Below are 72,089 nucleotides of genomic sequence, written 5' to 3'. Positions count from 1 at the left end.
TTATCCTTGTTGGATATGTGTACTGTTTTATTCTTTTAATTAGTTCAGTAAATCAAATTAAAAATTGTTTTCTTATTTTATATGTGAAAAAATTAAATGCTTGTTTTGTTAACAAACTTTCGGAATTAATTGACAAGATTGAACAAAATGTTCCCAATAAAAGATAAAAAGTAAGTTTGATGGGGAAATGCCTTTATTGAACTGTTGATTTAAGGCTCATGTGGACCCTTTGACTAAATTGGCTGCATTTTCCCCTCAAAATTTACTCTGAGTACAGACAAACCTGTGCATCTTGGAAAGTTTTAAAGCATAGCATGCTCTAGATAAATAAAATTCAAATGAATTGTATGATTTTGAAAACTCATAACTTAACTGGATTATGCAGTGCACCTTTTTTCGTCCCTACAGAAGATGATAAAATTAACAAACAGTTGAATTTCGCTTGGTATGGTCCACTCAGGTACACAGTTAAAATTTCACCCCTTGATATATTTTCAATTAAAAAAAAATATCAATACCAGCGGCACGTCTGTGTATATATATAAAAAAAATCCTGTACAAACACACCCCTAGTAAAGATAAATAGATTCAATAAAAAATATTGGTTTAAATTTCAAAATTGTCCATACCAAGTTTGACAGTCAACCACAGGCGCTTGGGTATATGTAACAGATATTTTGGGGGAATTTTTTTTATTTTTTTTGTTGTTGATTTAAATATTATTTTTTTATATTCATACTATATATCTATTACTAATGCACATGTTTCATCTAGTTTCGAGTGTTTTTACCAACTCTGAGACGACCCACATTTTACTATCCACAATAAGAAACGGGGTTGTTTCAGAGTTGGTTAAATCGCTCGAAACTAGGTGAGACGTGCACAGAAGTGATAGATATAGAAAATTTTATATAATAACAACAAAAAATCCTTACAAAATATTTGAATCATAAACCCGAGAGCCTTTAAAATAAACATAGTAAATGTACAGTGCATATACATTTGTATATCCCCTCCATATTCAAAAAATATACATCAATATATGTACAAAATCTATAAGATAATCTCCCGTGAGAAACTCAAACCGAAAGTAAAAAAGAAAATTTAATTATTTAAGGTTTTGAAAAGTTTATTCACCGCTGTTTTTTTACTCGATTCACCAATTCTGTATAAGTTATTCTTTAAAATAGAAAACTAAGCAATATAATACATGTGTATATACCTATTAACACAGTCATTTCCGTGTTAGGTTTGTGTGTTTACCTGTTCACCTGATTACCTGTTTACCTGTACTGCAGTTGGGTTTCTCCTATGTCAGGATAACCACCAATCTTATGAATCTGTGTAAAATCAGTCATTCGTTTTCAAATCCTTAGAACTACTTTATAAGGTAAAACTTTTTAAAACTATAAAAGAGATTATAATTTCTTCTTTGGTGCATGTGACCTTTTCATCTCTATTTAGTTACACTTCTTAAGATACACATTAAAAGGTCCACAATTCACATAAAAGTTGCTTATATCATTTAAAAACGCGTAAACGTAAATACACTATATACAAATATCCACCATTAGTTGTCATGTCTTTCCTTTTGAACTTTGGGAATTAAGATACTCTTCGCTCATAGTAAATTGCTCTTTTGTAGAGTGGATGAGAAGTAACTTTCTAAACCTTATACTCTTAGAAAATTAAGGAAAATAGGATATTGTCAATGAATTAATGACCAGCGCAAAAATACAGATTTTTCTTAGTGAAAAAAACAAAGGATAGAATAGAAACATTATCTAAAGGTCTCTGTCATAAATTAATTCAACAACAGGCAATACCAATTGAACTTTAGTCTTAAATCTTTTAAAAAAACACTACTCTTTACAAAGTTGACAATCTGGCGACATAGGCCATTTCTTGTCATTGCTAAGAACGATTATATTAGAGATATTTTGTCCTCCCCTTAATTTACCGCAAGAATTGAGGGGTGACAACTTATCATATTCTACTGGTGAACAGATCATACTGAACATGGAAGAAAATATACACAACTGACTTTCAGAAAATACTACAGTATCCTCAATCACTTACTCATGTTACTGTTACTGTCATTGTGATAATTTCAGGACATATTTAAAAAAAATCTATAGAAGTTAGGTACTTACACAAATTTTGGAAAGTGCAATTGCGGCCACATTTATCTTTTTTTAGATACGTTCAAAGGAGCGTTTTTATTGTTCTCTTAGGTGCATCTACAGAATCTTCGAATTTTGGTGAAGAGTTTAAACAAAAATGAATATAAAGATATTCCAAAGACGAAGCAATAAAACACTAATTTAGTAAGGCGTCGATTTTATAGCAGATTTTTAATTTTTATGTCGAATGTCAAAGTTTACAAATATGATTTATTAGATATCCATTTTACGTGAGTTCATTCAACAGACATGACTTAAATAGTATGTTCTGTTTTGACATTGATTAAATTATATGCAGTGTTGAAACAAAGAAAAAAAGCAGGTAGACATCTCTGTGTTCATTACATTCTCATTATGCTTTCTGACTTAATATAGCTAACCATCTCCGGCTTAATCAAAGCTCCGACCATTTGATTCTTAGTAACTATCTTAAAACCCCGATAACCCGTCAATGCTTGTCTAACTTTGAATCGAACAAGACATCTTGTCTAACTAGTAAATAAGTTAACCGGATTATAATTTTATAAAAAAAAAAAGATATGTGTATACAAGGTATACAAATTTATTCGCTTTTCACACTGCGGTAGCCTAACAGCATGACAACCAGAAGAATAACAAATATTATACTGGATATGTCGCCGTCCAGGATAAAAAAGTGTCAATCGGATGTTGTAAAGGACAAAACAACATCCATTTTATAAGAACCAGTTTGTTTATATTCGGCCCTGTATTTTTCAACTTTCAGATTTTTAGATATCAATGACAACCGCCAATATTGCTCTATTTCCAAATGTAACCATAAAAATTGTAAAACCTGTGATATAATATATCTGATACCCCCTTTAAGTTTGAGAAAAAACATAGAATAAGTTTATTCTACATTGAATGTGATTTGTGATTATAATAATGTTTAAAATAAATTTATTTTAAAAGTCCTGTAATCTGTATGGTGAGGCTGAGACACAGAATACATTTTTTCAACATACAATGTGATTTTGGCTTATAATAATATAATTATATAACAAATTTATTTTGAAAGTAAAATATCTGTGGGGTGAGACTGAGATACATAATAAATTTATTCTACACTGTAAGTGATTAAAAATTTATGATTAAATATATAATAGTATATAAAATAAATTTATTTTTAAAGAAAAGTTATCTTTATGGTGAAGCTGAGACACAAAATAAATTTACGTTCAATGTGATTTGTGATTATAATAATATTAAAAATATTCTTATTTTGAAGGTCCAGTAATCTGAATGGTGAGGCTGAGACAAACATGCCGGTCCAAAGCCCGGATAAAAGAGGAGGATGGGCATGAAAACCAAATATTGCAAAAGCGCAAATGTCCTTTTTAAAAGCGCAGAAGTCCTATTATTTGAAGCGCAAGTGTCCAAAAAAATAAGCGCAAATGTCATATGAAATAGCGCAAACGTCCCGCGCCGCAACAAACAGTATTCAGTATTCTAATCTGATGCATAATAATTGAGAGTGTCCAATTTGAAGGCAATAGTAACATACTTGATATGCAAGAGGATAGCCAGGATAGATTTTACAATGAAATCATTGAAATGTCGAGAAAATTTCTCTACAAACATTACCCTGTTTTTAAAGTAGCGGATATATAATCATCAAAATAATAGTCGCCTCATGCAATGATAAACCCGTTGTATTTGTTTGACTTAATAACTATATATTACTAACGAAACCTCTACTAGCATTAGCATCGACCCTGTGGTGTAAATAGTTATTAAAGTTACCAAGCTTATAATTAAATTCGCCAGACGTGCGTTTCGTCTACATTAGACTTAACACAAGTAAACATACACCGAACGAATAAGTTTGATCTAGGACACAATGTAAGTACAAAATCAATAAAATAAGGTGTTAGACAATTTCAGAAAACAACCATTACCTTTAAGAAAATACCGCTCAATAGAATAATGGGTAAATGAAAATATTTTTTGGTGTTAGGTATACAGTATACAGTATAAATTGAGAACATAAATTCTCACAAGAAGTGCACATTCCTTTATATATTGCACCTATCTGCTGGACTATATTCACAGATAATATATAAGCGTAAACATGTTTTAAAAATGTTCAGAATAAATTGACAACCCGTATTAAGGTTGCTGGTTATTTTAAAGAAATTTTCAGTTTTTGGTTATTATCTTGTATATTATTATAGATATATATAAACTGTAAACAACAATAATGTTCAGTAAAGTAAGATCTACAAATACGTCAACATGACTTAAATTGTCAATTGTCCCCTTAAGGATTTGTTGTCCATTAAAGTCAATGTTTTCACATTGTTTTGTAAACTTTTGTAATCTTTTACAACTACTGAAACAAATTTAACCAAACTTTGCCACAATCATCATTACGGCATTTAGTTTTAAAAAAGTGTCCGATTACCCCACTTGCCATCCAACATTGTCGACATGTATTAAAACAAAACAAAGTGTAAACATGCAGGTTTTGACTTCAACCTCTGAAACTAATTCAAAAGTATAATGGTTTCATTATTTCATAAATCAATTGTAAACTAAAATATCAGGTGAGCGACACACTCAGCGACACATGCTCCTTGGAGCATCTAGTTTGTTGGTTGTGTCTATTTCAACATTATTTAAAAAGTAAAATCACAAAAATACTGAACTCCGAGGAAAATTCAAAACGTAAAGTCCCTAACCAAATGGCAAAACAAATGACAAAACACTTCAAACGTCTGATTTACAACAACTGTCATATTCCTGATTTAGTTAAGGCATTTTCAAACAGTCGCTTCAAATTCCGTTATATTTACAACGACGGGTGAACAAAACAAACATGATCGGTGAAATAGTCAAAATATGGGTACAGCAGTCATCACTGTGTTACAATCTCAAAACAAACAAACATTTACAAAAAAGTTTTTAAATTAACCTGTAGACCTTTCTTGTAATTCCTGTGTAGGCAACTTATTACTTATTACCTGTATCAATTGCATGCTTAGGTTGCTGATCAGCTGGCTTTAAACTAATCATCTTCGTCTGTTATTTACATATCTTATATATTAGTATGGAGTATTTTTTTTTAAAAGAGGGGGGCAAGGGGGGTCCCAATAACAGCAAACAGTAAATTGATTTGGTTTAAAACAGATAACAATGAATTGAAAAGGAACAATAACAGATAACAGTAAATGAAATCTTAAAATCAGTTCGGTCCAGGACCAATACAGTAGATCTTATTATATAACTGGTTGTATGGACCTAGCTAGGCCTTAACAGAACCATATACCATACACAATATTGGGAGCAGTACAAATTAAATACAAATTAAATTTTGACTATGTAAATTGTTATTTTTGTTTGTCAATTGCATTGAAATCGATATACATTTTATTTATGATCCTCATCAAGAAGCCGTGGCTATATGTTTTCCTTTTTGTTATTTTAATAATTGATTTGAATTTGATATACATGTACGCATAGGGGGTACAAGGAACATTATCCCCATCATAGCCATATTATATACGTCAAATACAAATTCGAACAGTTCTTAATATCTCAAAAACGGAAAACCTATGGCTAGGGATATCTAATGAGGGTAGGCCTAGGTTCATACGACCTTAACAGAAACACATTTTATATGTATTCTGTACAAGTTTTGATTTTGTACAAATTATGATTTGTTCTCCCCCCCCCCCCCCCCCCCCCCCCCCAAAAAAATGTTCAAACTTTATTTTTTTTCTTTTACTTTGTACAATTGTAATTTGTACAAAAATCGATATACAAATTACAATTTGTTCAAATTTCTACTTAAATTCACTTGAAACTGAACAAAACTACTATTTTGTACTTTTGTTAAAGGAATATTTAAAAATCAAGGGCATCGTTTTGTGGTATTCGTTTTTTTATGTTAAAAAAGATTAAGCCAGTGACACCTTATAATAATTTGATATTTAGAATATTTTCTCTGAAAAGCAATTTTCTCATAAAAAAAATGATTAATTGCGCATGCATACAATAAATAGAAATTGGAATAAGTGACTATTCTGATAGCATAATAGAAATTGGCCCGAATGACAATTTTGATGACACCAAGTAAAGCATAAATTATGCATCTTTGTGTGAAATTATTGAATATGGAGAATGTGGGTACCACATCGGAACAGCTGTTGGATCTTTAAAAAGATAGTTGACGAGAAATTAAATTGAAGTTGTTAAAACACATCTTTATTTACAGCAACAGTTTCTCATCCTCAACTTTCACTATGTGAAGCTGTAAAAAACTTTCAAAAGAAATGGTAGTCAGGGTTTCTCTTTCAAAGTACAAATAGGGGTAGTGGCACTAGTAAATGTGAATGTTAAAGGCAAAAAATATTGTGTTATTCCCAAAGGCAATATTTCACTCACGTGCTCAAACAAATGATGCATAACTATTTTGTATTTTAATTTTGTAAGTATAAAAGGAGATGTGGTATGATTGCCATTGAGACAACTCTCCAAAAGAGACAAAAGGCACTGAAATTAACAACTATAGCTCATCATACCGCCTTCGACTATGAGCAAACCCACACCATAAGATATAAAAGGCCTTGGTGTAAACAGTACAACATAAGTTGTATTATATGGTCATTGAATTAAAATTCTATAAGGTATACCAATGCTATTGTTTTAATATAACAAAATCTATACGATAAGATTTGTAAAACTTATAAGTGGATTTTAGAAAAAAAAATTGTACAAATTGTTATTTGTACAATCATAATTCGTACACTAAATGTGTACTAAGTCAAAATACAAATTATAATTTATAAGACTAATGTATACAAAGTCAAAAAACAAACTATAATGTGTACTATTTATTTTTTTTACAAATTATAATATGTTCAAAATTGTACATCTAAAACATGTTCACAAACAATGGAATTTATTACAAAGAATTATAATAATGTATACTGGAATGGTCCTGTTTCAAATATGTTTATGTGATGTATGTTACTGGAATCTTTCTGCAAATACGTGACCTCCATATCATCATTGGAAAGACCCAATAGAAATAAGAAGATGTGATATGAGTGACAATGAGACAACTCTCCTTCCAAGTCACAATGTTCAATTATCTTCAATTTCTACTTAAGATTGGTTGTCAAAATGCTAACATTCCAGTTTTCAATAACAGTTAACAGCAAACACAATCTCACAATAACAGATAACAATAAAAATAATAGTCCTATAACAGCTAACAAGAAATAAGACAATAACAGCTAACAGCAAACATATTTTCAGAAAAACAGTTAACAAAGAATTAAATTACCCCCATAACAGCATAACAGTTAAACCCCTTGCCCCCCTCTTATAGTACTTGAAATGTTGGACTCCTTCCCCCTGTCCTAACTGACAACAACACTCGTTTTTAAGAAACAGTGAGCAAATTAGAAATATCTAAAAATTATCAAAAAACAAAAAAAGTCTACGCTGTGAAGTTATAAGAAAAAGGGCAACCTGCGCATACTAATAAAGCTAATAAAAACAAGGCAAGGATAATATACAAATTCAAAAAACACTTTTTCATTTTTTTCAAATAAAAACCTAAAATAAATAGATTTACACTAGTACAAACATCATTCGTTTACGATTTATTGATATTGGTTTAACCTCGTGCAAAATTAAGTTGTCTTCCATTGGTTTTATCAGATTTTATGATCTTTTATGTTGCTCTTTAGGAGTTGAACTAAAATATTTTTATTTGTTCCATTGTACATATCCTTGTGTTTAAATTATCCTTGTGGGATATGTGTACTGCTGTGTTCTTTTAATTAGTTGAAAATTGTCCTTCTTATTTTATATGTGAAAAAAATAAATGTTTGTTTTGTTAACAAACTTTTGGAATTAATTGAAAAGACAAAACAAAATGTTCCGCACAAGTTTTAAGGGGGGTCCTCATTATTGATCTTTTGATTTTTTTTTCCCCCTCAAAATTTACTCTGAGTACAGACAAACCTGTGCATCTGGGAAAGTTTTAAAGCATAGCATGCCCTAGATAAATAAAATTCAAATGAATTGTATGATTTCGAAAATTCATTACTTAACTGGATTATGCAGTGAACTTTTTTCGTCCCTACAGAAGATGATAAAATTAACAAGTAGTTGAATTTCGTTTGATATGGTCCACTCAGGTACACAGTTAAAATTTCACCTCTTGATATATTTTCAATTAAAAAAAAGTATCAATACCAGCGGCACGTCTGTGTATACATCCTGTACAGACACAACCCTAGTAAAGATAAATAGATTCAATAAAAAATATTTGTTTAAAGGCGCTTGGGTATATGTATCAGATATTTTTGAGATTTTTTTTTCTTGTTGATTTAAATATTATTTGTTTTATAATCATGCTATATATCTATTACTACTGCGCATGTTTCATCTAGTTTCGAGGGATTTTACCAACTCTGAGACGACCCAAATTTTACTATCCACAATAAGAAACAGGGTTGTGTCAGAGTTGGTAAAATCGCTCGAAACTAGGTGTGACATGCGCAGTAGTGATAGATATGTAGTATCAGTATAGAAAATCAACAACAAAAAATTCTAACAAAATATCTGAATCATATACCCAAGCGCCTTTGAAATAACATAGTATACATTGTACATGTTGTATATACATTTGTATATCCCATCAATATTCGAAAAATATATATATGTATGTACAAAATCTATTATATAATCTCCAATGAAAAACCCAAACCGAAAGTATAAAATAAAATTAATTAATTAATTATTTCAGATTTTGAAAAGTTTATTCACCGCTGTTTCTTTACTCGATTTACCAATTATGTATAAGCTATTCTTTAAAATAGAAAAACAAAGCAACAAAGTACATGTATATACCTTTTAACTTATAAATACTTTACACAGTCATTTCCTTGTTAGGTTTGTCTGTGAAAGTAGGCCTACTCGGACAAAAAATAGTGCATTTGATGTCATCGTTTACTTAAACTAACCAACAAATTGGCAGAAATGAAACTTTTGGTGAAAGAGAAATATATTAAGACCATTCTGAGCTAAAATTTACTTGTTTGTGAGTTTGCATTCAAAATTGAGGATTAATGCACTCCATAGTAAACTAATTTAAGATTTCCAGAAAACCAGGGGTTATTTTTAGTGGTACCTCTATTCGGAAGACCTTTTCTTTTTTATATGATTTTAAACATATGTTGAAAATTGGCATGTAGAAAGCTGATACATGTGCGATTCAGGATATACCTGGTTTCTATGAAGTTAAACTTAAGGTAAAATATTTAGAAAGCTGTGAAAATTGTAAAATTTGGTTAAACAGATAGGGACTTTTAATTGTTGGTATGACACCTGTACTGCAGTTACCTCCTGTGTCAGGATAACCACCAATCTTATGAACTCATTCGTTTTAAAATCCTAAGAACTACTTTAACATGTTTAAAAGGAAAAAATTTAGAACTATAAAAGAGATAATAATATCTTCTTTGAGGAATGTGACTCTATCATCTCTATTTAGTCACAATACTCAGGATACACATTAAAAGGTCCATAAGTCACATGAAAGTTACTGTATAAAAAAGTATAAAGAAAGTTATTGTATAAAAACGATTAAACGTGAATACACTATATACAAAAATCTACCATTTTATACCATATGTCCTTCCTTTTGAACTTGGCAAATGAAGATTTTCTTCGCTCATAGTAAATTGCATTGCGCTACACGTCATACTACAGTGAATAAGAAGTAACTTTCTAAACCTTATACGATCTTATACGTCTTTATACTCATCATAAATAGCAATTTTCGGTGAATAGGATATTCTAAATGAATTAAAGACCAGCGATGAATATTTGAGTCATTTATTAGTGTTGACTGCTAAATATGCAATTTTTGTTAGTGACGACACAAAAGAGAGAATAGAAGCATTGAATTTTTCTCGAAGTTCGGTATTTTTTGCGATTTTACTTTTTACTTTCAGGTCTCTGTCATAAATTATTTCAACAACGAGCAATACTGATAGAACAGCAATCATTATTCTTAAAACCCTACTCTTTATATAGCTAAAAACTGTCGACACATGTCTATTGCTAAGAACGATGATATCAGGAGAAATTTTATCCGTCTCTTAATGTCCCTCCAGAATTAAGGGGAGACAACCTAGAACAAGTACTTTTATTTATTGTTTTATCGTTTCATTCCCTTATCAAATACTACTAATGTACGAATGTATCGCCAAGATGTGCCTATATAGATAAACTCATCCTAGATACCAGGACTAAATTTTGTATATACGCCAGACGCGCGTTTCGTCTACAAAAGACTCATCAGTGACGTAGATTAGACAGTTGGTTTTCTCGTTTGAATGGTTTTACACTAGTAATGTTGGGGCTTTTTATAGCTTATTGTTCGGTGTGAGCCAAGGCTCCGTGTTGAAGGCCGTACATTGACCTATAATGGTTTACTTTTATAAATTGTTATTTGGATGTAGAGTTGTCTCATTGGCACTCACACCACATCTTCCTATATCTATATTGGAAAGAAATATACACAAATGACTGTCAGATAATTCTACAGTATCATCAATATCTTACTGTTGCTGTCATGATTGTAGTTATCTCAGGACATATTTAAAAATCTATAGAATTTAGGTACTTACACACAATTTTGGAAAGTGCAATAACGGCCACATTTATCGTTCAAAGGAGCGTTTTTTATTGCTCTCTTATGTGCATCTACAGAATCTTCGAATTTTGGTGAGAGTTTGATAAACAAGAGGCTCTCAAGAGCCTAAATCGCTCACCTCTTATTTTTTTGCTCAAATCTTTCATCAATGATTATTTTTGCTTTTCAATATATATAAATGAGTGGCTTAAAAATTTTATTTAAATGTTCATTGTATCTGTCATATTTTCTTTAAAAGCAAATAAATGCATTTAAACTTTTTTGTAGATCTTAATTTGCTGAAAATTTTTGCTGTTTTCAGTTTATATTTATGTTCCATTATATTCAAGATACTAACCAAACACGGCAAAAATTCCTTAAAATAACCAATTTAGTGGCAGCAACCCAACAACGGGTTGTTCGGTTTGTCTAAAAATAACCTGGATGATAGATCTGGAACTTTTGAACATTTATACCCCATGATAGATTTGCTCTAAATGCTTTAGTTTCAGAGATTTAAGCCAAAAACTGCATTTAACCCCTATGTTCTACTTTTAGCCATGGTGGCCATGTTTGTCGATGGATGAAAAAATTCGGGATAATTCATACGCTACATTCTAAAGGAACATTCTTTTAAAGTTAAGAAATATTAGGCACAATAGTTTCAGAGGAAACATTGCCATATAAGCGGGAGGTTTTGCTAGCTACAAAACCAGGTTCAACCCACCATTTTTTCTTAAATGTCCCGTACCAGGTCAGGAAAAATCCCTTTGTTATATTATAGTTAGTGTCTGTGTGTATTGCATTTTAGTGTTGTGTTTCTATTGTGTCTTTGTTCTCCTTTTATTTGTGATGTGTTTACCAGGCTCAGTTTTAGTTTGTAACACGGACTTGTTTCTCAATCAATTTATCAATTTCGAACAGCGGTATACTATTGTTGCCTTTATAAATTTATGACGTCTTTACACTAAACACAAAAAAACTGCTTGATTCGGGATCCTAATTCTTAACAGTTCAGTTTCCATCAACAGAGGGATTGACCATGTACATACCCCAGTCAAATCAGTTTGATTTATATAAGTAGTGATATACAATTGCTATGTACTTATATAATATATAAACAAATCTTCTTAGGATTTAAAATAAAATAAAATGTATGACCATGATCATATTCATGAATTATATTTCAAATGTGTCGTTTTGTTTGTGAACACCAATAGATGCAATGGTTGTTTTTCTGTCTATTCCATCAAATAGATATAGGAAGATGTGGTGTGAGTGCCAATGAGACAACTCTCCATACAAATAACAATTTAAAAAGTAAACCATTATAGGTTAAAGTACGGCCTTCAACACGGAGCCTTAGCTCAGTTCTCTTTCTCTCTTGTTGATTTACTATCATACATTGAAGGAAACAAAATCCAAATTTTCTAAATAAAATCAAAAGTTTCACACATAAATTGGAATGATAGTTTTAATGTAACATAAAATAAACAACTAAAACAGTTCGCACTTCTATAACATGTTATAACAGGGGAAATATACACTAACATTCACTGCAAGAAAACAATAACATGAATTCCCATAAACTGCCAATGAATTTCCACGGAATTGTTATTATGTTATTAATTCCTGACGTGACGTCATGTATAGCCCGGTGTAGATTATACATTATTCTGTAATTATTGAACAACCAGTTCATATTATAAATAGAAATTAAATAATTTGATTTTCTACGGGTACTACATGTTAACACATAGTTTATACATTATATTGTATACATATGTTACAATAGTTAGAACACAATTACTAGATTGAGGGTGTACTTAAGTCAAGTTTCGAAATTTGTGTCGGATGTTCTGAGGGTAACATATTTCCCCCTAAAAACACAATTTTTATTATCAGAAGCAGATTCTAGATTTCTTTTCTTTCGATTTGAGACCCAAATAGTACCAATGCAAATATAAGGTAAAAGGCCGGGTCAGCCTTCCACCGCCACATTCTAAAATATAAATCGTTCGAAAAGGAGCTCCATAACCTATCAATATGTTTAAGTTTATTTAATGCTCTTGTGACTTATAGTACCCATTCTAAATTGTTTTTTTTTTATAATTTCATCAAAGTACAGGTTTAACAGTCCTTTAACAGTGAATAACATTACAGTATTTAATATGTCCATGGGATAATTGTGTCATCCGCCATTTCATTCAATAGAAACTGGTTACTTAAGAGTCTACAACAAGCTGATTAAGGAAAATGATTTCACACGAAAACTAACTAACAGTTATATTCAGATGTGAGAAAATATCATTAATAAGAAAAAACAATTTCATTCAGGTTTAAATCTATATCACTGGGAAAGCCTTTTCACCGGATACAATTCAAAATTCAAGTACAGTTAAACCATGTTAACACTTAGACTATGCGCACAGTATTGGTGCTACGTTTGTAACGTCAGAAAACGTTCATCGACGGAACATTGAAAAAACGTTGTTGAAGCCTGTGTCAACGTTTGCATCTAAATCTTTTTTAAGTTTTTTTTTCTTTTGTGTCTACTGTGAGTCAATAAAAATTGCAGTTTACAAATTATAGATTTTGTATGTACGTGTTATTGTTTAAGTATATTAATTGTTGAAGGTTTGAAGTTTGATAAATATTTGAATGATTGAAAGGATAATTTCCATAATGGCGATCGACAAAAAAAGAAACATCATTTATAAATACATTTTTATTCGTGGTCTAAGCACCGCAGAATTCGGCCATGCAGAGACTCGTTTAAATTGATTAGACCATTATCATCAATATCAACCTCTGAACAAATGTATATAACTGAAAGTGCGGGAACGATTGCCGGAATTCGTTTTAATAACTTCAATTTGAATGGGTCATTATCAATAGTGTTAAAGTAGTAACCATGTATAACTTTATTTCCCTAATGATACAAGGCACCCCATTTGTCGGTAGCTGTTTTTCTTAAAATTATTGGGTCTTTGCTTGCTCTTAAAATATAATATGGACAATCAGTGTCATCAGCCTTAACTGCAAAAATTGTTCCATTTGAAACAAAGTCACAAATGTTAGTCTCGTCATCAACCCCTTCGTCGTTATTGGAATCGGCATCAGAGTCATTATGTTCCGATTCTTTCACCATTTTTATTTTATTATATGTTCCTAATTGTGCATCGTTCATACAGGTGCTATAATTTCCAACAATACAACTTTGACAAGAATAACAAGATAATTTTCTTACAAAAATCTCTCCATCATCGAATGATCGAACTTGGTGAATTTTTCGGTTTTCTTTAACGGGAAGAAAGTTCCGATCCCGATCTCGATTAACAGAGTCTACATATCGAAAAATTCGTCGAGAACATTTAGAAGAGTCTGCCGTAGTGGACAAATTACTCTGCGCGTAATCAAATAGGTCGCTTGAACTTTGTATCACATGTGTACCACGAATAACTGCTAGATCAGCTTGTTTCTTTATAAACCCGCCTGCTGCATCTTGTGGACCACGCGCATGAGATGTTTCGAAATAGTTTCGAAGAATCTTTGCATATCCAAAATCGGAGCAGGAATAACTTACATCTCCCATACAATGTCGACTTTTATATTGTGAGCTACACCCGTCAGTAAACTCATGCATTACCGATATTTCACAGTTAATAGATTTCAAATATTCCGAGACCAAGTTTTGCACACAATGTGTATAATGATGATCATGTTTTTGGTCTGGGCTTATCACAAAAAACTGTTCAGTGACAATATTTGGTTCTTCCGCGGTGCTATCTTTTCCGTCATATTCGAGAACTGAATGTCTATGTAATATTGTAACATGTAGTGAAACCTCTAATTTCTGAAAATAAGAGGATTGAATTTCATTCTGTTCAGTACACTTATAATTCTCAGAAAAATCGTGAACTGTCACACAATGACCTATCGGAAGATTTTCAACCAATGATTTCATTTGCTTAGATTGCCAGTATGCGCGAAATTGATGTGCAGGAAATGTCTCTAAAAGTTTTTTTAAGTATTGAAACATTTCAGCAGGGGAAGAACTTTTTCTCACAAGAACCAATTTCCTTATCATTTTATCACCTTTAACTTTAACATTTTTGTATTCGTATCGTTCCCAAGAAATTTGGACATCACTTTCATCTAATTCTCCTGGCAACATTGAAAATTTACAGACGCCACATTCAGAGCACAGCCTATCTAAGCACGATATCTTATGTTGGTGTGTATTTGCTGAACGAGTACATAAAGTATCATCTACAAGCTCACTCAAAGATTCATACAATTTTACCTCACTGCTTCCTTCCCTGGACAGTAATCTTTTACGAAATTGCATACATGATTTAAAAAGTGACCTCATCTCAACATGCTGTCGACAACAGCATGTAACTTTGTCCTTAAACTGTGCTGTTCTTACAAAATACGGCTTGCATTTTTCAAACGCCCTTTGTCCAATCTTTTCATCAGGATATTCATTCTTGAACTGAAGAAATATTTCGGTCTGTGTTTTTTCTAAAATATAACACGAATGAGAGGAATATACATTGGGGCTAATTCTTACTCGTTTGATGTCATTTTTGTTATTTGTTGGTCTGCTGACATTTGATTGAAGCCAGAAGTCATGAACAATACACCTTATCGCTATCTGTCCGCCATTGCTGGAAATCACACAGGTTCCCGTAAAATTTTGACGTCATAAAACAAAATGTCTGACGCCACAATGGAAAAGTGATTGTTCTTGACGTCAAAAGTTCAAGCGGACGGGTCAGCCGGGAATAGCGATAAGGTGTATTCGTTTGGTTCGTTCTGTCAGGGCATCGGATCTGGTTTTCCGAGTCGTGTAAAGAAATGACGAGTGTTCTGAATGCAAGACTTTGGTTCTATTTTTTTTCCCTTTCTGTAAATTTCTACTATTTACGCCTAATATATTTGCCAAACTTTTCGTTGCTCTCTTTCTGTCGGATATATTTTCACCGCTAACAGACGAAGTTAGAATATTTAATGCAGCTTTAGCTTCTCCATTTCTCTTGTGTTTTACCGACGTAATTACATCTTGTATATTACGAATCGCCATTTTTTCTACGCTTTCTTCAAACGAATCATGAATTTTTTTAACTCCTGGTGATTTTAAAATTCGATTACAGTCAACGTATGCAGAAAGTACAGCCGCTCGTTTATTTGGAGTTATTGGAAGTGCTTGTTTCAATTTTTTGATTGACCTGAAAAAAAAAAAGAAAACAGGTCATTTCATTTGAATAAACCCATGATGATTTTTACGAGACATAAAATTTACGAAGCTTTTTTTGTATTTATAATTATAGAATGCAATTTTTTTTTTGGGGGGGGGGGGCGGGTTCTGATTTAAATTAATGTAGCCTGTACCGCTGTCGTAAGTTTGACTTCCGCTTAAATATGTTACAAAAAAGGAATGCTCGGTTTGTATGTGATCAGGATTATCCTTATATATAACCTGCAAAAAAGAATCCTTGTGTCTATTGATAACAAAACTCTTCCCATGAAAAGGGGAGCTATTTCTTCCCTTGTCTTAATCCACATTCATGTGTATTTGGACTAGTTAATGCTTCTAGCTTCGATATACTAATTTTTTATACAAAAAACTATTTAAAGTTACTTTATTTTTATTGTTTTTTTTATTTCAAGAAATGGCATACTGTCAGATCCCCTTTAATGTTCGGGTTTGGTTTAAGATAGATTTCATCAATTTATTTGGTACATGTAGTTATTTTTATTTCATAAATCCCAATTCAAATAAATGCGGTTATAGATGTCTAAGTCCCACAGTACACGGGTAAAAGAATGAGTCTTAAGATTTTAAATATTTAATTGTTTAATGGTTAACAATTTGTTTTATGTCATTCTATTTTATTTTCAATTTTTTTACCTCACTTTATCCATTCTGTTAGAAAATGGGATTCCCTCGTCACTCTTTGGTGTACTTGTTAGATCAGCACGTATTCTTTTTCTGTAATTATTCATGTAATTCCTTCTGTTCTCCTTCTTGTTATCTTTTTGCAGGTTTTGCTATTTTCTTCTTTCATTATAAAGTCTTTGTTTAATTGCGCTCTTTGTTTCACTTAGTGCTTTAGTCTTTGATAATTTTCTTTTTTTGTAACGGTTTTTATGTAGCATCTCGCTTTTTGTTCTCTTCTTCTTTTTTCTTTTCTTTCTTTATTTAATCTTATTCTTTCAGTGGTGGTTAAATTTGTTTTGGCCTACAAGAACGTAGTTTATGCAAAAAAAATTAAAATGACAAAATAAACGTTACGTTGAAAATCACGGAAAAACGTTACAAGATTGCATGGTAACAAATCAGACTAGACATTTCGATTTTCTTATTATTTTTTTGTCTTTCATTATTTATTCAAAATTCCTTTTATATGAGAAAGACTTTTATTAACACATTACGAAAACAATACATAAATTAAAGAATAAGATACACAATTGATTTATATTTACATTCGAATGTACAACATCTTTACGAAAACGTACATAATTTGTGCATTTAGCACACGGTAACAAAATGGACTAGACAAGCAAAAAGTTAAAATTCGATTAGAAAATTCCACTTCCAAACCATATGTTTGTACTATTTGTAAACGATATTAAAAGCACATTAAGAATATATGTTTTTTTTTCGTTTATATATTATTGCATTCTATACAATTTCTTACCGTAGAATCCATTGTAATTTTTTCCCCCTATTTCATATGTCTTGTTACATCATCTTTTGAACATTTCAATGCATCTTCTAACTCGCATATTTGAAAAAAATGCCCAAAACGTCGGATGACGTCATAGCGAATTGTGCTAAAATTTCGCATAGCATTTCCCGCTAATTTGCGTGCAAAAATAAGATTTTCTGATTCAAATTACTAAAAAAACTCGATTTCCATGTTACAAGTTACGCTCATATTTTTTGACGTTTTTTTTCCTTTAGGGTTATTTGATTTAATTTTATGTTATAATTTTATTATTTCAAAGATATTACTATAAAACTATAGTCTTTTAGACATTACATATCATACCAGTTTTCATTTATTCTAAAAGACATGCTCAAATTAGGAAGAAAAAACGCGGAACTAGTAGGGTTCACCAATACTGTGCGTAACGTCTTAGTGAATGACAAAAGCCGGAAACGTTTGTTTTTAGGAAGAACTTTTTTTGTACCAATTTGATATCATCATCATTTCAATTGGTTTTTAAAAAGGTCATTGGTCAATCAAAGTTTTTTTTTTGCCAAAATGACTGTTTTAGTCTATCATCAGTGTACATTGTAAAGTTTAATTTCTTGTAGGCGTGTTTATACTAAGTAAATAAAGTTTGGCTTACGCGTGAGTCTTTGTGTAGACGAAACACGCGTCTGGCGTATCAAATTATAAGCCTGGTACCTTTGATAATTATAAGCCACATACATTTTGATTTAAAAAGAAGTAAAAATTGCAAAAATTGCAAACATAACTTTCATAATTGAGTTTTGTAGAGTAGTTTATTTTCTTTAGACTTAGTTACAAAATTTCATTTATTGTAAATTGAATAAGTTCACCGTTAATTCATCTTTGGTATATGATATGAAGAATATTTGAAACTACACTTTTTACTCGGTTAATGATTTCTGTCATCATGACAGGAGTTCACTTAAATCATGATTTAGATTTTTTCAATGCGTTATCTCAATTTCTCACAACTCATTCCACGACAAATGATTAGTGCTTTTAGAGGCTTACATTTCAAACTTTAAAAGGGTGAACAGCAAACTGATAGAGTTTTCTTTACAAAATGTCGTATGTTCATCAAAGAATTCAATTGCATCTTTATGATACATGATTACAATAATATTTCTGAGTTCAAGATGGATACAAAGAACATTCGGCGGAATTAAGCAATTATATCAGGCTTACAAGGGGTGTTTACAAAACGGCTCCTGAAATTTGTTAACCTCTCAACCCGTATTTTTGGCAAATCCTCCTTGTTAGCATGATACATTTGTATACAATTTCACCTCTTTACCTCTATGCCTATCAAAACTAGTGTGTATTAAAATATATAGTTCCTTAGCCAGCGCACTCTTCCCGGAAAATAGATTTCGTAAACACAAAATTCTGTGAACATTATTGTAACTGGATCCAAGATGTGACCTTGACTTATCCTTGGATTTTGTGCCAAGCTGTAACTTGTTTCCTTGGCAACTGAATCATTTCCATCCAGTGTGCATGAGATTCAGCATCTAAATTCGGCCCAATATAAACTCGACCCAATAGTCTATGTTCTTCCTTAGTCTTTCCAGCGTGTAGCAATGACACTCGGAAATAAACGCTCCCAAGCTTCTGACTTGGGACATCGAATGCAAATGTTTCATCAAATTCAGGATTAAGATCTCCTTTTTTGATAATTGTTTTACTTTTCTTAAGATGTCTACCATCGAACATTAAAGCGACCCTAGCATATGCATCTGAAAGAAATACAATAAGTTAGTTAATAGATGCATAGCTTATCTGCGATCAAATATTACTAAAAAGATATGTATTCAAGAAGTCACATAACGTCCTATTTTCCACTAACGATTCCATAAATAAAAGTTTAAGATTCAGGAATTGACTTTATCAAATTGAATAGTTTCGACCTCTAACTTTTCTAGAATCTTGTAAAACTGGGATAACTGCCATAAAAGAGATAATTGGTTAGGAAAGGATTCAATTATCATTACTATGCAAATATTTTTCGACAAATAGTATTCAATATACATGGTAATAATGTTTGATATAGCTGCGAAAGCGTCAAATGAAATAAACATATCAAAAATTGTAAGCAGACAAAAATGTTGAACGGATAAACAAAAATCAAAAAAAGTCTAAGTTACTTATTACTAATAAACCATGTAAACAACATGTAACTAAATTATCCTACTCAGAAAAACGGAAAACTCGTTCTTCTTTTGTTCCTAAAACAACGGTTAGAGAGGGATATGGTATTTTTGCACAAATCTCTTGATAATACTAATATAAACGTACCAGTTGTATTATCTTGTTTATTCATTGGTCGAAGTCCACGGATTTTTACAATAGTCAGATACAACTTTTCTGCCGTTGGCAGATAATTAAGTCCTATAGAGACATCTCCTATATCTTCCTGTTAAAGATAATAATATTCTTGGATTATATTGAAGCAGATTATAGGGGAGGTTGATATCAAACAAAACATTTAACTCCGCAGCATTTATGTACCTGTCTCAATTAAGTCGGAACGGGGAACATCTAGCTTTAGTTAGTTTAATAAGTGCTTGTTTGTTTTTTTTTAAATTTTTTTAGTTCATTTGTTTCGGAATTTAGTGTGGCGTCGTTTTCGTTGAAACTGTATTCATACATTATTGTTTTGGGGCACGCAAGATTATCTCGCTGTGTTGAAGACCAATTGGTGTCCTTGGGCTGTTCTTGTTAGGTTATTGTCTTTCACACATTCCCAGTTTCAATTTTCCATTATCCTATTTCTAGATTATAATACTTAATTTTCGTAGATACATATAAAAGATGTTAAATCCGATATTATTTAAAACTGGGTGCTATGTAAATTTATTGTTTTGTTTGAAGCCCCATTGGTCATTTTTATCAATATCGTTTTCTCCGTTGCTTTCCTGTGATAAGAATTAGAGTTTGTATTTTAATAGAATCGCAGAGACTTCTGGAGGTATTACCATCGTTTTAAATTGAATGCATTATTTAAGCCTCGGTCACACCTTACCGGATAGCACGAAAGGACGCCTAACGGATGAAAATAAAAGTTGTCCGTTGACAAAAATGTATCCGTTGGGAGTCCGTTGATGTACTGACCGAATAAAACGGACGTGTAACGAATGCATAACGGACACACACCGGATATGCAACGTACGAGAAACGGAAACGTACCGGACGGAACGGATGCCGAAAGTACATACAACGGACGAGTACCGCATAAAACGGACACCTAACGGAAGCGTACCGGATAAAACGGATGAACAAGATATACGGAAATATTAAAGGCGACAATAATAATACATGTAAATCGTATAAATATTCAAAATGTTTCTGTGTGACTGCTTTTAGTTTGTTCTTCAAAATGACGCCAAAGGGCAGTGTCTGGCCTGAATAAGAGCTGCTTGATTGTGAAGAAGTACCCTTACTCTAAGATAGATTATGAATAATAAGAATTCATGAACCTTAAGAAATCTGACATACTAATAATTAGCATTTCTGATGCAAAATTTTCAATTGGCATTTATCCGTTTCAGATCCGTTCATCATCCGTTTCATCCGTTATACGTCGGTAGAAGTCCGTTTCTCATTCGTTCAACATCCTTTTTATCCGTTAAACCTCCGGTAGACGTCCGTTGGTGAATTAATCCTCCACACCTCCAACGAATGTATAACGGACACGTAACGGAAACGAAACGGACGCCTAACTGGACGTTCAACGAACATTTTATCCGTTGGACGTCCGTTCAAAGTTTTGAACATGCTCAAAATTTTCAACCGGACAGAACGGACGTCGATGGATAAAACGTACGCTTAGCGGACATGCAACATATATGGACGGACGTCTAACGGATAAGAACAGACGTCTAACGGACATGAACGGATTGAAAAAAAGTTATCCGTTAGGCGTCCGTTCGATCTATGATTTTATGATAAATTTTTGGACCATATATAAACTGTTCTATAAAAACAAGCACGCAAAAATCATAAGATAGAAATATAAGTAATATGTGAGTAAAGTTAATTGAATCATTTAAGTTAATATCCTTTGGGCTCGAATGTAGTTAACTAATAAATGTGTTTTATAGGATAGCTCAAATCCTCATCCAAATAATATAATCTAGTATATGTAATAAAACCCTTCCTACTATACACCGAGTTTTAATGCCAAGCGGTAGACATATTTTAGGTACCAATTAAGTAATTGAATGAGTAATAGATAACAATAATTAATCATGAATGTGCAAAGATTTAAAAACAAAAGTATTTTTCTTTGTTCGTGCATATTATACTCCGCTTCGGTAGATTTATCTACTTATCTTCAGATAGTTTCAGATATACATTAATACATGGCTTTCAAAAGTCTAAATGTAAGTGTTCTCGTACATTTTTTGCCTAATAAAGAAAATCAAAATGCTTTGGTAAAGCTATTTCTAATTCCCCCTTTTTAATGAGACATACATCAAGGACAAGAGGTGTATATCATTTCATTCTGACACATGAATTAAGTTTCCCGTCTTAACCGAAAATTGTTTATATTTTATTACTTAGTAAATTAATTTATTTGAATTGAAATAAATGATACAGCAAATATAATTAAATAATTCCACGGCGATCTATTTTTATTTGTAACAAACTTGAAACTTGAATTAGTATTATAGATGTGTATATTGAATGCTCCCTTGTTTTATAATCCACTGATCCGAATAGACAGTCACACCTGGCAAGGTGTGCCCTAGAGGCGTGGTTAAATACCGAAGTGCAAATAACAATTTACCTTTCAACAAGCCATCTAAGAGTATTCAATTTGCCACAGAACCGTGAATACACACATCGTATAAATCTAGTCAAAGCAGAGATAGTAAAAGGTCAATAAGAGTACACCAACATATTGTCTTTACAGATTATTGTACTTTAATTTGTTCACCTCATATATCAGTCCGAAAATGCATTAATTAATAAATTTATAACTTTTTTGGTTGTCTACTAAAATAATTCAAATATATACGTTTAACATAGAAAATTTTTCTCATGAATGTGTACAATTGCACGTCTGTGCGTCTTATCTTCTTGTTATCGGATGTTTATTAGATAAACCATAAGTCATCGGCGCGCTTACGATTACGTTTAAATATCATTAAAAACCAAGACTTTTACTGATTGTATTTTAAATCCCGGCATGCAAAAACCAGGAGAAAACGTCACGACCTACAGGAAGTAGTTAAAAAAATGTCATTAATTGTTGAATTTCTCCTTTATTACTGGACATATAGCGATAAAACTTTGTGAATATATATATTTTGTCATAATGAACATATTTAAACCATAAGTAAAAAATCGCGAATTTTCCCTTTAAGGTGTGACCGAGGCTTTACATAACGTTATTTCTATGATCTTTTATGTAATCAAAAATATAAAACAAACAGATACGTGCAGAAGTTAAAAACAAATAGAAAGTAATTTGAAGTAGTCTCCCTTTATAGCTTGTTGTTCGGTGTGAGTCAAGGTTCCGTGTTGAAGACCACACTTTGACATATAATAGTTTTTCTTTTACAAATTGTAACTTGGATGGAGATTTGCCTCAAAAGTATATTAATATATAGCATTATACCACCGAGTTCTCGAGTTAATCGAGAAAATATTACAACCATGGAAACACAAATACTTTAAGATACCACTAGTATTTAAAACCGACCATGCGAGTGCTGTATAGCCAGTAAAGATCGTTAAAAATTCCATCACCATTATTGAACAGACTAGTAAACATAATTTGAATGATATCATGCAGTGGTCATCGTCAAATTCATTGATATAAAAAGCCGAATACATTTAAGAATTGAATGCTGCTTTTTGTAAATTTATTGGGGTGTAAAAGCGTTGACCGAAGAACATTTTGTATGAAGCGCGGAAGCGCCCTATAAAGTTACAAAAAGAAGCATTCAATACTTATAATTACATTTTTTAGCTAGTATCATGAAAACACGATTTTTATCAAGTTTTCATTTAATTTACCTGTGCACTTTATTGTGGGACCTCGTGTCATCATGAATGATAAATGTTATTGTCTATTACAATTGTTTCAGGAATAGCGCGTGATGTGCAGTTAGCCAATCAGAATAACGTATTATAATGAAACATACATCTAATGTAATTATAAAAAGATGAAAAGCAAAATTCAGTCTGAAATGTATTTCCGTAACTTTATGTAATTCTATGATATGAACAACAAACGAGTTTTACTTACATCTATAGGAGGTTGTAGACTTTCAGAACATTCTGCTTCTTCGTTTTCTGCCAGATTTAGCTTCTTTAGTGTAAACGTTGCCTCACCCAGAACGATATGACGGGAATATTTATCTAGGTCACATAGTTGTATTTTTACAGTATATAGTTTTAAGTCGTCTTTATCTATTGGAATCACAAAAAGTTCATTAAATGTGGGATTGTCATTATGTTTCTTCATTTTAGTTCGAATTTCAATATGTAAATTATTTATCACGTGATCCTTGCTGAGACTAAAGAATTGATATGGAACCCTGTAAAAGCGCACGCGCACATAAGGGGAAATCACTGCTGCTGTGTCACTCAAGATCATTTCGGTTACTTTTAAAATGTTAACTATAACTTTACGTTCATTTTTATCGTATTTCATGGTAAAATCCAGGCTCCCTTTGAGTAACGTTACTCTATGGTCCATGGAGTCAACATTAGGAACACTCAAGCTTCTCTTCTGCATCAAACCGTCTTTCCATTGTGCCTATAAAAAATCTATTGTTATAATTTTGTTCAATAGTTAAGGCAAATAAAAGACATACTTCGTTTGGGGAAGTATCCTATCCTTTAAAAAAAAAACGAAATTATTTGCATTATTTGGCTCAATTACGCCTTATATAAGCTGTATTTTAATTGGTAGATAACCATGGCAGCATCCTTGGCTAGCGAAGATGCCATGGCAGTGGATCTAGCATGTATTTGTTTTTTTAATGCATATCGTTCATATTTCACCAGCTCAGGAAGATAAGCACAAGGATAGGACTTTCTCCCTGTCGTGTTATTTTCCAACAAAAATTACGTCTTTATAACCAACAAAGAGACATGCATGTGCTCATGCTTCAATAAATTAGCGTTATTATATTCATGATAAACAAAATGGAAAACATAAAGCAGGAAAACAAATACGATGTAAATTTACATTCGCGTAGAAAATATGAATTATAAATCTAATTTACATATACCATTCAAAACTTATTTATTAGCTTTCTTAAATTTATATAATTTCTGTTATTTTGATAGTTTTCCTTTTCCATTTCAACTGCTGCGATTTCGTTTGTAGATAATAATATTAACAAGTTTCAACAAGATAGCTTAAAACATATAGAATAATCATTGATTGGTCTAGGCATATTCTTTACAAAAAAATAATTAAAAAAGAATGGTTTTGAAAGGTAAACAGTCTTGTAGGGCATAACACGAAAAAGATACACAAGCATCGCATAAAACAAAGCACTGTACGCAATATAAAACTCATCCGTCCGTGATGTTGTAGTATTTAATACTCCATTTGGTTCTCACATCTAATTGGAATAACCAGTAAACAGTAAGAGGTTCGTCACATTCGACGAATTATGAATAATAAAAGATAACCGGGAAAAATAGTACGAAAAAATTAAATAAATCATGTTAACATGTGACCTAGGAAGGCATAACGTTCAACTTTATCATGACGACATTCGTAAAGCATTCATAAAATTCATAAAATTGTTCATGACGAACTGTCTTCAAAGCACACTGACTCTTTCAAGACAATTTCTAGAAGGGAATTCAATTGTAGTACAATATACAATACAATACAATATGCTTTATTTTAAAAACACTCAGTCACATTGACATGTGAAACAAGAGGTAAATTACAAAATACAATCACATACAATTAAAGAAATAAATGAAACAACTTAGAAATGAAATACATGTATATAGAAAATTACTTTACTTTATATTATAATATTTTAATATCATAATATTTTAGTTAACTTTGAAATGAATAAAGATATTGTAGTAAGATATAAAATGTGTGGGAAAAAACAGTTTATTATATTATAGAGGATGAGAGAATGTAAGGACAATAGTCAATTTATTTGGCCAAACTCTGCGCATGTCTTTGGGGTTTCTCTAGTAATATGAGTTTTGATGTGCGTGCCTGTCCCAAGTCAGGGGCCTGTAATTCAGTGGTTGTCGTTTGTGTATGTGTTACAAATTTGTTTTTCGTTCATTTTTTTTTATATAAATAAGGGCGTTAGTTTTCTCATTGTTATACATTGTCATTTCGGGGCCTTTTATAGCTGACTATGCAGTATTGGCTTTGCTCATTGTTGAAGGCCGTACGGTGACCTATAGTTGTTAATTTCTGTGTCATTTTGGTCTGTTGTGGACAGTTGTCTCATTGGCAATCATACTACATCTTCTTTTTTATAAGTAATAACAGTCTGTATCCATGTAAAACAGACAAAAACAAGTATTCTTAATTGTTTACCCTTTTCATTTCTATCATGCTAGGACCACTAGAGTCGGAAAATTCTGACGATTCTTTGACGGATCCAACACGCATGCGTGGCGATAACGGCATACACTCCGATGGAGGGCTTTGACTTCCAGTGGAAGTTGATCCATATCCTTGCGCTGGATCATGACCTTGAAAAAATATACAACAATTGTTGAAAATAAATAAAATCAAGGTGTTACTGATTCATCTAAAGATTTGTAAGGACATTGAACTCGCATCGAAATATGATATAATTATTTGCAAACATTTTATAACTGATTTAACCATGCAGGTTACACTATATTGTTTGTACTCTAGAGAGTTTAACATTACGTTTGTTGTAATGATATTAAAGTCAAACTAAAAGCTTCAACAGGCGAATTCATATGCAGATAAAACAATTCAGAATGTGATGAACTTTTTTAGATCCGTTGATCTCATATAGTCAAATAAATATGAGGTAAAAGGAATTATGATATTTGTTCGAACAGGAACAGGTAAGTTATGGCAGGGTGTATAACGAAGTTTGTAAGCCGGAAATATACGTTTACAAAACTCTAGATAGTTTTGTGAGTAAATTGTATTCAATAATACATTTAACATAGAGAGAAATACAGGCAGTAAATGAACTGCAAGTGCAATCCAAAATCGAATGTATGCCGATAGAGGACGTGGAATTAGGTGACGGCAGTGGTGAGTCAATGATATAAGGGGGCCTGAATAGTAACGACATACTTAAATAAATAAATTTGGTGTATTTACTGTCTTTTGATTGGTTAAAATTATTAGTTTTATTTTCAATGTTGTCAATTTTGATGGCGACACGCCCACTCTGACGTTGTGTATTCATACGCCAACATGTGTGTACGTTGTTATTATTCAATGTGAAGAGTCAAAAATTAGTTTTATGGTTCAATAAATTCAAAATAGATAATAGCCATTCATTAAGAATTGTTATAACAAAAAAGCAAACTAGTAAAATATTTACTTTTCCATTTCTGTAAGTCTAATCCATATATAGTTCGTGACAAACCGTTTAGAACATGTGAGAAATGTACTGTCTCAAGCCAGGTGCCTCTGATCTTTGTTAGTCTTGTAAGTTTATTAACTTTAGTTCATCTATATGTTTTATATGTCATTGAACTAGTCTAGTCCCCATTTTTGATACTCCGGGTGTGGGATTTTCACGCTTTGTTGAAGACACGTTGGTGGCTTTAGGCTGTTTTCTGCTCTATGGTCGGGTTGCTGTCTCTTAAACAAATTCCCTATTACCGTTTTCAATTTTAATTTAATAAAGTTAACATCCATTGCGCTCCAAACAAGATATTGCTAAACCGCACACTAACTTTTCATTAAAAAAAATAAACCAAAAATAGTTAGCTGTGCAGCATCATGAACACATTTGTTTTGTTAACTTTTAATGTTTTGTAAGATTTAAAAACTTTCGCCAAAACATCTAAATAAACTAACACCTTTGTTTAATAGGTGAAATCTGAATAAATCAATGCAAAATGCTGCATCGAATATTCAGTTCAATTGTTGACATTGTTGTATGTATATTTTTTATATATACAAACTAAACTATTTATTAAATCAATAAATATCACGGTTAACAGTAATGGTATTTATTAAACCTTAACTGTAAAAATTGATATCAATATTTTCATTTTTGTTCATTTTCATATTTTAAAGAAATTTGAAAACTATCCCCTTATTTGTAAGTTACTAACTTATTATAACAACAACAAATATATTAAAGTGGTTAAATGTCCAAAGACAGAATACATACAAATACGATGAACAAAGACTTGATATAAAGATCTCAGAACTGTTGACCTTGACTTCTTTCATGTACAAGTCAGATTGAACTACATGTATTTTGTATAACAATGTCTGTGTTACTGTAATACTAACTCTTTTTTGAGTAATGGTGTTTGGTAACTATTTCCGGCATGCATTTACGTTCAAAATTCCGACGACGGTTTTTGTTTTATTATAAATCTCTGAAATATTGACTTACCTTTGTTTTTGGTAAACCATTTCTTTAAACAACAAAACATATTTTACACTCATCTAAACCATGTCAATAATATCCAAAAAATATTTTATAAATAAGGGCCGGATATAGTTAGGTGATAATTGGCCAATTCGCCATATGCTGCATATTATTTTTGTATAATAATACCACGTGGGTCATGTCAGTGAGAAATCAACACGTTTCAAATATGGATTTATAATCTAGGTCTGGACGTAATCTTTTATAGATACATATATAAATCGAAAATTGTTATATTTTGAATAAATATGATTAAAAATGAGACAATAGCACAGATTATGATATGACAAAACATTGTATCAAATGTTAAAAAACAAGAGGCTGTCACAACGACAGCAAACCGGATGTATTAACAATTATTTGTGTCCTGGCTATATCACAAGAACCATTACTGATGAATGGTGAAAGTGAAAATCGTCAATATCAAATTTGACCTCCATTTTGTAATCAGTATCAACATATTAAAATTTGAAAAGCTTAGATTGAATGGTTCATGAGTAAATGCAACAACCTGAATGGAAACGCCATTTTACGATCTTTCAAGAACCATAACTCCTGAACGGTAAAAGTCAAAATCGTCATTATTGAACTTGACCTCTATTTTGTCATCAGTAACAACATATTAAAATTTCAAAAGCTTTGGTTGAATGGTTCATGAGAAAATGCACGGACACGACGAGAAAAACCATTTTTCAATCTTTCAAGAACCATAACTCCTGAACGGTAAAAGTCAAAATCGTCATTATTGAACTTGACCTCCATTTTGTCATCAGTAACAGCATATTAAAATTTTGGAAGCTTTGGTAGAACAGTTCATGCATAAATGCACGGACACGACTGGAAACTCCATTTTTCAATCTTTCAAGAACCATAACTCCTGAACGGTAAAAGTCAAATTCGTCATTATTGAACTTGACCTCCATTCTTTCATTAGTAACAACATAATAAAATTTGGGAAGCTTTGGTAGAACAGTTCATGCGTAAATGCACGGACAACTCCATTTTTCAATCTTTCAAGAACCATAACTCCTGAACGGTAAAAGTCAAAATCGCCAAAATTGAACTTGACCTTTGTATAGTTGTCAGTAATAACATATTAAAATTTTAAAAGCTTTGGTTGAACGGTTCATGAGTTAATGCACGGACAACATTTGATTGCCGCCCACCCGCCCGCCCGCCCGCCGTACATCCCCAAATCAATAACCGACATTTTTGTCACAAAAATCCGGTTAAAAACCTAGCACGACAAAAAATTGCACACCAAGGCAGATGAGTTTATGTTATATATAATGTACCTTTTACTGGTGCATGGGTCTGGAATGGACAGTAGAGGTACAGCTAACAGAATGGAGACAAGACACACATGATACAGACGAGTAGAAGCTAGATATACACGTACCTTTTACTGGTGCATGGGTCTGGAATGGACAGTAGTGGTACAGCCAACAGAATGGAGACAAGACACACATGATACAGACGAGTAGAAGCTAGATATACACGTACCTTTTACTGGTGCATGGGTCTGGAATGGACAGTAGTGGTACAGCCAACAGAATGGAGACAAGACAAACATGATACAGACGAGTAGAAGCTAGATATACACGTACCTTTCACTGGTGCATGGGTCTGGAATGGACAGTAGTGGTACAGCCAACAGAATGGAGACAAGACACACATGATACAGACGAGTAGAAGCTAGATATACACGTACCTTTTACAGGTGCATGGGTCTGGAATGGACAGTAGTGATATAGCCAACAGAATGGAGACAAGACACACATGATACAGACGAGAACAAACAACAGAAATAGCCCAGCGCTGGCGATGATTAAAAGTTTATCCCATGGATCTAATGTAATAACAGCTGCTGATGCTTCTGTTGTGATAGAGAACATGATAGTTCCATCAATACGAGATATCAAGCCTGAAAAAAAGATTATACAATTAGTTATACGTGATATCAAACCTGAAAAAAATTATAGAATTACTTATATGTGATATCAAACCTGAAAAAAGATTATACAATAAGTTATACGTGATATCAAACCTGAAAAAAATGAGATAAAATTAGTTATACGAGATATCAAACCTAAAAAAAAAGATTATACAATTAGTTATACGTGATAGCAAATCTGAAAAAAAGAGATACAATTACAAACCCGAGATATCAAACCTGAAATAAAGATTATACAATTGGTTATACGTGATATCAAACCTGAAATAAAGATTATACAATTACAAATACGAGATATCAAACATAAAATAAGGATTATACAATTAGTTATACGTGATAGCAAATCTGAAAAAAAGAGATACAATTACAAACCCGAGATATCAAACCTGAACTAAAGATAATACAATTAGTTATACGTGATATCAAACCTGAAATAAAGATTATACAATTAGTTATACGTGATATCAAACCTGAAATAAAGATTATACATAAGCTATACGTGATAGCAAACCTGAAAAAAAGATTATACAATTACGTATACTTGATATCAAACCTGCATAAAAAGAGATACAATTACGTATACGTGATATCAAACCTGAAAAAGAGATACAATAACAAATACGTGATATCAAACCTTAAATAAAGATTATACATTTAGTTATACGTGATAGCGAACCTGTAAAAAAGAGATACAATTACAAATACGTGATATCAAAACTGAAATAAAGATTATACAATTAATTATACGTGATTCCAAACCTTAAAAAAATACAATTAGGTTTACACGATATACTACACAATAAGTAATACGTGATATCAAACCTCCTAAAAAAAATTCTATTGGGTATAGACGTACATAAAAAATAAAACATAAATAAATAATAATACGTGATATCAAACCTGAATGAGGGAAAGGTTGTTACTATAAAGCCCAGATCATAAAAACACAATTTGTACTTGATATCAAACCTGGATTAGTAACATACAATTCATACTTGGAATCTAGATGGAATCATAACCATATTATGCTTGAAATAAAGCTTGGGTCAAAAAATCATTTCATACTTGATATCTTGCATGGGTTAGAATAAATACTATTTATACTTGATATCAAGCATGCATTGGAAATATATAATATATATTTGAGATCAAGCTTGGACCAGAAAAACACTATTTATACTAGATATCAAGCCAGTATTAGAACATACAATTCATGCTTGACATGAAACATGGGTCGATATCAAGCCTATTTGATATACGAAATATTCAGGTAATAAGCGTACATTGACAAACGTATTACTTTTCAGAAAAAAATGATATCGGGAGTCGTTTTCTTGACCTGATAAATCACTACTATGTAGAAGACGTTACCAAGTATGCTGTAAATTTGGAGTATTTTTCTGGTATCTCCATCAGATACGCTCGAGACCTGATGTTCTGTGTTATTTCTAAGGTGCCGTCGTAGTTTATTTTGTAAACAGACGGAAGCTAATTTTTAACATGTGAGTAAGCTCAGACTATCGGTTATAAATGTCAGAAGAAAGTAGTGTTAGTCGTACTCTAACTTGGTGACATTGAAATCCTTTTCCAAACACAAACACAGATATATCTATAAAGCTGTGATATTCGTTTCAGATGACTGATTTCAATAAATATGTATATTTCCTTGCATTAGAAATTAATATTATGTACACAGATGTTACCATTTAAAGCGGTTAGAGCGACCTATATTTTATAATTTTGTTTGTTCAAACACTGAAATTTTGCACTCTTTGTAATATAGTTCAATTCTAAACAAATAACAATTTCACCAATCGGAACCAACCATCGTTTCAGTAAACTAGTCTTGCATCAATGTATGTTATATAAGTTGAGTCAAAAGTAGTTTACAAAATCTCAAACAGCAATTAAGAAGATACAAAAAAGTAAAAACAAAAAGTGAGCATAATCTCCAAAGTGATGAATGCAGGTGCAAAAACTTGAAATAGACAGTTATCGAAACTATAGCTTTTGGAATAGTATATCAAAACTGGTTTCATTCAGTTTGGTTTGCTGTGTTCATATTCATATTATTATATTTTTTATCCCCAGACTTGATATTTTTTTACTTTTACATGCTTAAGAAACGTGTGTTCTATAAAAACATATAAGTCATCAATTCTGCAGACGAAATGCCATTAATTAAATAAACCAGATACATTTTTTATATATGCAAATGTTTATATAAAGTTTAATTCAAATAGTGAAGAACATGTATAAAAACAGGAAAATATACAAGTTGACGCAATCAGTTTATAAATTTTCGGGGCATGAGCATTCTTGTAATCGTAGACGCTAAAAATTTATAGAGTGGAAATTTCTATAGCACTTGGTCGGGATCTATACGGCTTGAAGTAAACTGCTAGTCTTCGAGGGTATCACCAGCTTAGTAGTTAGAATTTCTGTTTGGGCATGATTCATTGATTTAAAACATTCCTTTCTTTAATTCGTTGATTGATTCAGATTTTTAGGAATATAAGGTTCCGACTCCATGAGGAAACATCCACCTCATGTGAATTGACTATTCTTGTTAGATCCATTTGGTTGGTCCTATTTTAGCTTTTAAATTATTTGATGAAATTGAGAATGGAAATGGGGAATGTGTAAAAAAAAAAAAAACCCGACCAAAGAGCAGAAGTTATTGAGTATTCTTGTACTTTCCTTGCTTTTACCATTTTTTGGTTTGAGAATTTCTGATGTAGATAAACCAGCGTATTGGACTCTTCAAATTTATTGACTTTTTTTCATTCATCATATAAAAAACGGCCCAAACTTACATATAGACATAAACACACAACAAAGCAAGTTATAAAATCGAAATCACAATCATCAAGGATATGCAAATGACTAGATAGCTTTCATAGGCAAGTTTTTGGTTGACTTGTATGCATTTTAAATTTCGGCATGCATTGTTATCATGTGAACTTTTGTCTTTTTTATCATACTTATAATGTTCAGAAAAGGAAGTGCTTACCTATAAACATTCAAAATTCGAATACAGTGTGCATGCAAGGTTAATTGTCAGTTGTGGAAAACAACATCAAAAATGAATAACAAATATGCGGTATTTAGAAGATTATATTAGCTTTACAACTATTGAATCAGATGTGAAATTTTATCAAATGTTTCCGCCTGGCTATATATTGGGCGGTTTATTCATTTACGGTTTAGATATAAATTGACACTGACCTTCCTTCTCAGCCATTTTGTTCACATTATAAAGACTAATCAATCTAGTATCTAAGATTGTCTTTATCACTACAGAAAAGTTGAACGCTTGTTGTCCCACATAATTCCTTTATAGAATGGCACGATCGCATGATGTTTACTAAATACATTCTTCTCCAAACAATATTAGTGACAACATTAGATCATGATGGTTGTAGTTTCATCATATGAGTAGTTATTATGAACATCATGAAATATTTTTACTTTTTAGAATTGAACGGTCAATTTCAAATTTTATTCTAACTATCCCCACTCGTTTTAAAATAAAAATCCGGTCGTACTGTTTAATGACAAATACCGGGAACCAGTACTGAAACATCTGACATTTAGCTTCAGGAGTTAACTACTGTAGTATTATAATTTTAATTATGAGATATATTACAATTGATAATAGTACCGTCCAATTTTATGTTATTAAATACAATGACCTGTCGGATATTGAGCCTGCCGCGAGTTTCATTTATCATATGATTATTGTAAACAGATGTAAAAATAAAGGACAGAACAAACAAAAAATAAAAAAAAATATAATTGGGAACAATCGTATAGAAAACTTAATAGTAAAAAGGCTTAAGCGATACCAGCTTGTAGTATTTATCTACTTCGTCTTATAATTCCGAAAACTTCATAGGAAGATGAAAAGCTGCATGTATATGTACATAAACAATAAAATTGAGAATGGAAATGGGGAATGTGTCAAAGAGACAACAACCCGACCAAATAAAAAACAACAGCAGAGGGTCACCAACAGGTCTTCAATGTAGCGAGAAATTCCCGCACCCGGAGGCGTCCTTCAGCTGGCCCCTAAACAAATATATACTAGTCCAGTGATAATGAACGCCATACTAATTTCCAAATTGTACACAAGAAACTAAAATTAAAATAATACAAGACTAACAAAGGCCAGAGGCTCCTGACTTGGGACAGGCGCAAAAATGCGGCGGGGTTAAACATGTTTGTGAGATCTCAACCCTCCCCCTATACCTCTAACCAATGTAGTAAAGTAAACGCATAACAATACGCACATTAAAATTCAGTTCAAGAGAAATCCGAGTCTGATGTCAGAAGATGTAACCAAAGAAAATAAACAAAATGACAATAATACATAAATAACAACAGACTACTAGCAGTTAACTGACATGCCAGCTCCAGACTTCAATTAAACTGACTGAAAGATTATGATTTCATCATATGAACATCAGGCACAATCCTTCCCGTTAGGGGTTTAGTATCATACCATCATAACATATATGAGAAGAACATAACCCGTGTCATGCCAACAACTGTTTTTAGAATAAATGTGTTTAGTTCCGATGCAAAGACCTTATCAGTGATTCAATAAATATATTTATTCTAAAATTTATCTGACGTTGATTTACTTATATTTATATTGCCAAAGATATGACCTTCATCAAACATATTGCCAAAGATATGACCTTCATCAAACAAAGTGATTTTGTCTATTTTCTACCCTCTTTTTGAAATAGGTGTTTTTATATTCAATTCAGCTTTATAAAATGTGGTATGTAGGTTTTTAATTAAGAACAGGCAACCGACATACATATACCTCTACCTGGAGTAAAAAAAACAGATATATGAAAACATTCCTACGTCTGAGTACATGGTCTTGTAATCCCTTGAAATTGTCAAATCTTATAGAGCTGTTATGATTAGATACATACGATGCACAGGCACTCGTCTCAGAAAAAAAATCCTATATATACCTTTGTTATATTAAGCTTTTTAGGGAAAACAAATTCTGAGACGAGTGCCTGTGATACGATGGAACTAATCGACTCATATATATCACTTCGCGGACAGCGTAGAGTATAAGAAAAATTGGATAACAGCTGTTTATTCATTTGAAATTAAGAATACCTCTAGAAATGCCTCTATCAAACAATATGTGCATTGAAGAGTGAGTATTCATTCAATATATAAATACAAAGATGAGAAATCATTGCCAATGAGTCAACTATCCACCATTCATTTTTCATACATAAATTAGGCCGTTAGTTTTCTCGTTTGAATTGTTCTACATTGTCATTTCGAGACCTTTTATAGCTTACTATATGGTATGGGCTTTGCTCATTGTTAAAAGCAGTACAGTGACCTAGAGTTGTTAATTGCTGTGATATTTTGATCTCTTGTAGAGAGTTGTCTCATTGGCAATCATACCACATCTTCTTTTTTATATAGATGTAAACAACAAAGGGCTAGTGTACATCTATCAACCATGAGCTATTACTCATACCGTATAGTCAGCTATAAACAACTTCAGTACAATACTAGTAGATGGTTTGGACTGTCTAATCAATATGCCCAGTGGTATACAATTATTAATTTGTTTTATGTATATTTTATTGGACAATTTAACCTTGACAGATGTATGCCCTTACCTCAGGATGCTGATGATTTTTTTTAATTATTATTAGCGGCTGGTTACCGGAGAGCAATTATTTTATTACAAAATTGCTTGTCTCCGTCGGGACTAGAACCCGGGTCCACTCTAGTATTATAAGGCGGTGCAATAACCGACTAAACCAAAGAGGTACTTCCATAGCATAACCGCTTACTGCTGACCAGATATTTACCACATTTCTAAGTGAAGCAATCCCGTCACAGCTTTTTGTCGTTCAGGACAATGTAATTTTATTTTCTCCACTTTTGGGGGAATACTTATCAATGCACGAAAAATAAAATACACAATGCAACCTTGCTATGGAAAACACATAATATTGCAAATCCATCACGATGACACTATCGTCATAATCAGTACATTTTTAAAATTAAATATGATTTCCTACTCCGTTTTTTCTTATTGAGTTCCTGTTGATTTTTAGCTATTAGTTTACTTTGTGATATTATTGTGTCGTTTTTCATGTTGTCTGTTTTTAACCGTGATAAGGCTGGTCGTTTAGTTGCTTAACGTCCAGTGGCAATTATTTCATACGCCTTTACGTATCAAGAATAATGTTCGGCTAATAATTTGTAGTGTCCCCTAGGGATCTTTTGCCTCTTTTTATCCAATGTCAATTTTTTTTCACTTGGGTTGCTTTTGCATTTGTGAAAAAAATATTTCTAAGAGTAGCAAACAGAAATTATTTGATAATTAAGGACTGATCGAAATATTACTATCAGTGAAAAAATAACCTCAAAAATGTGGTAGTGGGTTATCAGAAAGTGTGCACCACATATTTATGTTATGTCGAATATACAGTGAGGAAAAAAAAGTTTTTTGAACGTCATAGCTTTAGCCTGAAGTCAAACACAATTTCCGTATTTATTGATATAATATTAGTAATTGTTCAAAACAATGGTAATTACCTAGTTTAAATTTTTTTCACAAAACCTGAATTATATTTGTTATTAATTTTAGGTATTAGGATTGGATATAACAACACAATAAGTAGCTTGATATTGTCCTTTATGGTTATTTGGACAACACGGCGTCTAGATATACATAGTTCATGCATTGATGGTGCAGACTATGATATGTAAAATAATATGCAGAGTACTTGAAATCTTTTTCCCTGGTGGTCCTTAAGGGAAACCTTTGCGTTATAACGCTAATATTTAAAATATAACGCAAACCTTTCTACAGCTCAAACTTTTACGGTTAAAAAACGCAAACCTTTGATAATTGACAACTTTGCGTTTGCGAAATGACGCGAATCGTTGCGATGTAACGCACACATCCTGATTTCAATTTTTATTAAGTTTAGTATAAATGTCTAACTTTCATTTAATTTCGGTTGTGATTTAGTTAAGAAAATAACAATAGATACAAGGCGAAATCTTTATAAATACAAATATGCATAGGAATAAGCGAATATACTTGAAGTGCAGTTATACACAAATTATAAGAATGGTTTCATTGGCGGACCCAGGGGGAAATGGGGGGGTCCGGGAGTTAGAACCCCCTTTTTTTGGCCGATCAATGCATGTGAATGGGGACATATAGTTGGAACCCCCCCTTTTTGTCCTGGGTTGGGACCCCCTTTTTAAATTGGCTTGATCCACCCCTGGGTTTGGGTATTACCAAAGTATATAATTCAACAAGAAAATAGAAATGGTATAGGTATATATTTATTGAAAGGCAAAATATGTCATTCTTGGTAAATGTACATCCGCTTTCACTGTAACAGTTGTTCATCTGTCACTTTATAATTATACTGTCAAGTACCATGCTTTTGTTAATATTCGATTAAGATACCTTGCCCTTTCTAAGCAAGAACTGGGCTTTGTCTGTTCGTCATCACTCCACCACCCTTATTATTCAGACAGTCAGCATATACATTACAAATGCTCTCCAGATTAACCAATCTAACCGACATCAAACTTGATAGTTATCATTAACATGAACTCTTTTTTATATAAATTGCCAAATCGTTTGAAAACTTGCCGTAAGTTTTCGTCATCACACCACTTTTGTTATGCAGACCTCTAGATTCAAACAGTCAGCATAAACATTAAACAATAAGTAGACACATTCAAAATTGAAAGATCATATATAAATCTTAACCGATCTTTTCAGATCAAAAATATTAAATTGCTTGAAAACTTCCACCCCTGTTTACAGTGAAATAATACTTGCCTATAATTACTCATCAGTCGTATTATTCATTATGGACTTCACTGCTTTCTATATAAAATTGCAACGTCAACACAAAAAGTTGTTTTTGAACGTATTTTTAGCATACTCTAGCTTACAGATTTCTTAATTAAGTCCTTTTAATCACGACTTTTAAGTTGGATTTTGTTTTTAATTGTCTATCCAGATACCGGCGAACATCTATCTCCAGGTATAATTTGATATCCCATAAATCTTCGATTTTCCTATGTAATATTTTTATTTATCTATATTGTATCCATATATATGACTCAGTTCAATGCAAGCTGTTACCTTTCGCACAGAGTGGAAAAGTTTGCCGTCAGATGTCGCTTTTATTTAAAATCTATACACATGTATTTTTCATGTATACTTATCAATTATTAACAATGTAAACAAACATTTTAATACTTAATAATATTTTTAACAATAGTTTAAACAAATTTGTTTGAAATGTTATATCTGCTAGGAGAAGTTGTGACATCCAAATTATGGCATTGGATGATCTTGGTTTCTGCTACAACTCTCCGGCGTTAGATCAAACTTATAACTTAATAATACTTCTGTCCCAATTCAGGAGCCTCTGGCCTTTTTAGTCTTGTATAATTTTATTTCTAGTTCATTGTTATATTTCGGAGTTTAGTATGACGTCTATAATCACTGTCCCAGTACACTTTTTGTGTCTACGGGCCAGCTGAAGCACGCATAGCATGTAACGTTCATTGCGACACAATTTCCATTACTTGGAACTGAAATCAATCATAAATAAGGCAATCGATAATAAAAACGTTTAAAGTTGCATGCGACCGAAGCGCTTTGCTGGACCTCAAAAAGGCGGATAATACTATTTGGCCTACTGCGAGTTGGTCAGTTTGCACTGTTACTTCTAAAATGTGGGGCACTTGTGACATCAAATAGCTCTGAGTTATTTATCTCAAACGCTAACCTCATATTAGAGATTTAAATCAACTTATTTGATGCCGGTTTAAATAGGTTTAAATACTTTTTTAATAGATGCACAACCTTAAAATTTAAGGAATTATTATAATCTGAGCCGTGTTTAAAGGTACCCCTCTTTTTGCCCCTTTTCTATTTTTGATATCTAAATCTAAAATTATAAAAACCAAACTTTCAAAAAGTGAAATAATTAAAATTGCACGTTAGGTTAAGTAGTTTTAAAGTTTGATCAAATTTCTAAACTATCAAATTTAAAAACGATATTTAGAATTTTAATATTTTAATTTTTTGGTTAAAATTTCAAAACTTTTACACAATTTGTAATTTTGATATTTTAGAACTTTAGAATTCCAAAAAACCAAAATTTGAAAACTTTTTAAAACTTTGAATTGATAAGTAATTTTTGTAAGTGTTACACGGACCTTATTGGTATTATCCAACTTATCTGTCATATTGTGGTTTTTTTTCCAGTTACAATGGCACCCCGGCCTACTTTCCCACCAGTTGAACTTACATTGGCGCACAGCGTAAACATTTTTTTTTAAAGTTTTTCGATGCTATTATTCAACTTTTTGTTTTCTAAATTAATCAATATAAGCTGGGAACAGTATACCTAACGGGGAATAAATCTATAACGCTTTTCAGTATAAAATTCAATATATATGTTCCTGATATTTAGGTATAAGCAAAATATAATTGGATACGGAATATTTTATTTTTGTCACTGCCAGACAGACATCGTTTCACCTAACAATCATTCTCATGCTAAACTTTGTATTTTCTACAGATTTTCTCTGCATGAAACCAAATCAGTGAAAGTTGTTTGTAAAAAAAATCCAATTGATCGAACATGCGCAGTTTGATTAAAAAGTAAGACAAAAAGACATAATATTTTTGATTGAAAGTGTTATAAAAAAAACATATTCATGTTCATGAAATAAACAGCTAAGCCATTTTGACAGTTCCTGGAGTTTATCATTTGGTAAAAAAAATCAGAAATTCGCCAATATCAGAACAAAGGTGACGCCACATGATCATTAGTTATCTTTCTTCCTTTGTTTGTAAATATATCTGACTGTTAGAAGTATTACCAGTTATGTCAATTTGTTCTCAGTTGTAGAATAGGTTACCCTTTTGTTTGGAAAAGATACCAAAACTAAAATGGAAGTAACAGTTACATATATTCGTCTGTCGCTGTGTAAGCAGTAGTCTTACCATACTGTAATATGTTTTAAAATATGTTCTGATTATATGCTCTATGGTGTTATTGTTAAAATATTTTTTTTAAATGTTAGAGTTACCCCTTTTTGTACATAACAGGTCAACTGGCTTATGATTATATAAGTTTTCTGATAAATCATTTCCAATCAGAATGACAATTGTGAGAATGGATGGATGAAACAGGGACTTAGTATAGAAAGTCCCTAGATGAAAGTAGTATATGTCTGTCTTTGTTATGATTTATATGCCTGTTTTAGAATTTGAATTCTACTGTTTAAAAGTCTTTTCTCAGACTAAGAACCTTTATAAGTCTGTATACTTGTACTATTCTTTCTAGAGTTTTTTTTTTATCACAGAACCTATTAATGATTATATTTTGGTTCTTAAGTAAACACATTTCTTCACATGACAAGGTTTGTAATATTTTTTAATTAATTTTATTGTTTTTTTTTTGTTTTAAAAGTTTTAAGGATTATTTTAGATTTTGGCAAAACATTGTTATTCTACAAATTCTGACCACAAACAATTGATGGCAATTAAGAATGCCATTCTGTATATTATGCTATGATACCCAATAAATTAATCGCATAAAACAGTGACTAGTGGGATGCACATTTGCAGATTGATATAGCAAGGATTTGTATAGTAAAAGAACCTTCTTACTATACAAATCCTTGGATATGGCAAAATCATTGATATGGACAGACTAGGATAATGGTATGTATATCATATCAGTAGTTCATCAGGACTTTAAAATTGCCTACATCTTGCTTTAAACTTGGTAGACAATAACATTTAAAAGTCTGTGTAAATATTCACTGCAAAAAACTAAGTAAATCTATTAGTAAAATACTGAAAAAGCAAAATCATATTTTCTGAATTTGGTTACACATTTCATCTCTTTCATCATAAGCATTAAACTGCAGTAGACACAGAGATTTGTCTCGCCCTTATGTTATTAAGTATACTGCAAATGTTTAAATAGAAATGCAATCTTTTAACGTGTCAACTATGCAGAACATACAACGTAACGGCTAGTACTCTCAGATCTGTACTTAGTGTCTTTTTGTTGTTGTACCCAGCCTGACGTCCACTTTGAGAAGTATTTTTATTTGAGTATCCATCTGATGAGAAGTTTTTTTCAACTGATTTTTATAGTTTGTTCATATGTTGCATGGATACACCACTGTCCCAGTTTAGGAGGGTTGTGATCCCCCTAGCATGTCTGACTTTGCCATATTCTGTATGTTTGCGCCTGTCCCAAGTCATCAGGAGCCTGCAATTCAGTGGTTGTCATTTGTTGATGTGTTACATATTAGTCTTCCATTCATTTTTTGTATATAAATTAGACCATTATTTTTCTTGTTATTGTTTTACATTTGTCATTTTCAGGGCCTTTTATAGCCGACTATGTGGTATGGGTTTTGCTCATTGTTGAAGGTCATACAGCGACCTATAGCTGTTATTTTCTGTGTCATTTGGTCTCTTGTGGAGAATTGTCTCATTGGCAATCATACTCCATCTTCATTTTTTTTATATGACTGAAGGTGCAGGGCCAAATAACCTCTTTGAAAATTGCAAATGCTAATACAACTGCATAGTAAATACCATTGACTTCTCATATGTAAGTTCCCTTTAAACTGACAAACACAAACTTTACCATCTAAACAATGCAAAAGTCAATAAACTATGGGTGGCAGCGTCATACTAATAGGGAATGCTATTACAATTGCATACTAAATATCATTGACTTATAGCACTAGTGGTTACTGTAAATTAAGAAAATTATTGTGAGGTTTTTATTATTGCAAAAATGGGGCATAGTTGTAAAACCAAATAAGTTAAACTCGCATTTTGAAATATTTTATATGAATTAGACAGTTTTTTTTCTCAAATACACATTTAAGTCTAAACTGACAAAATTGCAATAATAAATGCACGCAATAATTTCTGAATTTACAGTAATCATAAACTGATCTAATCACAACTTCAAAATGTAAAGGACTCAGGGTGCTGGGACAATAAAATGCCATGGGAATGAGATGCAACACCTTACTGACAATCACAAAACATGTACAGCTCAAGTTTCAAAGTCAATAGACCATGACTGAAGGGGCAGGGCCTAATAATCTCCATAAACTTGAGATGTGCCAATGCTAAAACAACTGCATATCAAATACCACTGACCTACCAATTATGGTTCTCCTTGAATTGACTTATTATCAAACTTATACATGTAATCTAAGCAGAGATGTTTTATGTGTGCATGGCTCTCCAATAATTGGGAAACAAAACATATGGAATAATTTGGAATAGCACTTTATACTTATACATTAACTATTGCTGAAATCATACCACAAAAATAGTCACAATTTGAAATGTTCAAAAGGTACAGTCCAGAAATGAATTACTAGGACCCTTTATATGTGGACTAACAAATTATTTGGGGGTTTCCATGTATTGATTTACCATATCTAAGTTTAGTTCCTATCAAGGTTCTGTGTGCGACAATACTCACTACCTTCTGCACTGCTTTTAGTTTGTTTTGGTATATGTGACCTTGAACTTAAAGACATCATATTTGATAGGATCTTTCTCATTAAATAACATATATCCAAATGTAGGTGAGGTCTTGGTGGTGTAGTGATAGTAGTTCAACTACTGAAATCACTAGCCTGTCAACGCTGAGGTTGTAAGTTCTAACCCTGCATGTGGCAAGTGCACTTGACTCATCTTAATGGACTATAATTGTCAGTTTTCCTGTCGAAGGTTGTGGTTCTCTAACACACTACCACTAGCCAATGAATCCAAATAAAGATTAAATTGCAGCAAAATTCCTTGAAGTTTACCAAAAAATTTGTAAGGGTTCCGTGGAACCCTGTGTCTCGCCTATTGCTGTTAATCACAGGCTCAACAAAAATGAGGAAAAAAATCAATAAAAATATTCCTCTGGATACTATCTTTTGATCATAAACAAGCTTCTGTCTAAGTTTGGTACAAATCCAATTAGTATAAGAAAGTTATTAAATTTTTTTAAAACTTACCACAGAGTGAAAGTGTTGTTTCCTAGCAGAAAATCTAATATAAAAAAGAAGATGTGGTATGATTGCCAATAAGACAACTGTCCACACGAGACCAAAATGACACAGACATTAACAACTATAGGCCTTCAACAATGAGCAAAGCCCATACCGCATAGTCGGCTATAAAAGCCCTGATAAGACAATGTAAAACAATTGAAATGAGAAAACTAACGGCCTTATTTATATAAAAAAAATGAACGAAAAACAAATATGTAACACACAAACAAACGACAACCACTGAATTACAGGCTCCTGACTTGGGACAGGCACATACATAAATAATATTGCGGGGTTAAACATGTTAGCAGGATCCCAACCCTCCCCCTAACCTGGGACAGTTGTATAACAGTACATTTAGTCTATTTAAAAGTAAAATACTGAAAAAAATTGATTTTTTTTTTACAAAATTTACTTCTGGATACTATCTAATGATCATAAACAAGCTTCCGTCCATGTTTGGTATAAACCCAGGATAGTTTTAGAGAGTTATTAACATTTTAAAAACCTTAACCAGAGTGAATGCAATGTTTCCCAGCCGAAAAACTAAGTCCATTTATAAGTAAGATACAGAAAAAATGGAATTTTATTTTTACAAAATTTACCTCTGAATACTAGCTTTTGACAATAAACAATCATCTGTTTAAGTTTGGTACAAACCCAGGACAGTTTAAGAAAGTTATCAAAATTTTAAAAAACTTTAACCACAGAGTGAATTTTATGTTTCCTGGCAGAAAAACTAAGTCCATTTATAAGTAAAATACGGAAAAAATGGAATTTTATTTTTACAAAATTTACTTCTGGATACTATCTTATGATCATAAACAAGCTTCTGTCCAAGTTTTGTAGAAATCAAGTATAGTTTAAGAAAGTTATTAAAATTTCAAAAACTTTAACCACAGATTGAATATATGTGTACGCCGCCGACGGAATGTAGGATCGCTTTATTTGCTTAGTGTCACTTTTTCCACTAGTCGAAGGCTCGACAAAAACCTTTCATTTCCTTTTTTGGTCTGTGGCTTTCAACATTTTAACCTCAAAATCAACTAGATCAACATATCTTTAATTAATATTCTGATTCCAGCCAACCAGTCTATAAAATAAGATGTGGTATGATTGCCTATGAGACAACTAGTCTATCGATGCTCCAAAGTTCAAATAAGGCAGATTATTAGCAGCTGTTTTTTGCTATACAACCTTCAACAATGAGCAAAATCCATATTGTATATCAGAAAGTTGACTATAAAATGCCCAGGACAAAACAAGGGGAGATAATTCAAACCAAGAAAGCTATTAACAGACTAATTTATAACCAAATAGTTAATGAAAAACAAATATGACAGACAAGTACTTCTTCTAAATGATGTGTCCTTGGCATTGAAGCTGCAAATACCACTTTTCTGTCTGACCTTGCCTCAAGGACATAGTCAATCATCCAAACTGATGAATTATGCTAGGGTCAAGATATTTGTAACAAACTCGTACCTTTGAAGAGGAACTAAATAAGGACCTTTCAATTTTTAAACAAAACAGAAACATTTCTATGTAATTCCATGGTCTTTATTAAAAGAGAAGACAAAAATATGACAAATCATAGAAAAACATGCACCCTGCATTAAAAAACCCAATAGGGAAAAAGCATGGGTGTGTTATTGTAACAGATATTTCACATGTTCAATTGTCATGAACAAACAAGGTTATTACTTGCAGTATTTTACTTGCCCATCCCTGTATATCATATTGTGATTATAACATGTACAATTTAAACAATATCAGCATTTAAAATAATTTCTTTTCTTTTACAGTGGGAAAGTTAAATTTAATCAATTTCATGGACAGAGTTTTTCATTTTGTTAGATAAACCTTTGTTAAACAGGCAAAATTTTGTAGCATATAAAATGCAGATATATATATATAGAGGTAGATTTCCATTTAGTATAAGACAGAGCTGATGAAACACTAAATTTTTTTAGTTTAATAAATCTTAATTAAAAGCACCTTTAAATATTGGAGATTAATCTTGTTACACAGAAATTAGTATCTTAATAATTCTGTGACACTTAATTAAAATCAATCAATCATTACTCCCAATAAGAAACCTTAATCTATAACTACTTATTAAAAGGGTGGGGGTGGGGGTGGGGGTGGGAATGGAAGTGAATCAGAAACTTTAAATAAGGCTGTTGACTAAGCTGTCGCCATTATTCTGCAGAGATTATATTTGGGACACGAAACTGGGCTGGGGGCAAATAATATCAGATGCATTTTTGTAGATGATGACTTGTAAATATAATTTGAAATCCCCATGTCAAACCAAACCCCTTAATGCATTATCTAGACCTCTGTTTACAAGCTTTTTTTTTACAGAGCTCTAAAGAATACTTTCATCTTACTTTATATACATCTGATATAACTTATCTAACTTACATTGATACATAAAAAAACTTATATATTCTTAATTGTTGACCTTCCGTGCAGTGACAGAATTTACAAGTATGAAGAGAAAAGCAGGGGTAATCCCTCCCCTTATGCCTCAATCTCAGCCTGCTAGTCTCTCCATTCACCAATAAATGTTAGTCAAGAAGGCAACTAAAGCAGTTCTATAAAAAAATAACAAAACATTTTATACACATAAAATATCAGATGCATAAAAAAAAAAATCATTTAAAATATACCGAAAATATTTAACCCACATTTCATACCACCCAGTTATTATCTAGAACTCTGTTTACAATTATTTTCTTTTTTTTCTTTTCTTTCTTTTCTTTTTTTTTTCTTTTTTCTTTCTTTCTTTTTTCTTTTCTTTTTTACATTTTTTTTTTTTTTTTTTTTTTTTTTTTTACAGAGCTCCAAATAACAAGTATACATCTGATATGAACAACATTTGTACAAAACCTTGACCAAAGAAACAAACCAGTATGAAAAGATAAGCAGGGGTATTCCCTCCCCTTATACCCATTTCTCAGCCTGCCAGTCTAAATCCCATTCATCACAACTGGTGTTCCTGATAATTTACAGAACACTAAAAAAAAGAGTGTTGTACATCTAGATTGGACATAGTGTGATGATAACTATAAAGGTCATATACACTTGCAGTGCATCCTTAATTTTGTACTATGCTGAATACTTGTAGCTAATCTTCAACTCTTATTAATCACATGTGAATAAATACAATTTAAAATTCATCGAATAGCAGCTTTGTCTGTTTTCCCTGTTTGTCCTTCATTCACAGAAAAAGGATTTAATTATTTTAATGAAATAATGTGAAACTCTGTCTCAAATAAATGTTTATACATTTTCCATTCTAATGATAATACTTCTTTATAAATAGTAATCATAAATGTATTCAAGATTGCATAATGAAACTACATGTACAAAATACCACAAATTTATTTTTTTACTTTTTTTTTTACATTCCACACAGATTTATTCTAATGTAACAAAAACATCTTTGAAAAAAGAGATTTAAACCAATGGCAGCAGCCTGATTATTCTCGCTGGTCACACTGAAGTCCTCTACTTTAACTACTTCATGTATGACCATTTAAGGGAGAACTGTAGGCCTCTGAAATTCTAATGTAATCGTCATGTCTGGTTAAAAAGACATAAATCTTTACAATTGACTCTCTCCTATCCTTCCTCTCTCTCTCTCTTTCTGTTGATTTTAACAAGAATAATAATACACTATATTGTTTGTCAATAATTGTTTCCAAGTTCATCTAAATGGCAAAATTCTTCTGTATCAGTTGATTTGTAAATTCCCAAGCAGTTAATCTACAAACAAACAACAAAATTTCAATTAAAACATGGAAATTATAAATTCACAAAATAACATATTTAATTCTTATTGATAGGTCAGAAATTATTCATACCATATATATATATAAGATTGATTGATTGATTGTTGCATGCTTAATGTCCAGTGGCAAATATGTCATGCATATTTAAAACAAAGTGGGCTTAAAGGAAAGTTACCATGACATTTTAATTTTTGCTTTAAACATAACCTATAACTCAGAAATGAGAGTATTAAAACTTGCTAGTTAGTATTGCTAGTTAGTATTATCAATGTTTCTTTTCAAAATTCAAACATTGAAATAATTTGGCCAAGACTTTAACAGTATGATAAACAAAAGTAGGATGATAATCAAGTTTCCATTGTATAACTGCAGGAGCAATTTATTATTTGGCAAAAATACATAAAATATGAAAATAAATAAGCATAATGAACGAGGTTGTTAAATGTGATATATGCTTTTTTAGTGCTTCTTTATTAAAAATTTGTTTGTTTTTGTTGCGATTAAGATTGTGACACTGTGTTGACTGCTAAACCCCTATTTTGACATTTTTACCTATCATGTTTTATTCATGCATTGTTGTCAATATAATGGAATTTGTTGGGATTTTCATACAAGTGAGATGTTTAGAGCTATAAAACCAGGTTCAATCCACCATTTTCTACAGAAGAAAATGTCTGTACATTTTTGTACCAATTAATTCAGGAATATGATATTTGTAGTCCATTCTTATGATTTTGCCATTTGATTAGGGACTTTCTGTTTTGAACTTTCCTGGGAGTTCAGTATTTTTGTGATTTAAAATGTGTTCATTACCATTTTGTTTTACTGTAAACTGACCTTGAAGTTGGTAATATAGTATTTCCCGGTTTTACTGTAAACTGACCTTGAAGTTGGTAATATAGTACTTCCAGGTCCTACTGTCCTCAGATCTTGTAATAGATCGCATACAATTCTTATTTCCTGAATATCTGAAGAAGAAAAAATTATGTTGAACAGCCACATTCTTAAAAATGCTTAATTGGAATTTTAATTATAATTTAAAGTAGGACAATTTTTCACCCAAGTATAATAAAACATCCAAACAGGTACATACGTTGTTTTAAAATTTACCAGACTGCTTTTTTTGTAATGAAGACCTTTGGCTCTATTACACATTTATCTTTTTAAAACACTCAAAATAAACTAAATGCTTATATAAGGTTAATAAACATCAGTGGTTGTCGTTTGTTTTAGTTTTACATATTTGTTTTTTTGGTAATTTTTGGTCCACAAGTTAGCAATGCCGTCTATATTTTCTCATTTGAATTGTTTTACCTTTTCATTTCAGGGCATTTTATAGCGGACTATGCAGTATGGGCTTTGCTCATTGTTGAAGGCCACACAGTGACCTATAATTGTTAATTTTTGTGTAATTTGGTCTTGTTGAGAGTTCTCATTGGCAATCATACCACATCTTTTTTACATCTACATGTAATCACATTCAGTGTAATGTTATGTATTTTGAGTATAATTACCTCGTCTTTTGTATGTAAGAGCTTCAGACCCAGTTGTGATGCGCCTTTCTGTGAGATTTGTCAGTTTAAAGTCCACTAGCACTGCTCCATCTACATGAATACTGGTCACATCAATATAAATGTCAATAATTCACTTGCTTGTTCCAAGGCTGGTGTCCATATTTACTTGTCGGTCGAATTCCAAGGCTGTTCGATCCTGAATTTAGTCTATTCACTAAAAGTCAGTCAGTTCCATCATTTGAATATTTCATTGTCCACTATTCTGACTGGTCACATATAACATCATACAATAAGTCCATTAAGTCAATACATTTAAAACTGGTTATTATTAGAATATTTCATTATCACTATAGTTGTTACCTATTTGATTCCACACATCTTCTATGCTAGTGCCTTTACTGGTATATCTTTTTTTTAAATTGGCAAAGAAATCAAAAGTGGTTATTTACTGGGGGGGGGGGGGGGGGGGGGGGTCAGAAAATTTTGAATTTGAGATTTATAGCAAGCTTTTTCTACTTGCTAATTTATAAAAGTTTATTTATAAAATAATTTTATTAAAAGAAAGGGTAACTTTAATCATAAATTGCTGAAAATGTTAACTATCAGCTGTAGGGGAGCTTACAAAGTATACATAAATTGTTATTTGGATGGAGAGTTGTCTCATTGGCACTCACACCACATCTTCCTACATCTATAAAGTATACGTAAAATTCACATGAAAGAAAGATAACTCTTGCAGCCTTGTGGTTCAATCTCTGGTGAATAGTTCTCAATGGCATTCTTACCAAATCTCATTGGCATTCTAACCACATCTCATTGGAATTCTAACCACATCTCATTGACATTCTTACCACATCTCATTGGCATTCTTACCAAATTGTATTGGCATAAATACCACAACCCATTTACATTCTGAGTGCATCACATTAGCACTATTACCACATCTCATTAGCTTTATTACCACATCTCATTAGCTTTATTACCACAAGTCATTTGTATTATTAGTGCATCCCATTAGCTTTACTACCACATCGCATGTGCATTCTCAGCACATCTCATTAGCTTAATTACCACAAGTCATTTGCATTCTTAGTGTATCTCATTTACTTTATTGGCACATCCATAAGCTTTACTACCACATCTCATTGGCTTTCTAAGCACATCTCATTAGCTTTATACCACATCTTATTTGCATTCTTAGTGCATCTCATTAGTTGTATTAATACATCTTATTGGCATTTTTAGCACATCTCATTGGCATTCTTAGTGTATCTCATTAACTTTATTGGCACATCCATAAGCTTTATTACCACAACTCATTGGCTTTCTAAGCACATATCTCATTAGCTTTATTACTACATCTCATTTGCATTCTTAGTGCATCCCATTAGCTTTACTACCACATCGCATGTGCATTCTCAGCACATCTCATTAGTTTTATTACCACAAGTCATTTGCATTCTTAGTGTATCTCATTTACTTTATTGGCACATCCATAAGCTTTACTACCACATCTCATTGGCTTTCTAAGCACATCTCATTAGCTTTATACCACATCTTATTTGCATTCTTAGTGCATCTCATTAGTTGTATTAACACATCTTATTGGCATTCTAAGCACATCTCATTGGCATTTTTAGCACATCTCATTGGCATTCTTAGAACATCTCATTAGCTTTATTACCACATCTCATTGGCATATTGACAACATCTCATCTTTACATTCTTCATTGATCACTGGACCAATTATTTTATTAATTAAGAGAATATACCTTTTATTTTATTAATTAAGAGAATATACCTTTAACAGATTTTTAAATTGCTTTTCTCAAAATCTTTCCCAAAATATTATCAGAGTACCCGTTATAAGATATTGATCCAAAGTTGTTGTAGGAAGTACACCACTAATTCATGGTCCCATTGCTTTCTATGTTAAATTCCTCCGTTTCAAGCAGGCACACCTCTTTTATTTTAAGTTCAAATAAAGTGGCAATCATTGCATTTCAAAGCAACACTTTATGGTGTCTTGTACTGAAAAAATCAACATACCTTACATTGCATATAAGAAAGAACTGGTTCCCGGAACTTCAGATGTACCAAAACAGGTACTTCAGATCTGACAAACAGACAAAATGTACCCTCTTTTTAAAATTTGGTGCAGTTTTTTTACTATTCAAAATTAAAAGTCCAAAAGTGTTCTACAATGATCACCAGTCCTTCAGCTTTCATTTGATACCAAAAATACCTAAATATTCTACATATTTTGAAAGTTACACTCATGCGTAGGAACTATTTTGTGTTAAATATGTACTACTTTCTGGTATGTGCTTTCTGGCCGGGCCTGAATTAGTGGTGTTACACCTATAACAGAACCAAACTTGCTATATTGACTTGAGCATTACTTTATTTCATTCTATGATCTATTTCAAGCAATAAAAAACATATAAAGCCTTAGTCCAAATACTATTTTATTAATTTAAAGCTCAAATTGGACTGGTAGTAACATATGGGTTATTCAAAGAAAACTGCATATGTATATTACCATTGGCCAATATATTTTTTTTATTCTCAATATCATTGTTTTATTTATTAATTTCTATTAGGAAAGCTATGTGCTTACTAATAGTCATATTTTTATCAGAGGTTCTTCATTAAATAACAATACATTAGTCCAAACTTAAGACATAAATGAGAAATTATCCCCCCTTTTTTCTTGAAATTGAAAAAAGGCTTTTTTTTGCATGAAATATAATTCTGTGGTAAAACATAGATTAATAAGAGCAATTTATATATCCCTCAGCTAGATAACTTGCTAAACTGGTCCAAAATTACATGTACAGTGAGATTTAAGAATTCTTATATGAGTATATACCATTTGCCTAGATTGTAAAAGGCTACCATAAGAAAAACAAAAAAACTTGAAAAATCATGAGATTATTTTGACCAAGAGCTATTTTGTTCCATAAACAAGTCATAAAATACATGTTTTATTGATTTGAATCAGAAAAAATGCAAAAATGAGAACTTGGAGTCAAGTCTTAACTGCATGCATGTTGTATGACCATAAAAGGCTAACATATTTGAGTATGCCAATTTAAGAGCTTAAATTTCCCATAAGCAGGACGGTTGACCCAAAAAAGATGATTAGACATGATTACTAACATCCTATTTGACTTATTTTCATTGGAATAGGTACAACTTCTAAAAATTGGATTTCTGGTGATTCTCTGTAATAGGAAGTACACCACTAATTCATGGTCCCATTGCTTTCTATGTTAAATTCCTCCGTTTCAAGCAGGCACACCTCTTTTATTTTAAGTTCAAATAAAGTGGCAATCATTGCATTTCAAAGCAACACTTTATGGTGTCTTGTACTGAAAAAATCAACATACCTTACATTGCATATAAGAAAGAACTGGTTCCCGGAACTTCAGATGTACCAAAACAGGTACTTCAGATCTGACAAACAGACAAAATGTACCCTCTTTTTAAAATTTGGTGCAGTTTTTTTACTATTCAAAATTAAAAGTCCAAAAGTGTTCTACAATGATCACCAGTCCTTCAGCTTTCATTTGATACCAAAAATACCTAAATATTCTACATATTTTGAAAGTTACACTCATGCGTAGGAACTATTTTGTGTTAAATATGTACTACTTTCTGGTATGTGCTTTCTGGCCGGGCCTGAATTAGTGGTGTTACACCTATAAAGGATTTATTTCAATATGTTTATCTCCCCTTGAATAGGATATTGATCCAAAGTTGTTGTAAAGGATTTATTTCAATATGTTTATCTCCCCTTGTAAAGGATTTATTTTAATGTTTATCTCCCCTTGTAAAGGATTTATTTCAATATGTTTATCTCCCCTTGAATAGGACAATTTAGTAAAGGATGTTTTTTTGTTTAATCAGACGTCAACACTTTTAATCAGCAATACCTCAAACCAGTACAAACATTTCAACAGAAACTTAGGACAACATTTACAGACACTGAAGGTGGGTGGTTTTTCAGGTGCCATTTATATGGCTTCTGCCACCAATAAAAACTGGCAGCCTTGTAATAGCTAGGAGTACTACAAGTGGCGCTGAAACAGTCATATCTTTCCAGAATAGATAAATAACTTGTAGTTACTGAATTATGACAGGCTAGACTGGCTGTTGTTATACAAATTATTAAGGGAGTTTTCCAAGGCAAACATTTATTATGCCTCATTTATGAGCATTATGTTTTCTGGTCTGTGCGTCTGTTTGTTAGTTTGTCCGTCCCGCTTCAGGTTAAAGTTTTTGGTTGAGGTAGTTTTTGATGAAGTTGAAGTCCAATCAACTTGAAACTTAGTACACATTTTCCCTATGGTATCATCTTTCTAATTTTAATGCCAAATTAGAGTTTTATCCACCATTTTCAAAGTCCAGTACTGAACATAGAAAATCATAGTGGGGATGGGGCATCCGTGTACTATGGACACAATCTTATATGTCTTTACCAAATAATGGGGGGAGAAAGGGTTCAGAGGCGGAACCAGAAATCTTTAAAAAAAGGGGGATCCAACCCTGGAGAAAGTTCGGGTTTTAAATATATATCCCTATTCAAATGCATTATCATTAAAAAAAAAAAGGGGGGGGGGGGGGTTCCAACCCCAATCCCTGGATCGGCCACTGGGGTCACAAACATTTTAGACTTGGGAAATAATTTAGAAATGTAATAGACCCATTATTTTAAAACAAGAACTTTCAGACTGAATTTGCATACCAAAAAATAATTGGTTTGTATTCCTACTCATATTCATATTGTTAACAAAAAGTTCTCTTTTTTGACTGAATACATTAGCTTTACAAGAAGAAATATCCCTCTACAAGACTAGTACCTTAAACCCTTATATGAAAAATCACTCCATCAGTCTCTATTCTCTCTCCCCTATCCCCTCCCCTCTCATTTCTCCCTCTCTTGTCTTCCATCCTTAAACCTATTTAATTAAGTACCAATTGTTTGTAATGGTTAGTGTTGATACTTTAAGAATAAGATGTTTTTATATTAAGATACAAGTCCTGTAGAGGGATGGATAATTTTGCATGGAGACATACTTTTCGATTAAATATTTTGATTACAGTAACTTTTCAAACCAAAATATTTTTAAACCAAATATAAAAATTTATGTTTTCTGTTACTACTAGGAATTGAACAACAGAATGAGTAACAGTTCATTATCAAATAAACAAAAATAAAATGAATATGAATATTTTAAAAAGAATACTTTTCACTACCAATTATAACCTCCTCAATTGTCCAATGCTTGCCTGATGTGTTGGAGGTAAAGGGCTCTATCCCATGTATGGACAAACCAAAGACTTTATTTAAAAGGGATATTTGCTGCTTCTCCCTTAAGCAAGTGGTATTTAAAAGTAAGAGCAAAGTCTAGTTGCCTCCGAGTCAGAATAATGTATCCCGGAAGGGTTGGAGATCTTTCTCCCACTAACACCCTTTACTTTGGGAAATTCCCAAAATCATACTGATAAACCTTGCATTACGAAATTGGTATCTTAAATGTTCTGTTCTGAAAGTAATCCTTTAAAAACTGTAAAATGGTTTTGGAATAGCTGATACATATATGTTCTACGTCTGATTTTTAAGGGCAATTTGATCTAAAATTTGAAAATTTGAAAAATTATTTCACCCTTTTTTAACTTAACATCAGACATGAATTATGGTTTTATTAAAATTTAAAGGGAATATAGCATTATTCCTTTTCATTTATAAATTTCCATATTATTTTCTCATTGGCATCCTTACTACATCTCATTGGCATTCTTACCAAATTGTATTGGCATAAATACCACAACTCATTTACATTCTGAGTGCATCACATTAGCACTATTACCACATCTCCTTAGCTTTATTACCACATCTCGTGTGCATTCTTAGCACATCTCATTAGCATTATTACCACATCTCATGTGCATTCTTAATGCAACTCATTAGCTTTATTACCACATCTCATTTGCATTCTTAGTGCAACTCATTAGCTTTACTACCACATCTCATGTGCATTCTCAGCGCATCTCATTAGCTTTATTACCACAACTCATTTGCATTCTTAGTGTATCTCATCAACTTTATTGGCACATCCATAAGCTTTTTACCACATCTCATTGGCTTTCTAAGCACATCTCATTAGCTTTATACCACATCTTATTTGCATTCTTAGTGCATCTCATTAGTTGTATTAACACATCTAATTGGCATATTGACAACATCTCATTGGCATATTGACCACATCTCAATGGCATAATGACCACATCTCAATGGCATAATGACCACATCTCATTGGCATTCTTTTATTAGTTTAGAGAATATACCTTCTGGCAGCCTTGTAATAGCTAGGAGTACTACAAGTGGCGTTGAAACAGTCATATCTATCCAAAATAGATAAATAACTTGTAGTTACTGAATTATGACAGGCTAGACTGGCTGTTGTTATACAAATTATTAAGGGAGTTTTCCAAGGCAAACATTTATTATGCCTCATTTATGGGCATTATGTTTTCTGGTCTGTGCGTCCATTTGTTTGTCCGTCCCGCTTCAGGTTAAAGTTTTTGGTTGAGGTAGTTTTTGATGAAGTTGAAGTCCAATCAACTTGAAACTTAGTACACATGTTCCCTATGGTATCATCTTTCTAATTTTAATGCCAAATTAAGAGTTTTTTCCTCCATTTTCAAAGTCCAGTACTGAACATAGAAAATCATAGTGGGGATGGGGCATCCATGTACTATGGACACAATCTTATATGTCTTTACCAAATAGGAGGGGAGAAAGGGTTCAGAGGCGAAACCAGCAATCTTTAAAAAAAGGGGGATCCAACACAGGAGAAAGTACGGGTTTTAAATATATATTATTTTATCTTGAAATTTCCAAATGAAGGACAAAAGGTATTAACATTATTTATCTTTATTTAAAATGTATTAACTTATCTTTTTACGTTTTTTTGTTTGTGTTGTTGGTTGCTGTTCACTTACATATATCAAAACAATCCTCAGAAATAATGTATACTCTTAAAAAGGTGACAAAAAATTCCACCTTAGCTATCATGTGTAAATGATAAAAATGTATACTCTTAATTAAATTTAATTCCAGTTAAAAGAATGTATCCATTCCGTATCATGATATAATTAAATAAAAAATTCCAGTTAAAAGAATGTATCCATTCCGTATCATGATATAATTAAATCCAAAATTCCAGTTAAAAGAATGTATCCATTCTGTATCATGTTATAATTAAATCCAAAATTCCAGTTCAAAGAATGTATCCATTCCGTATCAATTGATATAATTGAATTCAAAATTCCAGTTAAAAGAATGTATCCATTCCGTATGACATGATGTGATTAAATCCAAAATTCCAGTTAAAAGAATGTATCCATTCCGTATCATGATATTATTAAATCCAAAATTAAAGTTAAAAGAATGTATCCATTCCGTATTCCTTGTATTGAAGTTCCTGAGAAAAAGGTGACGAAAATTTCCATCTTAGCTATAATGAATAAATAATAAAAATGTATACTCTAAAATATATTCAATTCATGTTAAAAGAATGTATCCATTCTGTATCATGATATAATTAAATCTAAAATTCCAGTTAAAAGAATGTATCCATTCCGTATCATGATATAATTAAATCAAAAATTCAAGTTAAAAGAATGTATCCATTCCGTATCATGACATTATTAAATCAAAAATTCAAGTTAAAAGAATGTATCCTTTCCGTATCATTGCAAATTAAGTGAAACTGTGAGCAACTGCCCACTGAGGATACCCCAACATATACTTCAGTACGCAGGAAGTTGTTGAGTTACGAATCCAAAAAACGCCTCACACAGTATAGCTGACCTTTATTAAGCCTGAAACCCAATTTCAGAAATCCTTGAATTGAAGTTCCTGAGAAAAAGGTGACAAAAATTTCCACCTTAGCTATCATGTGTAAATGATACAAGTGTTTGGTAAACAGGAAGTCGTTGAGTAATGAATCTGAAAATGCATCACACAGTAAAGCAGACTTCTATCAACCATGAAACCAAATTTCAGAAATCCTTGTATTGAAGTTCCTCATGAAAAAGGTGACAAAAATTTTCAACTTAGCTATCATGTGTAAATGAAACAAGTGTTCGGTAAACAGGAAGTTGTTGAGTGATGAATCTAAAAACGCATGACACAGTATAGCTGCATTATATCAACACTGAACCAAATTTCAGAAATCCTTGTATTGACTCTCCGGAGAATAAGGTGACCAACATTTTCAACTTAGCTATCAATTTTTGTGTAAATGATACAAGTGTTAGGTATACAGGAAGTTGATGAATCTGAAAACGCATGGCACATGGTAATTAGCTGCATTTTATCAACACTGAACCAAATTTCAGAAATCCTTGTATTGAAGTTCCTAAAAAACTAGTGACGAAAATTTTCAACTTAGCTATCATGTGTAAATGATACAAGTGTTTGGTAAACAGGAAATTGTTGAGTGATGAATCTGAAAACGCATGGCACGTGGTAATTAGCTGCATTTTATCCACACTGAACCAAATTTCAGAAATCCTTGTATTGAAGTTCCGGAGAACAAGGTGACGAACATTTTCAATTTAGCTAACATGTGTAAATGATACGAGTGTTCAGTAAACAGGAAGTTGTTGAGTGATGAATCTAGAAACGCTTGACACAGTATAGCTGCATTATATCAACACTGAACCAAATTTCAGAAATCTTTGTATTGACTTTCCGGAGAATAAGGTGACGAAAATTTTCAACTTAGCTATCATGTGTAAATGATACAAGTGTTAGGTAAACAGTAAAGCTGCATTTTTCAACACTGAACCAAATTTCAGAAATCCTTGTTACGATTGTTGATGCTGACGGACTGAATGATGGACAGACAGACAGAGGTAAAACAGTAAAACCCCACTTTTTTAAAGGGTTTATTTTAATCCCCATTATTCCAGTTAAAAGAATGTATCCATTCCGTTTCATGATTTCATTAAATTCCAAATTCAAGTTAAAAGAATGTATCCATTCTGTATCATGATATTATTAAATCCTCCAAATTCCAGTTAAAAGAATGTATCCATTCTGTATCACGATATAATTAATTCCCCCAGATTCAAGTTAAAAGAAATGTATCCAATCGGTATCATGATATAATTAAATCCAAAATTCAAGTTAAAAGAATGTATCCATTCCATATCATGATATAAATAAATCCTAAATTCAAGTTAAAATAATGGACCCATTTCTGCATCATGATATAATTAAACCACAAGCATTTTTTTTCTTTTTTTTCTATTTTTCTTAAAATCACAAGTAACATGCATTTTTTTTTTTTTTTTTTTTCTATTTTTCTTAAAATCATTATTAGTAACATGCATATTTTTTTTTTTTTTTTTTCTCTATTTTTCTTAAAATCATTATTAGTAACATGCATATTTTTTTTTTTTTTTTTTTTTTCTATTTTTCTTAAAATCATTAAAAACCATCACCCATGCATTTTTTTGTTTTTTTTATATTTTTCTTAAAACTATATACACATTAGACACTATCCACATTTTCATAAATAATTTTTCAGTTTCCTTCTGAAAATCTTTTTAACAAAAATAATATTAAAAAACAGTTTATATGGTCATTCCCCTTTTTACACAAAAATTTGACAACTTAAATATGTTACATTAACAATTAAATTTACAAATTATTTAAAAACAACAAAAGTGTGAAAAGAGATAAAGGTACCAAACTTACTTTTCTGAAACATGTGTATCCATGTCTTTGAGTTCAAAGTTCATTGTAAAGCCAATTCTGTCATTACTTTGGAGAGGAACATGTGATGTTCCTATGGATACCATCATTACTTTGGAGAGGAACATGTGATGTTCCTATGGATACCTTCATTACTTTGGAGAGGAACATGTGATGTTCCTATGGATACCATCATTACTTTGAAGAGGAACATGTGATGTTCCTATAGATACCTTCATTACTTTGAAGAGGAACATGTGATGTTCCTATGGATACCTTCATTACTTTTGAGAGGAACATGTGATGTTCCTATGGATACCATCATTACTTTGGAGAGGAACATGTGATGTTCCTATGGATACCTTCATTACTTTTGAGAGGAACATGTGATGTTCCTATATATAGATACTTCATTACTTTGAAGAGGAACATGTGATGTTCCTATGGATACCTTCATTACTTTGGAGAGGAACATGTGATGTGATACTCCTATGGATACCTTTATTACTTTGAAGAGGAACATGTACTGTAATGTTCCTATGGGTATATTAATTTCTGGTAAAAATGGGACATGTTCCCATGGATACTCTAAATTCAGGGGACATCTAATTTACCAAGTTTAAAACTTTAAAAAGAAGTTTAGAAAAGGATGGAGGATCTTTTTATCACTTTATTTAAATTCTGTATCTTTAGGTTTCCCTCCCCCTTTTTTCTGTTAAAATTTGTTCTTTATTTTTTTTGAAGTGGGGAGGCTATTTCAATTAATCTAAATTTTAAATATTTGGCTTTCATTTTCTGTTTCATTTTGAAATTTATCTAAACGAAGGAGATGTGTGAAACATATATTTAATTTGAAGGAAAATTAACAGTTATTATAAGTTAAAATGAATGATTTTGATATTCTGGGTTCTTTATAATTTGTCCTTTGTCTAATATTAATGGAAAATGACTTTAGGGATTATGTTATTGAGACAGTAACTAACAACACAAAAAAACCTGGACCCCAGAGGTCAATATAGTCTCTAACAAAAACAAGTTTCTATACTATAGGTCAAGTACTTATTTGTATGTTTTTGTGGGTTTTTTTACAACACAACCGAAAATTGTTTAAATAGAGTGAGATTTTATTTACTCAATTTTAATGAAAGGAATTCAGAAACACGCATAAATGTTTAAACCGCTGAAAGGTTTCTAATTAAATGTTCAATTCATATTTTAAAGTTTAAAAGGTACACTTTGGTTCTTATTTGACAACTTTAAGAAAGACCACTTTAATAGTTAACTTGAACACTTGAATATCTTTATTAAAAATTGAAAGTTTAAAAGGGAATATTTTTTCATTATCATTTTTATCCAAAATTACTGGGGTATTTGTGCTCCACAAACTTCAAAGCAACAATACACTCATCACAACAATGTGAATACAACATTAACACATAACTTGCTTCATTCAATTAACAGCAACTATTTCCCCATTCCCTCTTTTATCTCCCCCAGTTCACCAGACTGGATGTAACCTTCTCCCTCTTTTATCTCCCCAAATACACTAGGCCCTGGGATTCCCCCTCTCCTTTTATATCCCCACTTCACCAGAGTCCCAAGGTTTCCCCTCCCCTTTCTTTAAGCCCTAAAATCCCAGGCCAAGGTATTTCCCTTATTCCTCCCTACCTGCCCAAAATCCAAGTCCCAGGTCAATTCTAAATAGATGTTGCTATATTTGGCTATAGGGGTTAATTAAATAGAACAATGAAAGAAAACATCAGCAAGCCAGCATAAGCTTTACATGTTAATTTATATATGCAATGCCAATTATCCTATGCAGGTATGCAGATTGTGCAGTGTTAGATACATTGTTATACTCGACTTGCCAGTGTTAACTTTGGATAAACTTTATATTTTTGTAAAAAAATGAAATTTGAACCCAGCAATTTATGTAATAATGTTGTACTCAGACACTATAATAATGCAATATCATTCACATCAAGTTGTTGTAAGCCTAAATCTTTTGCTGAATTAAAAATTTTAAACTTATTTAATTGCAAGAGAATTTTTTTTTAATTATTTTGCTTTATTATATTTTTTTTTAAAGATATTTAGTAAATTTTGTAGACTTTTCTTTATAGATATTTAGTATATTTTGTTGACTTTATTCTTTATAGATATTTAGTAAATTTTGCAGACTTTAATTTTTCTTTATAGATATTTAGTAAATTTTGTGGACTTCTTTCATTATAGATATTTAGTAAATTTTAGGACTTTTTTCTTTGAAGATATTTGGTGAATTTTGTGGACTTTTCTTTATAGATATTTAGTAAATTTTGTGGACTTCTTTCATTATAGATATTTAGTAAATTTTGTGGACTTTTTTCTTTATAGATATTTAGTAAATTTTGTAGACTTTTTTCATTATAGATATTTAGTAAATTTTGTGGACTTTTTTCTTTATAGATATTTAGTAAATTTTGTTGACTTTATTCTTTATAGATATTTAGTAAATTTTGCAGACTTTAATTTTTCTTTATAGATATTTAGTAAATTTTGTTGACTTTATTCTTTATAGATATTTAGTAAATTTTGCAGACTTTAATTTTTCTTTATAGATATTTAGTAAATTTTGTGGACTTTTTTCATTATAGATATTTAGTAAATTTAGTGGACTTTTTTCTTTATAGATATTTAGTAAATTTAGTGGACTTTTTTCTTTATAGATATTTAGTAAATTTGTGGACTTTTTTCTTTATAGATATTTAGTAAATTTTGTGGACTTTCTTTTTTTAGTAAATATTGTGGACTTCTTTCATTATAGATATTTAGTTAATTATGTCGACTTTATTCTTTTAGAGATATTTAGTAAATTTTGTGGACTTTTTTCTTTCGAGATATTTAGTAAATTTTGTGGACTTTTTTCTTTCGAGATATTTAGTAAATTTTGTCGACTGTTTATCTTTTAATAGATATTTATATATTTAGTAAATTTTGTAGACATTTTTCCTTATAGATATTTATCAAATTTTGTTGACGAATTTAAACTATAAACACTAAACATATTGTATAGATCCCCATCTTTGTTGAAGACTATGTTGACCTAAAGACGCCTTGTTTTTGTTGTTTGTTTAGTACCCCTCATTGATGTATACCAAATATATTCTTGAATTTATCAGAAGCTGCCAAATTAAGATACAGAAACCTTATTTAATATTTTATTAAATTTTAAAAGAGAGGTCAAGGTTAAAATGAACAAATGTGAAATTTTTGGGATGTTAAATTTAATAGGAAATAAGTGATATTTTCATTTTTTGTTTTACTTCTGATCTGGTACTTTTTTTATAAATGCTCTCAATGAATAATGAAACAGAAGTGGTAATTTTATCCTTTCATCCAGAAGAGAAAATTGCAGAAAAAAATTCCCTTTATTTAAACTATGAAATTTATGTAGTGGACAAATTTAATGTTCATTTTCTTTCTAAAGGGTGGTGACAATTTAAATGTTAAACTGATCGAGTCAAAGGAAATATTTTGTATTTTTCATCAAAATTTCAAAAGCGAAATGGAATGTTGCACTGTTATGCTGGATTTTTATGCCCCATACATGGCCATTATGTTTTCTGGTCTTACCCGTTCGTCCGTTTGTTGGTCCGTTCGTTTGTCTGTCTGTTCGTCACACTTCGGGTTAAAAGTTACTCTGGTATTTATAAGATGCAACTTTTTAATTTTAAATTTAAAATTTAAAAATGTTGACCTGAAATGATTGGATATCTATACTGATTGACCTTGACCTGACTGATAATTATGGTGATCCATTTTGACAGTTTAACATGTGTTGGATAAAAAGAAATAGTCACGTTACAAAAACACAGACACACACTCTTTATAAATTTGCAAATAAAGTAAATTAAACATTAAAAACTTTCATTTAAATTACAACAAAATATTTTCTTAAAACCTTAAATTAATAAATAGCCAAAATTATAAAAAAAAATCTTTTAAAGTTTGAAGAAATTGTGTTACTTAGCAAAGAATGAAAATCTTTCAAAAATAAATGGAATGACCATAAATCAAAACAAAAAGTTCAAGTTCAAAAATTAACTTTTCCAAACATTTTTTTTTAAACTAAAACAAAAATTTATACTTTTCAAAACTTTTTTTTTAAACTAAAGCAAAAATTTATACTTTTCCAATTTTCCTTTTTTTAAGAAAATATACAAAATGTATATGTATTTACCAAAAATTAACCAAAAAATTAGACAGCTGAGACAGTTTGGTATGAAGTAACAAGGCAGCCTAGCACTCTAGCCATCTGTCTCCACCCAACAAACCTCCCAGCTGCCTCAGGGACAGGAGCAACCTCAACCACTGGAGCAGGGATCACCTCCCAGTCCAAAGGAACACCTACATCATTACCTATAACAATATACGGTGTAACTGGAGTGGCTGGAACCTCAACCTCTTCAGGACCATACCAGACAGTCTCTTCAGCATGGCTGGTTGTTGCATCCTCATCCACTACCTCCTCGAACAAAACAGTCTCCTCCTCTGTTGGCAGGAAAGACACTGTCTTCTCCAGGAACCAGTCGGCTGGTTCCTCCACCGTTGTGTCCATACCACACAGCAGAGACAGCTCGATGACCTCTTCTTCCTCCAGAGTTGACTCCAGAACCTCCTCGCCAGCTATCTCAACCTCAACCATATCATCCTCGTCATCAGCTATTTGAATAGCTGCTTCAGGAACCATGACGGAGAATAATCGTACCCGAGGTACAATAACTGCTTCGAAATGTTCAGGTTGATCATTTCTTGGCAGCTCAGGAGACGCAACTGGGAGAAGTACTGGTTCTGGCTCCAACCCTAAAAGACGACGAGAGCATCGTGGTGCCTCTAGTCGTGGAGCCACATATCCGTATGGCATACCAACTCGTTGGAGACGCCTGTTCATCTGGTTGTCCACGTAGGTCCTCACACTGAAATATAATATTTTGAATATAATACATATTCTGCTTCCCACTTTTTTTTAACATAACGATCACATGTCATATTGATTATGAAACAAGGTCTTTGAGATACTGTAAAGTCAGAAATTACTGAATCTATTTATAATTGTGATTTTTTTAGAAAGTACCAAATTATTCATTTAAAAAAAAATCACAAATTCTGAATTTACAGTGACAAAGAAAATAGAAATTGTTCACTCAGAAAATAAGAATTCATAGTTCAAGGAGCAAGTAAGATATAGCCCTTTTTCAAATTTTCATGCATGTTTTTTAAAGCATCAACATTAAAAAACAGGCAAAAAAAGCGTACACCAAAGCGTTTTGATTGGTTAAGTTTCCTAAACAATTGAAATTCAACCAATGACGTAACGTTATTTTCACTTTGGTGTACAAGCAATTAGATTACCCATAGTTCTTTAGATTCTGAAAAGGCGAATTAAAAACAGAGCCCAGAGTTCCACAATACTAAATATCAAAGTCAGAAAGGTCAATTTGATGTTTAAAGTTCTCTTTTGTCAATATACGAGTTATATTGTCTCCTATCTAATATTAACAAGTTTTCATTCAAGTTTGTGGCAAGTCCCAATTTGTCTTACTTGTGATGTCATGAATACACTTGTACCACATGTGGAGCAGGATCTGCTTACCCTTCCGGCGCACCTGAGATCACCCCTAGTTTTTGGTGGGGTTCGTGTTGCTTATTCTTTGGTTTTCTATGTTGTGTCATGTGTACTATTGTTTGTTTGTTTGTCTTTTTCATTTTTAGCCATGGCGTTGTCAGTTTATTTTCGATTTATGAGTTTGACTGTCCCTCTGGTATCTTTCTTCCCTTTTTTGTACATAAATTTTCACAAAATTGTTATATTTCATTAATCTGGTAATTGATTTAGCTATAATTATAAACCATCAAGTGTGATATGATATTTATCCACTCGAGGCAGTTAAATTATCAATTTAAAATGTGAGGGTCGCCCGAGCGTTTTTAATATTTAAAATTTAACTGTCAAGAGTTGATAAATATTGTATATAACACAAGATTTGGTGGTGGAATCAGATTCTCTAGGGATTTTTATGCTATAATGGAAGCAAACTTATTCCTTTTTCTGGATTGATTTGAAAAAGGTGTGTTCTTTCTTTACATCAATATCAGACATGATGGTCGACTTTCTATACACCATCATCAGACATGGTTGACTTTCTATACATCAATATCAGACATGGTTGCCTTTTTTAATGAAGTCACAATAAGAAATTCAGAGGAAAGCAAGAAAATGTGACATTATAATTGAAATTTGACCAATGAAAAGCTGAGATCAAATGAACCACATGTTGATTAAATAAAAATAATCAACAGATTAGGAAAACGATAAATCAGCGTAGAATTAGAGAAATATAAATATATATATGTGCTTTATTATGACAATATATTGTATATATATAGTTTAAAATTTTAGCCATTTTGAAATCGCATCAAACATCCTGCTTTCCCTGTCTGTACCCAAAATGAAAATTATAACCTCATGCATATAAGTGATTTAGTATTCCATTGTTTTAGGCTATATAAGTTATAATAAATTAATTTGGTGTTAGTGAAAATATCACCTTAAAGGTTTAAATTCCAGTTTATAAGGCATATTCTGAACTGTGACAATTATTTAGGAACATTTCTGCAAATAGTCTTTCACAAGACAGGGGTATTTTTTTGCATATTTATGTTTTTTTGCTAACGCAATTATTCATTTTTATTTTAGTACACAGCTCTATCCTGCATTTGTTTGGAAAGAATATTCATGTTAATTATATTTCCAGTTTTGCCCACTGGCCAGAATATTTCTTTCTCAAATCCTTCCAACCCACACTACACCTTAAAAAATCTTTAATCCTGTGATATTCATTGTTTTTAATTCATAACGTTACGGTCTTAATCAGGCTATTCAACAAAAATGTTTCATATATTGTCATCTTGGACTTTCAGAGATATAACACTTCAGCATAGGATTTTGTTGTTTTTTGAAGGTCATATATAAAAAGAGATCTATTATAATAATAGTCCAGCTATCTGTATTCTAAGGTGTTAATATTTGTATTAATGGCAATCACACCATTTATTTCTAGATAATATAAAGAATGGCTGGAAAAATATTCAGGACCCTTTATGTAGCATTCTTTAACATTTCCAATTCTGATCATACATGCTGCTGTTCATGAGGCAAACATTTTAAAGGGGAACCACAATAAAAAAAACACCATTGTATCCACACAATTACTCATCAGAGGCAAATCAAAACATTTGGCGAACCATACAAGGAAGTTTAACTGCTAACTTTAAATTTTATCCAAACAATTACTCATCAGAGGCACTCAAATCAAAACATTTGGAGAACCAAACAAAGAAGTTTAACTCACTAGCTAACTTTAAAATTTTAATCTGTTAACGTAGCTGTGGATTTATTTATTTTAGTGGGTATCGGTTTTCATGGATTAAGGAAAACTTGCTTTTTCATGGATATTTGATTTTGTGGTTTTGCCAGTCTTTCCATGTAAACCCTATAGAAAATTTGTAATTTGTTGAACATTTGAATTTGTGGTACAATGGTAGCTACAAAACCACAAAAACTTGATCCAACTAATAATAATGAATCCACAGTATACAAAATATTTGCTTATAATTGACAGAAAAAGAAGGGGAGTCTCTGACTGTACATGAAATTTTGCAAGTTTAATGGTAATAATTTGATCATCTAAAACTTGGAATTAAGGTTTTAACTGTCAAAAAATTAAGTGTTGTTTTTCAGAAAATTCCCTTTAAAATCAAGGGGAGATAATTGCATCAAAATTTACAGGACAAATTGAATTCCTCAAAAAAAAGTAAGGCATGTGACCTCTATCGTCGTTTTATTTGTTATTTTTCTGTGCAATTTATAAAATAAAATACTCTCATTGAATCATTATCAATTCTATTGTTTAATGTTTCCTCTATAAGGGAATAAAATGCTTCGCTGAGAACAACTAGGTACGCCTGCAGAGGTCCAACCCTGAACAGTTGGGGCAAAAATGAAAATAAAATTCAAGGTCTGAATTTAGATTGTAATTAAATATTTTACATATCATAGTTTTCTGAATAAATGTAGTCAAAGAACTTGAAATTGGTTATATGAATTGAATTCAGTGGCGGATCCAGAACTTTTCCTAAGGGGGGGCCCGCTCCAGTCATGCTTCAATGATTCCCTATATAATCAACCAAATTTTTCCCATGAAAGGGGGGGGGGGGCCTATGGAATTTATATTCAATTAAAGATTTCTTGCTGTTGTGTAATTTATACTGTGATGTTGCTCAATATTTAGTAAATCTGTTGTCAGACTCAACAAATAAAGTAAACTGTTACATTTATTCTCAACATCATATAAGAAATTTATAAAAATCAAAAGAGAGAAATAATTCACTTAAGTTTTTATAAGAATTGCTGTAAGCATTTGAGTTTTTTCCAGAAAAACTGGAAAATACCCCTTTTATTATGAATAAAACCCTGTGTTACTCAGAAACTTAAAATCTAACATTTATAAAAATCAAAAGAGAGCTCACGTCAATAGATATAAACAATTCACCTCAATTTCTTGCAAGTTGGTGAAAGCATTCTTGAGTTATTGTATGAAAACTGGAAAATCCCCCTTTTTTTAATTTATAAAACCCTATAACTCTTAAACATATAATCTAAAATTTATAAAAATATATAATATAACGGCAATAGAAGTTTTATGCAAATTGGTTCAAGCGTTTTTGAGTTAATATCCAACATGTTGATGAAGGACGGACAATGGTGTACTAGGCCATAATACGTCCTGTAAACCGGTGTATAAAAATTAAGTTTCCCTATATAAAAAAAACAATAGTTGATTTTTTTAATTTCAATTAATGTATCTTTGGGAACGGGTTTATCTTCAGCATATCAATAAAAAAAATATATAAAGGGTGAACAACAATGAAACAGCAACCCTACAAAACAAATAACTTAACCTCTGGAGATCAACAGTTGTTGATTTCAAAACAGATAAATATAGATTCCTACACTGCAACAAGTGTTTTACGATATTTCACCACTCGAGAAAGTTAAATTTTATTATTTGAAGCACGAGGCTTGCCGAGCTCTTTAAATAACTAAAATTTAACTGTCGAGAGTGGAGAAATATTGTAATACACGAGTTATATAGTGTCCGAATCTGTTTCTCTAATGATTTTTATCCTTCTTTTTCAAAGATTTTCAGAAACTTGTGTTCTTTATATGCGACGTCATCAGGCATTGCCGCCTTTTTTCATGGCGTCACAATAGAAAAATTCAGAAGAAAACAAAACATTTAGACGTCATAATTAAATTTCGACTAATCATTTGCCGAGAACAGATTTTTCACTAGTGAGGAGAAATGTTTTTCTCACACCGGTCAGGAAATGTGAAAATAGCACAAAAATAAGGGAAGTGTCTTTACTTTACATATTATTTTTGGCATGTCTGCTTATACATGTACAAAGACATTTGAACACAAAACTTCTACATTAGAATGCCTTTAAGTAAAGTCCCCTTGTACCCAACACCTTCACTTAAATTAATTTGGCTTGTTTAATTTTCATAAAATTTTGATACAATATTAACTTTGACCCTTTGGAAAAAATATATATAGAGCTGCGCTATAAGCACGCTCATGATATGCCTGTAGCATACGTCAATAGATATAAACAATTCACCAAATTTTCATTAAAGTTGATGGAATTGTTTTTAAGGGATTGTCTGAAAACTGGAAAATCACCCTTTTTTAAGGATAAAACTTCATAACATGGAAATTAAAAATCTGAAATTTATAAAAATCCAAAGGGAGCTTATGTCAATAAATATAACCAATTCAAAAAAGTTTCATAAAAGTTGGTGGAAGTGGTTTTTTTTAGTAATTGTCCCAAAGTGTGGACTTCAACCAATCACTTTCTCAGAAAAATTTCATTGGGTGACATAGCAGTTTGACAAACACTAATTTTGATCATTGAGAATTTTTTTAGCAATACAATGTGATTACTGGTGTAGCTGATTTTACAGAGTTATCTCCCTGTAGTGTTGGGTATCACCATTATGTCAGATATTTACTCAGTCTCTCTCCAGGTCACAAGTTTATCATCCTATCATATAATGATAAAGGGGCAAATTGTTGCTGTGTTTTTTATTCAATTATCTTAATATTGGCAGGTTTGCATTCTTAGTCTACTTATAAATCTTGAACTTGATGAATGCTAGAATTATTGGGCATACATTTTCTGATAGGTAAAAAGTACAAAACATTTCATCTGTATCCTGACCTGGATGAAGAGTCTTTGGTAGCTCATTAATGTATTGGCCAGTTTGAAAGAAAACAAGACTTATAATAATATCAATATATGAATATGTCATAAATAAATAAGACTGTTCTCTGCCCCTTTGGAACATATATATTTGCAACTTAGAAAATATTTTAGTCAGGGTATTTTTTGGTGACAAAATTTATTCCTTTTCATCAATCAATCCTCTTAGTTGGTGGATAGTGGGAAACAATGAAAACAAGAGACAGCAAACCAGATTTTCCTTCAGAGATCAAAGTGTATAAACAGCATTTAAGCTTAAAACAGCTCTCAATTTGAATTGTGATTGAATATTTGATACAGCATTGTTTTTTTCGTCGTCTGTCATCAACATTTGAGACTTTACTTTTCCAAGTTGGGGTACACAATTTTTCAGTGAAAATCATGAACATCAAACTCGACCATCATTTTGTCATCAGTAACAACATCTTAAAATTTAATAAGCATTGGTTGAATGGTTCATGAGTAAATGCAGACACAATTGGAAAAGGATTTTTCAATCTTTCAAGAACCATAACTCCTGAACAAGAAAAGTTAAAATCATCATTATTGAACTTGACCTCAATTTGGTTCTCAGTAACAACATATTCAAATAATAAAAGCTTTGGTTGAACAGTTCATGAGTAAGTGCACGAACAACATTTGCCAGCTGCCCGCTGCCCACCCCCATACATCCCCAATATTTCCATGTCATTCAAACTTTTATATTGATTCACAAGAAGTCATCAAATTAGCCAATGCTGCTAAATTATCGACTCGAATAGATCCATACTGACAACTTTTTTATTTCGGTCAACTCTGTTTTGTTTAAAATTGAATGATCTGTTGAAGCAATATTTTGTTTAAAGGGGAGACAATAAATGAAACTTGCAAATTAAGTCCCCTTATTTTCTAGTCCTTAAGCAAAATAACAAATTTATGTCTGAAATTCCTTTAAATCTTTTAAAACAATTTGTTAAACAATTGATTTTTTTCCACTTTAACTGTCGAATTGTAACCTATATTTCTTCTTTAAATAAAAATCTACATCAAAGAAAATGTTTGATAGTGAAAACATGTTAAAACTTTTTTTCTCTCACTCAATACTGTTGACATATTTTCATAAATGCTTTTGGTGGGGCTGGGTGAATTTGTCAGAAGTTCAGAAGTCTTAACAATGGTAAAAAAGATTTGTAAATTTTGAGGTGGATTTTTTCATGAACGCCCAATCATGTACATATTTTAAAAACATCCAAGAGTGTCAAAAGTGTGGAAAGGGATTAATATAAGTTGCAACAACTTGTTTCCCAATCAAATGTAAGTAAATATGTTTAAACTAAACTAAGAAAAGAGCACTTTTTAAAATAACACAAGAAAAGAACATTACATAGGTAGATAACCTAATCCGAATTAAAAAATTTTGTTCACTTTGAGACTAAGGTCCCGAAATAATCTTGACTGGATCTGATTTCGTAAACAACACTTTTTAATTAAGGTGAAACTGAGGTGAAAAAAGAAATGAATTCATGTGAACTTTCTTATACAGTGGTATATGTCTTGGCAATTATCAATATGCAGTGCCCACACTTTTTATATGTTTATGAATCTTATATATATGTTTTAAAAACTTTAACTGTAGACTGTACATATGTAATGTTAACTTGAAAAAAAATGAAGTCCATTTATAAGTAAAATACGAATAAACAGGTACAAAATTTTAACAAAATTTCCTTCTAGATATATAGCTTCTGTTAAGTTTGGTACAAATCCAAAATAGTATAAGAAATTAAGTTATTAAAATTTTAATAACTTTAACCAGAGTGAATGTGTTGTTTCCTGGCATTAAATATAAGTCCATTTATAAGTAAAATAGGGAAAAAATGGTATTTCATTTTTACAAAATTTACATCTGGATACTATCTTATGATCATAAACAAGCTTCCGTCCAAGATTGGTTGAAATCCAGTATAGTTTATTAAAGTTTTAAAAACTTTAACCACAGAAATTAAACTGAGAATGACCATGGGTGCAAAATATCAATATAAGTTTTGTGTGTTTCTGTAGGGAGTTTATTTTGCACCCTTGAACTAATGTATCAAGAGACCTTACATACATTATGTAGCACTCATTTCAGCTTTTTCACAAGAATGTGCAATAATCTACTGGTCAGTACACTTTTTGCTTGTTTACTAATCATTGAGGTTACATTTTTCTATGAAAAGAGATTGTAAAATAATATAACTTACCGTGGAGCAACTGGAGGTAGGCCGTTTCCTAAAACTGCTACTAAGTCGTTTACTGTGTTCATTGCCATGTCTTTATGTTATTCGCTATGTATTTTCTATATGTGGGCTGAAAACAAAAATTGAAACCAATGGTGAAAATTTGTTCATGAAAAAATACAATCTAAAAAATATATGAAACAATCCTTAAATGTAACCACTTATTGTTAAGTTTTTACTTTTTTATAACAAATTTAAACACCTCTCTTAAAAAGTTGATAAAAATATTAATTTTCTCAACCCCAAAAAGGTAATTAATTAATCAACCCAACCAAAATAAAGACATAGATATTTTTTTTTAAATGTGACAAGAGCAAAACTTAAAAGAAACAAAAAATGACTTAAATTCAAGGACTGCTTCTAAAGACTTGACCACCTGACCACTGCATTCAACCAATCCTATGGCAGTCGAGTTCATCCTGTTTTGTAACTCAAAACCACAGTAACTGAAGACTTAAGGAGAAGAGGAATTCTGTTTAAACAAAAAAAATGTTATTTTCTCAAAAAAAAAAGAAACCAATAAAAATATGTATTCAAATAATTCTATTGACCAAAGTCTACATATCTACTGAAATGACTGTTAAATAAAATATTAAAACTATTTAATTACCAATTCAATGACCAAACATTAGAAAATTCCTAATTCATTAACTGTTTTTGTAAACAATTGCAGATTGTTATAAATATTAAAATTTGAACGTACAAATTTCAAAATTATCACTTTTTACTAGTCCTGTTTTTATTTTCAAGCACAAAATAAAGAATTTAAATGAAAAATTATTTATATTTATTTTAAGAAATTTTTGCACAAGATATTCCTCCTCCTAAAACTGATGTATTTGATGAACATGTATTCCAAGGACAGACACAGTAGTACATCAGCTACCATTCATATATAATTACATTAGATGTATGTTTCATTATAATACTTTATTATGATTGGCTAACTGCCATAAGCGGATCCAGGGGGGGAGGGCCCCATCCCCCCTTTTTGTGGAAAAATTTGGTTGATTATATAGGGAATCACTGAAGAATGAATGGAGCGGGCATTTTTTTTCATGATCATA

At 31.6% G+C, this 72,089-nt stretch overlaps 2 protein-coding genes and 2 long non-coding RNA genes across 11 annotated transcripts; all 4 read right to left on the bottom strand.

Annotated features, from left to right (window-relative positions):
* Positions 1-16,705: 16,705 nt before the first annotated feature.
* On the bottom strand, positions 16,706-18,005 carry LOC139499938 (uncharacterized). The gene is made up of 2 exons (XR_011658273.1): positions 17,568-18,005; positions 16,706-17,108 (listed from the first exon to the last, which is right to left on the bottom strand). It is a non-coding gene; the product is annotated as an uncharacterized lncRNA (long non-coding RNA).
* Positions 18,006-18,092: 87 nt separating this feature from the next.
* On the bottom strand, positions 18,093-38,434 carry LOC139499937 (synaptotagmin-A-like). 8 transcript variants are annotated; one of them, XR_011658272.1, is made up of 8 exons: positions 38,035-38,434; positions 29,928-30,140; positions 26,152-26,309; positions 23,866-24,378; positions 19,905-20,022; positions 18,808-19,345; positions 18,302-18,508; positions 18,093-18,220 (listed from the first exon to the last, which is right to left on the bottom strand). XR_011658272.1 is itself a non-coding variant. In XM_071288596.1 (6 exons), exons 2-6 carry the CDS (start codon positions 30,109-30,111, stop codon positions 19,038-19,040), a joined length of 1,281 nt encoding a protein of 426 aa, XP_071144697.1. In that variant the 5' UTR covers positions 30,112-30,140; positions 38,035-38,352; the 3' UTR covers positions 18,093-19,037. The 8 variants fall into 8 exon arrangements, 5 of the variants coding, with proteins under 5 accessions (XP_071144697.1, XP_071144696.1, XP_071144700.1 ...); XR_011658271.1 differs by lacking the exon at positions 38,035-38,434 and adding an exon at positions 33,399-33,716; XR_011658270.1 differs by lacking the exon at positions 38,035-38,434 and adding an exon at positions 33,399-33,719 and having other exon boundaries at positions 18,093-18,508.
* A 6,411-nt stretch (positions 38,435-44,845) lies between these two features.
* Positions 44,846-49,072, bottom strand: LOC139499936 (uncharacterized). The gene is made up of 3 exons (XR_011658269.1): positions 48,622-49,072; positions 47,991-48,075; positions 44,846-47,081 (listed from the first exon to the last, which is right to left on the bottom strand). It is a non-coding gene; the product is annotated as an uncharacterized lncRNA (long non-coding RNA).
* A 13,450-nt stretch (positions 49,073-62,522) lies between these two features.
* LOC139499934 (uncharacterized) lies at positions 62,523-71,158 on the bottom strand. Its single transcript, XM_071288594.1, has 2 exons — positions 70,987-71,158; positions 62,523-63,354 (listed from the first exon to the last, which is right to left on the bottom strand). Exons 1-2 carry the CDS (start codon positions 71,052-71,054, stop codon positions 62,637-62,639), a joined length of 786 nt encoding a protein of 261 aa, XP_071144695.1. The 5' UTR covers positions 71,055-71,158; the 3' UTR covers positions 62,523-62,636.
* Positions 71,159-72,089: the final 931 nt, after the last annotated feature.

The sequence above is a fragment of the Mytilus edulis genome, chromosome 13, assembly GCF_963676685.1.
Source record: "Mytilus edulis chromosome 13, xbMytEdul2.2, whole genome shotgun sequence".
Taxonomy (NCBI): Eukaryota; Metazoa; Mollusca; class Bivalvia; order Mytilida; family Mytilidae; genus Mytilus; species Mytilus edulis.
Note: the sequence above shows the minus strand (reverse complement) of the source record. Positions and strands in the feature narration are given on the sequence as shown.

Coding starts and splice junctions, on each gene's coding strand:
- LOC139499937 (XM_071288595.1), bottom strand. Junction 26,310..29,927: donor GACCCATGCACCTGTAAAAG/GTACGTGTATAT, acceptor TATTTTTTCAAG/GTCATGATCCAGCGCAAGGA. Junction 24,379..26,151: donor GCATGATAGAAATGAAAAGG/GTAAACAATTAA, acceptor GATTTTTTATAG/GCACAATGGAAAGACGGTTT.
- LOC139499934 (XM_071288594.1), bottom strand. CDS start 71,054: ATGGCAATGAACACAGTAAACGACTTAGTAGCAGTTTTAGGAAACGGC. Junction 63,355..70,986: donor CTACCTCCAGTTGCTCCACG/GTAAGTTATATT, acceptor ATTATATTTCAG/TGTGAGGACCTACGTGGACA.